Below are 72,089 nucleotides of genomic sequence, written 5' to 3' on the forward strand. Positions count from 1 at the left end.
GGAAACATATGCTGACTTCAGTGCTTAAATTGTACTCTCAATAAACACGGTGTATTGCCTTGTTCCCTTTAAAAGATTCCGTGTGCTTCTTATAAGCATAACAGTCCCCCAGACTTTCCTAACATTTGGATCTTGAAACTGACTTTGCAGCTTGATTCCATCAGTTGTCATGATGTAGCAAAGCAAAATCATCCTGATAATGAGGTGTCCACCCCAGCAACATAATATGATGAAATTGTGATATTCAGGTCCATGAAACCCAAAATGTTTGAATTTTAGTTGAGCAAACTCAAACACAGTGGGTTTGAACTGATTCATATTCTCTTCAGACCATTCACCCAGCTGTAATCAATAGTTCAGATATCATCTCAGCAGTAATGGCGAATACTGTCTATTAACTGGCATATAACCTGATTCCCCACCCAACACTCTCCAGGCAACATTTTTTTTACAAAGACTTGCTCGCTATGATGTTCCCATCACTGCTCCAATACATTTGAAGGTCTTTGCCAAGCTCTATTGACACTTCCTAATGCTCCACATGGATATATTGAGTGCTCCCCATAGCAGCTGCTTTTGGGTAGGCATTTATTTCATTAATGTCTCTCAGCACCATATGAGTGCTCAAGCACAAAGACAGACCTACTGAGGTCAGCAAAATCCCAGTGTGGTATTATTTGATGTGTTGTGCAATCTTATAGACAGAATAACAGAGTAATAAATAATAAACAAATAATAGATAGAACAACAGAGTAGCTAGGGCTGGCTTGTCTATCACAGGATAAACAGACTCTGGCTCCATCCCCGCTCACCCTGGTACATCCGCCTCCATCATTTCAGAGACAATTCTTCTTACATTTTTTTTTAATTTTTTGGTAATTTTTAAATATTTGTAAATTATATATGACAGAAATGGACTTACACAATTAACTTAGTGGGAGTGGTATTTGGACAACTGCAACTATCTGACTTTACCACTGAGTCAGGTCTTCCAGACTATGTAGCATTGCAGGGAGCTGGAGTGGCAAATGGGTCAGATGTCTGCAGACATCTGTGCATCAGGCTTGGACCGGGCCAGTGTGTATGGATAGGGAGCATGATATCTGTGACTAGAGGTGGTTGAAAAATAGTTTTTTCCATGGAAAATTTTGAGATGAAACAGAACTGCAGAAAAACTAAAATATTTTGGCCAAAAACTGAAATATTTCTATGAAAATTGTGAATATGAATATGAAAATATGAAAAGTGAAAATTGTCTGCTTTTGATTTGTGGAAAAACTGAATGCCTGAAACCCAAAATATTGCCGCAGTGCTTCATTGGAGTTGTAGTTAGAGTGATTTATGCTCTTATTCTCCACTACGATACACCTCTTTCTATCCTTTTAGTGAAGGAAGGGCTGTGTCATGGGAGTCCCTGGCCATGGTGCATCATGGGAGGTGTAGTCTGGCCAGACAGCCTGGCCCATAGAGGAGAATGGAAGCCTGAGGCACCCAAACTGTCAGCACCATAAGATACCACAACACTGTTGCTGAATCAAAATATTGCAGTTTTGGGGCATTTGTCTTTCTGATTAAACAGTGAAATCAAAAGCAGACACTTTTCACAAAAAAGTCATTAAGTCAAACCCCCAATATTCCATTGAACAGTTTTGCTGGAAATTTTTTGAGCAGCCATATCCATGACTCTGCAGATTGAGTGCTCAACCTGCATAGAGGATGTGGAGTGGCAACACCTGCTATGTCACCAAATTAAATTAATAGGCAGCAGGTTTAAAACAAATAAAAGGAAATATTTCTTCACACAGCACACAGTCAACTCGTGGAACTCTTTACCAGAGGATGTTGTGAAGGCCAAGACTATAACTGGGTACAAAAAAGAACTAGATATGTTCATGGAGGTAGGATAGGTCCATCAATAGCCTAACTGTGGTGAAAGGAACTGCTCCCAAAATTAGGGTAAAAACAGTCACACAGTTTGACTTGATCAAAGCACATAATGTTTAAAACCTGTGTTCTGTCACCTTAGTCTGAATCAGGCAACCCTCTCGCTTCACATTATTTTAGCATATTACTAATGAAGCAGGGAATAAAGGAATAAGGTATATTATTTCATGTAAGGCCAGGTCCCTTGGAGTAGAAGAAACTTCCTCCTCACAGACATTATAGTAGGGAGGAGTGGGGAAACATTTTAAGTGTCACAACAATCCGTGCTCTCCTGGGAGTGGCAGGCAATCCTGTTACAGACCTCGCAACATTACTTGATGGCCTATCCAAGTCAGACAGGAATCAGTAGTCTCCTTATTCATGCAGCAACCAATTTTATGGCCCATGTGTTCAATCCTATTCAGCCACACTTTATGTAGATGTGCTTTATTGTACATTGGTCAGTAATTTTTCCCTTAGCTCTCCACTTTGGACTAAAGTAATCTGTCATGAGTTTATAGCAGCACCTCCTCTCTTCCAGAATAGAGTCTGCAATATATATATGTGTGTAATCTGTCCGTAATTTGCTTGGGACTGATAATGAACCTTTTATATGTGCTACTCTAAGACAAAGATAAAATAGTTTATAAGGCTAAGCCAGTTTCTTCTGAGTCAATTTATTTTGTGATAGTGATATCCAGATTTGGCTCAACCGAGGGCCATGTTGACAAGTTGCCAGGTGCCTGGAGTCTGCACATAGTATGAATAAGTGGGGGCAGGTAAAAGACAGTCTCACCAGCGTGCAGTGCTCCAGATAAAAGCCAGACTACCATTCCCAGAGTGCAGTGCTCCATCTTGATATGACTGGAAGAATAGATGCATGGTCCACATAACATAAGGGAAGCTGTAGGCCATGGCATGATGGGCTCTGTGGTCTCCATGGCCCATGTGTACAATGTCACATTAGGCCTGGACCAAAACCCACTTAAGTCAATGGAAAGACTCTTACTGAATTGAATGGGCTTTGAATCAGGTCCACAGTCAATAGACAAAATTTTAGGCTCTGAATGCCCTCCAATGGAAGTCAACAGGAGTTGAAGGTGCTGAATGTCTCTCAGGAAATGCTCATCCTGCTAGCAGATCACGGTCTCATCTCTTACTAGAGATGGTACCAACAGCACATTGCGCGTCAGTATCTGAAACTGAGACAAATACCTGCTGGTTAGCTTGACTCAGAACTGAGGGCCAAACTTCACTGCCATTTAGGGGTACTTGGATCAGAGGGGTTTGGTTCAAGCCCACCTCTAGTTCTCAGGGTTATTACAGTCTAATGTTTAGCAATCCAATGTTATTTCTGTTCTGTCTTCCTAATGGTCATTTATTCCTAGGGTTCCTGTTGGGAAAGTGAAAAAATTCCAATCTGGGATTCACTGATGACTGTCATAGGTCAGTGGTAATTAGCTTGGGAGACATGCACTATTGTTGTGAGGTAGAAGACATGCTTCTTCATTTATTGAGGTTAACTTGTGAAATTAAGTTAATTTGCAGTTTATAGCCCTTGACCATTATGATTCGCCCTGTGCAGAAAAATGATTGCCACCAGCACAATAATCATGGCTTTGCCCTACTGTAAAACATTTATTCTTTTCACCTTGCTTTAGCATGTCAGCATGCCTTCTGCTTATTTGGGCACAGTAGGTAAAATTCATCCCTGTCCAGAGGGCTCATAAAAGGCCTATGAAAATCTCTATAGTGCCACTTAAATCCTCAAAATAAGGCTTCATGCACATAAGCCTAGTGCTGTGTTCCCAAGCACAGGGCAGCAGCATACAATAGACACTGCTGAGTCACTAGCCTGCCAGTTTCTGCATCACACAGATAAAAACAGTGGAAAGGCAGAGGCTGACATGGCCTGTTGTAATGAGCAAGGGATTTTGTTACATCACTGGTTCCTTTGACACTTTGACAGGTCACTTAGTCACCCATGCGGATGTATGTAATTACTCCCAGGAAGTGATTGCCAAAGTTCTCATTATTGGTATTCAATCTGGAGTTCTGCTGGGCTTTTTCTTTTTTTTATATATTATTCCCCCAGTGATTTCAGTTGACTCATCAGCCTTGCACAATTAGTGCTCTAAGAAGGGTGACTTGGAATCTCTAATGTGAAGAAGGCTCACCTCTGAGCATTCAGATTGGAGGAGAATCTTTTTGACAGGCTTTGGGAGAGATTCTACCCTCTGGCTCTGGCCCCTCTATGCCAGCCTCATGGTGAAAAGGGGCTGAATTGGTGGCACAACCTGTCGGGAGAATTAGTAAAGGGAAAGCACCGGGCAGGTGTATCTCACAGGCCCGTCTCTGTGCTCCTCTCACCGAGGACATGAGTCTGCTATAGCCCCAGCTACAGAACTTTAGCTTAAGCTGTAGCAGCTCATACTTTTAGCTCTGGAGGTCCCTGGCTGCAGTCCCAAAGATGGCAGCCACAGCTGGCCTTGATATAAGGACTAGGGGAGGAATCGGGTCAGCCTTGGAGTGAGAAGGGCCTAGCGGCCTGGGATGTTCTGGGGCTGCAGAGAAAGGCAGCAGGTCCAACCCCCTTGCCAATTATGAGTGGTCATTACAGACTGCAATTTGTCCCAGTGAGAGGGGGCTAGATGATGAATGGCAGTAGCCACTGAGGCAAGGTGGGCATAGGGGGAGGGGGTTCCCCTGGGAGGGGAGACCCAGAGTGTGGGGATACAGCTGTGGGCAGAACCCCAAGAAAAGGGGCACTGGGATCTGGGAGGGACACAGGGCCTGTGGCAGGTGAGACACTGGCCAACAGGGGGTGCTCTGAGTGCCGGAATTCAGCTAATTCCACTGGCCAGCAGGAGGCGACGTGGCAGTGAGTACCTGATCTGCTACACTCTATAATCCCACTAAAATTCATACAGGAATCTTAGAGCCAACTAATATGGGTGAATTTAATAAAGAGCTGGATAATCAAACACCCTGTCTCAGATCATAGGCTGGTTGATACCACCATGTATAGCCTTGCTGAAATAGCCAGGTGCATTACTGGATTTTCTTGGAAGCCTCAGGCCTTATCCATTGCCATAGGCAGGATAGCAGAATAAATGGACCAACAGTTTGATACGATAACACGTACTGTATGCTCCAGTATTCCAAGTTGGAGATGCCTTTGCAGACTTGAGATAAAGATGGTGGTTGCTGCTGCTAATTATTTGAATGTGTTTAATACAGTGTGAAGTGAAGCTATTTTGTTTTTTAACCCTGGAGAATGAAATCACAGTACATGTCCTGGAGATGCGGACATTGCAAAAGGTGGGCATCAGTTAAAAATAAAAGTTCCTCTGTCACTAAATCGGGAGTTCACGATTGAGGTAATGGTTTGAGGTAAAATCCTTCAAGGTGCCTGGTTCCTCTGGCTCAGGGTGCTGAACACTTCTTGCTAGGTGTTAAGTGTAATTGGGTTTCAATAGAAGTTGAGGTTACTTGCTATCTCTCTTGGCTTGTAATTGCTTTTTATAAAGAAGTTTGGCATATGGAAATGTGTCTGAGACCTACCGTCAGTCTCATAATGAAACAGCAATCATTCCCTGATGGAAACTCCCACTCCAAACCCACATCTCAACCTTTTAGTGCTGGTTGAAAGATTGATTGGTATGACAAGGTGTGGTGCTCATTGTCAGCTGGACCATCCGCCGAACTGATAACAGTAAAATCAGGCACCTAGCTGAGATGCAACCTGCTCTGACGTGTTTTTAATTGAGGCCACAGTAATTGCTTTGCAGGGGCAGAATTAAGATCTGGTGGCAGGCTCTTCCAGAGATTGTGAGGGGTTCAGCAGCACATTATGGGACTGGAGGGATCCAATTTTTTAAAAGTATGTTTTGTGCAAAGGTTGCAGCAGGACAACTGGGTCATGTCATGGGCTCTGCTCTCAGTAATTAGGGCCAAGGTTTTCAAAAGCATCTAGTGATTTTGCAGACCTCCATTTTTGTTTGTCCAGATGCAGAGAGCTTGTTTTCAGAGGGTGGGTGCCCAGCAATGTCTGGAAATCAGGGCTCTTTAAGGTGTCTCATGTTGGGCACCCAGAAACTCAGGTGCCAAAAATCACTGGTATCTTTTTAAAAAATCTTGGCTTTAGATCTATATGATTTTAAGAGCACGTATGCTGGTGCTTAAACTTAAGCATGTGCTTTGTTTAATCGGGCTCCCTGTCACTTATATAACAGTGGTAGCAACAATGATCTACATGGTCATATTTTAATCAGATAATGTCACATATAGTCCCACTGTTATGGTGAGAGCCCCCCTCCCCATGAAGGGAGAGTCGCATGTCAGCTCAGAGGACAGAATTATGACCTTTTGGCCAATGTGCCATGCATTGTGGCAGTGTGTGCTATATCTGTGCTTTTCCATTGCTATCCTTACAATGCACTCCCATGCTAAAAGGCAGAAGGGTATTTATTGTGGTTCACTGAAGAACACTTCTTTGGAAAGTTACAAAGGCTGTGCTGAAGTGGTCACATACACTATTGACCTGACTGCTGAGAAGGAACAGGGTCGCATGGGTTAAGCTCAGTGTGCTCTCCTGTTGAAATGGCAGGGGAAATTGGTGCAGTTCTCATGAGATGCTCAGCAGCATTTCGGTGGTTGGAGCTGTAGTTCTGATCATTTCTTGTAGACTGTGTGCAGTCAATTGAGACAACTTCTCAACCCATTGATTAAATGGAGTTCTTGCAGCTCCCATTTCAAGATGATTGAAACAGTAATAACTGTAGGGCAATATTTAAAAAAAAAATTCGCTAACCAGAACACGGTGTTAAGTGGGAAAAAAAACAACAAACACAAAGCCCACAGAAAATGAATTGTCCAGAACTGTGCATTTTTTATTTGGGAATCTCAAAGGACTTGACAAACATGAATCAATCTTCACAGCATCCCTGTGAGATTATTAATTATCTCCATTTTACAGATTGGGAAGCTAAGGCATAGAAGGATCACAGTTCTTGCCTAAGACTTCCAGCAGACTGGCAGAGTTGGAAACTGAACCCAGGTGTCTTGTTCAGACACAAAGAATTGCCCTTCCAGCTCCTTTGTGAGAAGTGTGAGATTACCAAAATCAGCTACACCCCTCGAAATAATTAGTTCCGATTCATCTGTTCTTGGCGTGGACTGTAGCAATGCACCCCAGAGCTGAACACCAAGGAACATTGTAGATTTAGAAATCTGAGGGCCAGTCCCTCTGCTGGTGTAAATTGGTGTAACTCCACTGACTTCAATAACTCTATGCCAGTTGAGGATGGAAATCTGAATTTTGTGGCTATTTCTAATTTACTTCACCACTATGATTTTTAAATGCCTATTTGTCTGGGCCATACGTCAAGCTGAGAAATGGGTTATTAACACGGCCTATTGCTTGGATACCAAGGATTTGTGTACATTGCATGCAGGATTGCTGTCTCCCTAGATCCATAGAAACTCATCTTGAAGACGCTGTTTTCAGGGTTTTCTGAATTAGATGCTGCTTGTTCCAAGCTCCGTCCCCACCTCCCTACCCCTTCTGATCTTCCTAGTTCCTGCAAGATTAAGAAGCTCGATTAGCCAAGAGGAAGTGTGCCTGTAAAGTCTTCCAGCTGACTTGCTGTCTAAAGAACACTCACAGCAGTCATTGCTTGAGTTGATTAAAGTAATCCAGGCAGGTGTTTTCTAGAGGATGTCAACAAAAAAGAATCAGTTTCCTTGACTTCAAACCCACTCTGAAGCTGCCATGCAGGTATCTAGGGACACTGGCATCTTAGGTATTTGAATAATTGTAGCATATAAGCTGGAGGTACAGTGTCACCCCAGTACTCTCTCCCCTGCCACCTTTTGAGTGGACAGCGGCACCAGATCCTACCCCAGAGCCTGGGCTCTCCTTCTCTACACCTCACTGGCTACGATGCACTCTGCTTTCCAGTCAGCTTGGATTGATTCTCTTCTTGCACCCATGTAAATCCAGGGCTTGATTTTAGGCCCCGCTTTGCTCTCTTTGTCCCAGTGCTGTGGCGCCAAAGGAGCAGAAAGCATCCGTGTCTCTCCAACTTGGGGTTCCTCTGACATGAGGAACCCCCATCTGTTGTAAAGCTGGCATTGCTGGTTCCTATGCCACTGACTCACAGCTCCAGGCATAGGTGGCGTGTCGGGGTGGGAAGGGACCATTGTGGGAATGTGCTGCACTCCGTCAATAAAATATATTGTGGACCGAACCAACCTGCTATGTGACCTTGAACAAATCACACCCCCTCTCTGTGTCTCTGTTGTCCCACCTACGCTTGTCTGTCCTGTACATTTAGCCAGTAAGCTCTTCAAGGCAGTTTCTTATATGTACATAGCACAATGGGGCCTTGATCTAGGTCGGGCATCTAGGTGATACTACAATAATAATAGCAATAATGAATAAAATCAAAAAGGTTTTTTTGTTATCACTAGATATATATTTATAATACAATAATTATTTGTATTATCACCACATCACCAAGGTTTGACTCTTTCCACAATATTATCCTCTCCTTAATCCCAAAATGAAATGGATAAATTCTACTGTAATTTTTACAGTTGGAGCTGTATGCACAGGAATATTAGATTATAGGGAGAGTTGTGATGAAAAATGTCTCAAATGAGTTAATTTTACATTCTTGAAAGACTACCTTCTATTATATTATTATATTACAATGCCACTATATAAATCAATGGTGTGGCCTCATCTGGAAGGCGGTGTGGAGTGCTAGCCACCGTATTAAGAAAGGATATTGCAGAATTAGAGGGGGTTCAGAGAATGGCGATGAGAATTATCAAGGGCCTGGAAAAACTCTTATATGAACAGAGATTAAAAAGACTGGGATTGTTTACCTTAGAAAGGAGATGAATAAGAGGGACCAAATGATAAATGTCTATAGAATAATGAGTGGTCCAAGGGAAAGTAGTCCAGGAGCTTCTATTCTCCCTACCTCATAATATGAGAACAAGGGGACATGCAATGAAATTCAAAGCTGTCAGATTCAAACCTGATACAAGGAAATTCTTTTTTTCACACAGTGTGCAATTAAACAGCAGACTCACTGCCACAGGATGATGTTGAGGCCAAGAATTTTAGCAAGATTTAAAAGATTTAAAAAAGGAAATTGGGTATTTCTATGGATGACATGAATATCCAGAATTATCATTATTAACAGTGATAAACATTTCTGTAGGAATACTAAACCTTGTGTTTCAGGGCTGTTGATAATCACCAGTCAATAATTTGTCAATAATCGATAACCAGTTAATCAGTAGCCAATAATTTAGTAGTAATTTTAACTGGGATATGTTTAGTGAGTGGTGTTCTCTCTAGCTGTGATTGGATTAATTAGTCAAATACTAAAGACAGCACATACACAGAGAGGCTTATAATTACCAATAGGTGTGGAAGACCTTCCCTGTAGTTTCTGACAGCCTGTGTCCCTTCTGCCTATGGTCTTACTTCCCCTGTGATTTAGGAGCAATGATACCCTGGTTATGCTTACTGTGTACCATTCTGGTCCTTATCTGCTTCCTCAAATTGGTGTACACTTCGCCATATTTTAGGGCTTGTCTACACTTACAGTGCTGCAGCTGCACCGGGTCAGCTCTGCTTCTCTAGCACTTAGTGAAGATGCTACCTACACTGAGAGCAGAGCTTCTCCCATCAGCATAGATACTCCACCTTCCCGAGAGGTGGTAGCGATGTCGATGGCAGACTCCCTCCTGTTAAACTTTGGTTTAACTGGTGCAATTTTCTCATTTAGACAAGGCCAAAGGTGTGTGCACTAATTTAACTAAACCAGTTTATCTAAAATGGTTCTTCTCTCTTCTAAAATGGTTTAAACTGGTACTTGTTTTTGTGTAGACAAGGCCTAAGTGCCTGGTTTGTGGGCTCAGTCAGGTACTTAATGAAACACACACACAAATATTTGCATTTGCAAAATTGCACCAACACTGAAGAGTGGCCATAAAGTGGGGGGTATTTCTGCAAACCAGGCATGTCCTTGGCTATTATGACTTTATTGTGTACATGAATCATATGTACCTATCATTCATTATGATCCTGTTCTTATTTTGTTCTTCTCTCTTCTCCATTTTTTGTGTATTTTATCAATAAAAAATATCCTCAGAAAAATCTGTGAATTTATTAATCTTTCCTTGGGTGCTGTGTCGCTCAGTAGCTACTGGCAACAGCATCTAGTTCAAGTTGAGTTACTTTTAGTAAGCCTTTGATTTGGGAAAAGAAAAACAAAAAAACTTTTTTTTGTTTTTTTTATTATTGCCAGTGTGGGATCATCACATGTTTGAGTTCAATCCATTGCTCAGGAAACTCACACACAGATGGTCAATAGTTCATGCAAGCAGGCAACAGACCATGAAAATAAACCTAAGGATTCAGGCATTATTATTACAGACCATCTTAGTAATAAAGCCAAGTCCTTTGAGAAATAGCTTACTGTTATTGCTAGCCTTCAGACCTAGTCCAATTTAAGATATAAAAACAAATTACATTACCTGGTATTTTGTATACCTATATTGAGATAGGTATAGATAAGGTAGATTAAAATTCTGTTTTACATTCATATATGTGTGTGTGTGTGTGTGTACATATTCTGTTTTCCCTTCATCTCAGACAGGTTTGTAAAAAAAAGTAATTTTTATACCCAGATCTGTGTCCGAATTCTGCCCTTTCCCTTTTATTGGTCTTATCAAGTATACACACTATAAAATGTACATAATAAAAAGCAAGTATGTAGCACATAAAAGGAAACACTAGTCATAGGTAATAAAAGAACTCACCGTCCCTGGCTCACTTATTCACTCCGTCACTTTGGATTCATTTGTAGTCATTCTTCTTCAGGCTTCTGCCTCTTTTGATGAAGGATTTGGCTGAGTGTGTCAACGATTTTATCTTCGTATGGGCACAGTGACTCAGTCCTGTTATTTTGCATTTCTCATAGTACCTTTCATTCTGAAGGAAACCCAGATAGACCCAATGGTCCCATACTACCACTTCTACACAGCCAACCCTTACTCAAAGGAGCAGTTCCATTGAGCTAGTATGAGTAAGGACTACTTATGTGAGTAAGGGTTGAAGGATCAGGCTTTTCTTTACTACATGAACAAGAATCACTTCACCTTCCTAGGGAAGGTCAGCCACTTCGGGTATGGAACATGATGGCAGTTTAAGAGTGCATAGCAGTACTACACAGTTTAGGACAGGAAGTGAAGACCATCTGTCCTACTGAAAATGGATAGGGAAGTAAGTGCAATATACTTTTGGATGAAAATGTGTATTTGAACTGGACACAAGCTGATATTCATGGTGGAAGTGGGCCTTGATAGCACCCTTTTGAGTTCCTTTCTCTGAAGCATTAGGGATGGCTACCGCTGGAGATGGACAGGTGAGGAGGGACAGGGCTCTGCAGTGACAGGAAGTATTCTGTCTCGCATGCTTGCAGGCTGGTTTTGCTCACATGCTCAGGGTATACTCATCGCCATACATGGGATCGGGAAAGAACTTTACCCCAGCTCAGACTGGCAGTGACCTTGGGGAAGGGGTCAGATGATAGCAGCCAGCTGAGCTGATGTCCTTGGCAATACTGTCTGCAGAATCTCAACAATCTGCAAGTTGTGGATGCTGCACTTCTGAAAGGTGACTAGGATGCAGACAGTGTTGGGGAGAGGGGAAAAAAAAGATACAAATTGCCCTTCTGATGACGATCCAATCAACACACTCTCTGCGCATGAAATAGCAGTTATATAATTAAAGGCTGAGGTCCCGCTTGCCCATGTCACTGCAGCCACTCCTAACTGGTGTCTGTGCAAAGTTCTCAAGTTGCACCCAAAGGATCGGTGGCCCATTAAAATGGTGGGCTCTTTGTAAAGCAAGAAGGGAAATCACAGAAACGGAAGCTTCCTTTGGTCTGTGCAGTACATTGGATTTTTCCTGCTGTTCCCTCGATTGCCCCTTCCTTAGCAGAAGGATCTCTGTTTGTACGTGCCGTGGGCAGCATAAAACATGTATTCTCAATGACGCCAGAAAAGAGAGAGCTGCAAAGTACAGAGTGCTGGGAATCTATTTTCATGCAGGCTCCAAACCCCTCAAAGGGACTCTCATTGATCTGCAGCTAGATCTAGTTGAACCAAGCAGCAACAGGGAGAGAATGGAAAAGTTGCAACAGAAAATGGTAGCATTAAAAATATGAAATGCTCCAGTCAGGCACAAGCTTTCTGTGTAACACTTTGACTTTTGCCCATGCCTTCCATCTGAGGAGCTCAAAGAACATTGCTGAATTAACCTTTGCAACAGCTCTGTTAGATCCATAAGTATTATCCCCATTTTCCAGATGGGAGGAAACTGAGGCACACAGCGACTATATGACTTGCCACCATCACATGGGAAGTCCATGGCAGACATGGGACGAAAAGCAAGAGCTCCAGGTATTATACCTCCTTCATGTTGATGATGATTATTTACTTGTTTCTATTACAGTAGTACCCAGAGGACTCAATCGGGGCCTCATTGAGCTAACAGTTATATAGGGGATGAGAGCTTCCCTGTCCTGAAGAATTTATAACCTTAATTGCCCAGCCTTCCTTGCAACATTTGCAAGGCGGGTGTACTCCTTACCTGGAATCAATAAAGAAAAATTGGACAAATGTTTTGATTTCAGTGTATAAATGGGGATAAGATGCTTCATCATGATTATTCTTAATCACATGCACCAGGTTTCATAGATCCCAAGGCCAGAAGAGACCCTTGTAATCATCTAGTCTAACCTCCTGTATGATAGAGGCCATACAACTTCCATAAAATAATTCCTTTTTAAACTAGAGCATGTGTTAACAACAACAACAAAATCCTGACATTATATAAAAATTGCCAGCAATCCACCACAATCTTCAGTAGATTGTTCCACTGGCTAATAACCCTCATTAGTAAAATATACACCCTATTTTGAGTCTGAATTTGTCTAGCTTTAACTTCCAACCACTGGATCTTGTTATGCCTTGTTCTGAGCTGATTGCCAGATACAGCACACATACGGAGGGAATTTCTCCTATTGCATATTGGAAAGGATCTCAAGAAGCTGGAAGGCTTACCTTACCTGTTTTCCTCCAAGGAGAACTAGGCATGTCTTACCCAGTGGATTTCTTGAAATTGCACTTTTAGTGGAAATTCCTGTTGTGATATGAGAATGAATTAATGTTGGTAAAGAGTACCGAGATCCTTGGATAAAGGGTGCTATAGAAGAGCAAATTGTTATTATGAAACTGTAGTAGAATTACTCTGTTTTGGCTTTGACTGGTCTATTGCAGTGTGTTTCCTCAAAACAAAATTATTTTTGACAGACAAGATGGGTGAAGTAATATCTTTTATTAAACCAACTTCTCGTGGTGAGAGAGACAACATATAGAATTCTTTCTGACATAGAATTTACCCAGGTGTTTTCAATGTATAACTGAAAATGAGGAAACTACCTTTATGTTGATAAAACAATCAGTTAGAATCATAGAATCATAGAATATCAGGGACCTCAGGAGGTCATCTAGTCCAACCCCCTGCTCAAAGCAGGACCAATCCCCAACTAAATCATCCCAGCCAGGGCTTTGTCAAGCCTGATCTTAAAAACTTAAAAGGAAGGAGATTCCACCACCTCCCTAGGTAACGCATTCCAGTGCTTCGCCATCTTCCTAGTGAAAAAGTTTTTCCTAATATCCAACCTAAATCTCCCCCACTGCAACTTGAGACCATTATTCCTCATTCTGTCATCTACTACCACTGAGAACAGTCTAGCTCCATCCTCTTTGGTACCCCCTTTCAGGTAGTTTAAAGCAGCTATCAAATCCCCCCTCCTTCTTCTCTTCCGCAGACTAAACAATCCCAGTTTTTTCAACCTCTCCTCATAAGTCATGTGTTCCAGTCCCCTAATCATTTTTGTTGCCCTCCGCTGGACGCTTTCCAATTTTTTCACATCCTTCTTGTAGTCTGGGGCCCAAAACTGGACACAGTACTCCAGATGAGGCCTCACCAATGTCAAATAGAGGGGAACGATCACGTCCCTCGATCTGCTGGCAATGCCCCCACTTATACATCCCAAAATGCCATTGGCTTCTTGGCAACAAGGGCACACTGTTGACTCATATCCAGCTTCTTGTCCACTGTAACCCTTAGGTCCTTTTCTGCAGAACTGCTGCCGAGCCATTCGGTCCCTAGTCTGTAGAGGTGCATGGGATTCTTCTGTCCTAAGTGCAGGACTCTGCACTTGTCCTTGTTGAACCTCAGCAGATTTCTTTTGGCCCAATCCTCTAATTTGCCTAGGTCCCTCTGTATCCTATCCCTACCTCCAGCATATCTACATCTCCTCCCAGTTTAATGTCATCTGCAAACTTGCTGAGGGTGCAATCCACACCATCCTCCAGATCATTAATGAAGATATTGAACAAAACTGGTCCCAGGACCGACCTTTGGGGCACTCCACTAGATACCTGTTGCCAACTAGACATGGAACCATTGATCACTACCCGTTGATTCCAACAATCTAGCCGGCTTTCTATCCACCTTATAGTCCATTCATCCAGCCCATAATTCTTTAACTTGCTGGCAAGAATACTGGGAGACCATGTCAAAAGCTTTGCTAAAGTCAAGGAATAACATGTCCTCTGCTTTCCCCTCATTCACAGAGCCAGTTATCTTGTCATAGAAGGCAGTTAGATTAGTCAGGCATGACTTGCCCTTGGTGAATCCAAGATGACTGTTCCTGATCACTTTCCTCTCCTCTAAGTGCTTCAGAATTGATTCCTTGAGGACCTGCTCCATGATTTTTCCAGGGACTGAGGTGAGGCTGACTGGCCTGTAGTTCCCAGGATCCTCCTTCTTCCCTTTTTTAAAGATGGGCACTACATTAGCCTTTTTCTAGTCATCTGGGACCTCCCCCAATCGCCATGAGTTTTCAAAGATAATGGCCAATGGTTCTGCAATCACATCTGCCAACTCCTTTAGCACTCTCGGATGCAGCGCATCTGGCCCCATGGACTTGTGCTCGTCCAGCTTTTCTAAATAGTCCCGAACCACTTCTTTCTCCACAGAGGGCTGGTCACCTCCTCCCCATGCTGTGCTGCCCAGTGCAGCATTCTGGGAGCTGACCTTGTTTGTGAAGACAGAGGCAAAAAAAGCATTGACTACATTAGTGCACTTTTGTGGATTGATAGTGGTCTTCAGCCTTTAGTGGTGTCAGTCTATCACTAAAATGCAATGAAAATCGGAGATGGTGGGCCTGGATTTCTCACTCCAGAGATCTGGGAGTTTCCAGTTAGATTAAGGGTTTCCAGTTAGTGTCTGGCTATAATAAAAATTGCTGGGCAAGATCCTCAACTCATGTAGATCAGTGTAGCTCCATTCCAGTCAATGTAAGGGCAATGTTTTGCATCAGCTGAAGGACCACTCTACAGAAACAAGATGACATTGTGTCAGCGGGTATTGTAAGGTACGGACCTCCAAATTCCATGCTGTACCTCACAGTGCGAACATTTCTGCTGTGTACTATCGATATACGGGTTAAAAACTGGTGACTGTCAATTAGAGTAATTAATTTCCCCTCCCCTCAAATTGAGTTCTGAGTTGATACTGTTCAGCCTTACAGATACAATGAGAATATACCCCCTTTGAGGTAGCTCTTCTGTTGATGTTGTTTGGATTTGCCCCAGCCTGGATCAAACATGTTGTCAGACCCTAAATATCCAATTGTACTTTCCTTAAATCACAATGCCCTCTTCCTGTGCCACATCATCGTGTAAACACCAGGAGCCTGCTTCAGAGTTGGACCTCACTCCTGTTTTCAGAAGGACAATAGGAACTCTGCAAAGAAACTAGTGCCTAGGATAAATATTGTTTTCTATGTGGAAATGATAATTGCAGCTCCTTGGGATGAGATGACTCATGGTCTGAAAAAAAAAGAGAGAAGTTATTACAGAATGTAAATAAATATTTAATGCAGAAAGTTTAAATTATTCCTCCCATTAAGTCAGACAATTCTGAACCCACAAATCATATGCTATCAGCTCTGGGATTTTGAAATTATTCAGCACGAGATCCAAGAAAGAAGCAAATGTTCTTGGCGGGATTTAAATTTAAACAGATTTTTCCATTTCTCCCCTTAATATCCCCTTTGCCACCTTAAGCACTTAAGATTCATTACAGCTCTTGATTGCAATCTAGTACATAGTGGGCAGCATGGGCCTGATCCAAAGGCCATTGAAATTAAAGGATAGATTCCCAGTTGACCACAGTGAGCTTTAGATCAAGCCATATTCTCTCTCCTCTGCATTCCCTCCTCCTCTCATTCAGGCGACGTCTACACTATGGGCTAGGGGTGTGATTCCCAGGTTGTGCATGCATGTTCACACTCGGTCAATGAGCACCAGCACAAGCATAAATAGTAGTGCAGTGGGCGGCAGTCATGGGGTTCAGGCAGGATTGTACATGGCTAAACTGTGAAGCCGCTGCCATGGCTGCATTGCTATTTATACTCACACTAGCTTGATGAGCGCTAGCGTGAGTGTGTGTATGCGAGCTGAGAATCACACCCCTAGCTCGTCATATAGACATAGCCTAGATGTCAGATGCAGTCGGGCATAACTGATTGTCAATACAGCTGAAGGGTGGACTGTGTTAGCACTGAGACTCAGCGTTACCAGAGACTTGTCCATGTGCTCCAAAGCTGTTTGCAGATGCAGGGATGCAGGGAAAAGAATAGTAAGAGAGCTGATCGAGGAGGTAACCAGGGGTTCCTAGATCTTGTTTGTAACCGAGGACAGAACATATCAAACTTCCTTACCTCCGGGCACAACTCCATGGATAAAGCCTTGATCCTGAGAAATGCTGAGCACTGTGGGCCTGATCCAACGCTCATTAAAGCCAATAGACCTCAGTGGGCTCTGGATCAGGCCTTGTCACAATAGGAGTCACGGGCACTCAGCAAGATTAGGCCCTATGTATATTAAAAACCTTTTGTATTAAAAGCCTGAGTTTGACTCCTTCCAAAAGAGCTGGGGGACGGGGGGTGGGTTTCACCTGAAATTTCAGATGTGTTTTCTAACCAGAGGGAAATCTTTAGGCAATGTGTATGCAAAGTTCAGTGTTCATTGGCTTTCTTCTTAATCTGAGGAACCCCAAAAGCTTTCTAAATATTAACAGATAAGTTAGAAGGGACGGATCTAAATAAAATAACTAACTGGAGGTCAAGCTCCAGTCGTGCTGTTTGCCATAAAGCAGAGAGAATTATTACAGTGGACAGTAGATAGAGCAATTGAATAGGCCTACATTTATTGGCCTCCTGTCTGGAAGCATGTGATGATCTCCCACTGGATTATATATTTTTTTCTTTTAATGAGTGTTTGTGAAGATTATAGACTCCCACATACTGAAATGTGCTCCATGCATCCACACATCGAACCACAGTCCATGTACAGGAGTCTGGAGACTGCTAATCTTTCTGATTTTCAGATGAATTGAAATGCTTGGCTTATCTACACAGGAGTCACCAGTTCATTGACTTATTCACTGAGACAATGGAGTGCGAGCTGCAAACAAACCATCAGCCAAATAGTTGGGCCAGACCAGTGTTTTTCCAGCCTTTCCAATCACAGTGGGCCTGATTCAAAGCACACTGAAGTCAACAGCAGTTTTTCCATGGATTTCAGTGAGGTTTGGATTAGGTTCAGCATCATTATGGAGGCATTAAATGAATGCACAGTGTAATGGCTGTGTGCTTTGGGAGCTTCATCCAAAGTGTGCTGAACTCAACAGGAGTCTTTACATTGGCTTCAGCAGGCTTTGGATCAGGTCTTGATGTAAAGAATTTTAGGAGTGGCCAGTGCCTGGAGTTAGCATCATGAAGTCTCTCCTCTAGTGCTGGCTATGAGGTCAGTATCCAGGACCCACTACGTCTGCTTTAAAGATAGTGCTCTCTCTGTATCTGCATGGTGATGTCTGCCAATGTTTCCTGGCCTCGTTTGGTTATTTAGTCACCTTCAAATGGAAAATGAGATTAGCTGCCCAGAAGAAGATCCCTTTATCTGCTCTTAACCAGCCCACACAATGTCATTTGCAGGACTGGGGACACAGATGCCTTTCCAAGCAGATAAATGTCATCGGGTGACACTGGCTTTTTAAGAGGGAGGAGGCCAGTGCCCTTGTGAGTGGTCAGCTTACCCTCAATTAAGCTTGAGAGAGCTGAGCCCTAGGTTGAGGAGATTGGTAGGTGAGAGGTGCCTGACGCTGGAAGGAGTCAGAGACCGGAAGCAGCAGGAGAGAGTTGGCAAGAGCTGCTTGGGAGAGAATGACAGGAGATCCAGTAGAGCAAGTTGAGTCCTGAGGACAGCAGGAATGGAACTGTTAGTGAAAACGACCCAAAGCAGGGGTGTCTGATGAATGGAAGACCCAGGCTGTGGCCCCTAAGCAAAAGGGGAAGATCTGGCTTGGTCAGAGAAAGCAGAACCTGGACACAAGAGGTTGGACCCAGAGGGTTGTGCCCTGAGGAGGGGTAAGACTCCTAGGGAGAGAGGCCTGGGGAGTGGAAAATGGTGGGGATCTCTCTGGGAATACAGTGCTGCTATTAACTTTCAGCTGGTTGACTTGGAAGTGATGTCTCTGGAGAGGGGGGAATGGAAAACCCATAGTATCTTTTTGTTTACTGTGGGAGTTAGATTTTTTTTTTCCTGTGAAGGTTCTTGGAGAATTACTGCACTGGCATATACAAATAAACTATGTACAGAGGCAGTCTTTGTGTCAGATACTGAGAGAATATGTTGCTTTCATGGGTGTAAGAATGGGGAAACTGAGGCAGACATACCTGTTGTGTCGCAGTCTGCCAGAGGAAGGTGCCCAGTAGGGTTGCCATATGACAACAATGTATCTGAGGAGTGACCACTTCGCTGAGAACATATTTAGGAAGTTCCATTTACTCTTTCTGCCTGAAAGATAGAATGAAAGGGAAAATGCATTTTTTTAAATTAATTGCTCCTAGGAGACTGGCTTCTGGGTTTAGAGGCTTTAATTATGACTCATGCTCCCCCCCAATAAATACTCCAATCCTCCAGCAGTAAGCACAACAAAAGCCTAATTTTAGCCTCCTTTTCTTTTTGGGTTTATGTCATTCCCCCTCCTCTGAAAAAAGGCATCTCCTGTGGAAGGGGTAGAACTATCAGCTGGACAAGAAATCAATCCCAATTAAAATCAGCGCAATGATTAAGGGCTTCCCACCCAGGGTGTTCAATAAGGATTTTATTAAAAATCTGGGAAATATATATATGCAAGCAGCTTTTTAACTAGAAAGGAAACAGTATGTCTCTGCAGTGCTAGGTTTGGGACTCTCAGCATGAGTCACTGAGAATAAGAGCTGAGAAAAATGCAGATTCCTCCTTATTTCTATAGTTTATTAGCATTTAAATAGTGGCGACGTGAGATGACTCTTGGAGCTGACACAACAAGTCAATTCCCACAATCTGGGGAAAAAGCTTATTTGTCAATTTTTTTTGTTATTGCTGTTGTTATTGGTGCTGGCGATTCACCAAGTGGCACGCTTCCCTCTGAAGCATGATCAGCCCAATGCTTCAGCGTGGTGTTATAACCAACTATGCTGCTGCAAGTGCTGCTTTTTGGGATTGGGGTGAGATGTAAAGCCTGCAGCCCTGTGCACGGGTGGTCGTTAAAGATCACCTGGCACTTCTTACAAGAGTTAGGGGTGTTAGTCATGGTGTCTTGGCCAGACTCCAGTTTGGGTAATTGAATTCTTAATATCTGAATTCTGCTGCAATTTCAAAAAGATCCAGTAATCTTCACTTCCTGTCCTAAACTACTGGATAGTTATTCTTGTACTACTGGAATGCTGGTATGTTCTACTCTAAAGGTGACTGCAGGACAGTCATGTGAGAATTGATCCTTATAAGCACATATTTAGGTGCTGATCTTGCAATCAGATCCAGGTGGGCAGACTCTTGCACTCAGGGACCCCTACTGAAGTTAGTTACCCGAATGGGACCCTAGATTGCAAGTCTGTAAATTGCTTTGAGGTGTGCACCAATCAGCATATGCACATGACGTAAAGTGACCTCTTGTTCAGTAACATGCTTCAGGATAAGGGCCAAATTCTCTGCTGGTGTAAGTGGATGCAACTTCAGCGGAGTTTTGCTCCTTCATAACAGCGGAGAATTTGGCAGACGTATTGAAATGCACAAAAAGGCAGTTAAGCGCCCAACTCCCATTGACTGACAGGTGATAGGCACATAGCTCCCATTTATGCCTTTGAAAGTGAGGGTAATTAATCACTGGGATAATTTACCAAAGTGGATTCTCCATCACTGGCAATTTTAAAATCAAGATTGGGTATTTGTCTCACAGATTTGCTCTAGTTCAGGGGTTCCCAAACTTGGTTCGCGGCTCATTCAGGATAAGCCCCTGGCAGACTGGGAGACGCTTTCTTTATCTGAGTGTCCGCAGGCATGGCTGCGGTTTGCCATTCCCGGCCAATGGGAGCTGTGGGAAGCCACCTCTTCCCCCAGCTCCCATTGGCTGGGAATGGCGACCATGGCCACTGGCTGCTGCGAGAGACCGTACCTGCAGATGCTCCAGGTAAACAAAACATCTCGCAGCCCGCCAGGGGCTTACCCTGAACAAACCGCGAACCAACTTTGGGAACCCCTGCTTTAGTTCAAACAGGAATTATTTCTGGGAAGTTTTCTGGCCTGTGTTACACAGGAGATGATCACAGTGGGCCCTTCTGATGTTAGAATCTATGAAAATCTCCCCCTTTTTGGAAAGAAAAAAAAAAGATGGTCAGCCAGCCATACATACTACACTGCTGAACAGTGACTGAAAAGTGTTTTGTGTGCACACAGCATTTGGATAGCGCTTAAAAAAATCCAAATGGAAAGGCAAACAATGCCTTAGAGAACCATTCCCCCAAGACCCTTTCAATGTCTCTTTCCATCTGTATCTTGTGAGCCCTTTGTGAAACTCAGCCATGATGTAAATGGAATAACACCCGCCTGATTGTTTTTTTTCCCAATCAGAGTGAAAATTTATTGCTGTTTATTAGGGAGGAAAATTTAAAAAATATACATGTAATCTTAACTGGTTTTTCCTACGGATAGAGGCTTTAGTATAAGAATTATTAAATGGAATCTGGACAGCAGACAAAAAATATGATTCTCTGTTTTAGACTTATTTAAAATGAACGAGGCTGCCAGTTTCCATTTCTGTAACAATATTTTATGTGGATAAGCTTTGTAAGTTGATCCTGCACACATGTGGGATCTTGGCTGAGGTGTCACTTGGGTTCTGAAAGCAGGGGAAGAAAGCCCACGAATCAGGTTTGTAAAGATAGGAGGTAGGTGAACCTCCTTGTTTCTCCTTCTTTCCACTCCCTCTCACTGTCTAAGTTTGTTTTTTCTCTTGCTTTACAAGGGCCTGTGGCTCCAGGGAATGTCTGTCTATCTGCGGGAACTAAGACTGGAGCCTTATTTTTCCAGGCTGAGAGTTCTGGTCCAACCAGGGATGTTAATGATGGAAAAATGTCTCCATGGGATGGTCGCTGAGCTACATAAAAACAAGCTGGTGTTTTCAGTGCTCTTTCAAATACATGAGTCTGCCTGTCTCACTAACTCACCATCATATTAGGCATTAATTGCAGACTTGTCAAGGAGAGGCTGTGGCCTGAATGGGCCTGGAGAATTAATTGCTCTCACATCTGAGGAAGCATTCCCTCCAGGTCAGGGATGAGGTGAATGCGGAGGCAGTGTAGAAATGAAGGTCAAGAGGTGGTTTGTTCACATGCTATGAATACCTCCTCGGGGAGTACATATGTGACACTAAGGGAATCCTTAATCTCGCAGTCAGAGGCACAACAAGATCCAATGACTGGGAGTTGGAGTTAGATAGAGTCAAACTGGAAATAAGGTGTACATTTTTAACAGTGAAGCTAATTAGCAACTAGAACAGTTCCCCAAAGCAAGAGGTTGATTTTCCACCTCATTTGACATCTTTAAATCAAGATCAGATGTCTTTCTAAGACATATGCTTTAGCTACATCACAAGTTACTGGGCTCGCGTTGGAATTATAGGGTGAAAATCTATGGCCTATGTTATTCAGGAGATCGGACTATAGGATCACAAGGAGTCCCTTCTGGCCTTGAAATCTATGAATAATGTATTCTTTTAAGGCCACTTTAGTGTAACTACAGTTGCCTGAAATTTTATGGCATTTTGAGTAAATGTTTTCTCCAAAAATTTTCCACATTTTCCTCAAAAAAAAAAACCCAACAAAAACATAGATAAATAATATCAATGTCATTGTTTGCTTGTGGTTTGGACCAGTCTTAATTATAACTGAAGCCACCATCCCCCACCATCACAGTGATTCATGGCGTGTATAACAGACTTCAAAACCCTCCTTTGCCATAAGAAAAGGAGTACTTGTGGCACCTTAGAGACTAACAAATTTATTAGAGCATAAGCTTTCGTGAGCTACAGCTCACTGCTCACGAAAGCTTATGCTCTAATAAATTTGTTAGTCTCTAAGGTGCCACAAGTACTCCTTTTCTTTTTGCGAATACAGACTAACACGGCTGCTACTCTGAAACCTCCTTTGCCATGACGCCTTTAAAAATCTTGACAATAGTTAAGTCGCTGGTGTATTGAGACTACTGCCTGTCATGCTAACCAATACAGTCTCATTGTTTGTTTGTACTCCCCCATCCATCTGTATCTATCTGTTGTCTCTTGCCTGATACTTAGATTGTAATCTCTTTGGGGCAGGGATTGTCTTTATGTTCTGTACAACAATGGGGTCCTGGTCCGTGGCTCCTAGGTGCTACAATATTGCTTCGACTAAAAGAGCATTAACCCATACTTATGTGTGTCTTGAATTACTCTCACTAAGCAGTACAATGTCTATGCTCTGACTCCTCTGTGGAGAAAGAAAACACCAATCTCCCAGGCTTTCAGGCCTCCCACCAGCACTAAATTCACACACTCATTTTTTTTCCAATTACCCTTTTTCTGGCTTTGTTGGCTCATCTTGCTGGCGCTTGCCCAGTGCAGGTTTAAATTATGCACCCACAGAAGCAGTCCTTTTTTTCTGTTGGTGACTGAGTTTTGAAAGTGTTGCAAAGGACAGTCAGTGCAACTGGCTGGCTGGGTGGCAACAAGCAGTTAGACAGAGACTAAAGAAAGCAAGAGATCTGCTCTTCCCTGGAATCCATAATAGACTAATTTCCACAATGATCTTGCCTCCATACATCCTGGTTGCCTCTTCAACTTGTCACAGCAGGAACATGGGACTTGACAAACCATTGGCCATACTGTCTGCCATCCTGCCTGCAGCAGTCGATGTTCCAGAGGAAGGCCCGTCTGCTTAACTTAATGCATTGAAGCATAAAATACTTAAAACTATGTTGCATTGTGAGTGGGTCTTGGGTTCACTTCTGGCATAGCGGGGAAAGGGGAAGAACTAGACAAATACCTGCAGTGCCTACAATTTGGCTGATGATGTCCTTATTCATAGATGCCTCTGACATCTTTTTTCATTCACATACATAATAACAAATAACTTACTTTTACGCATGGTACCTTTTGATTAAAAAGCACTGCACATGCTGTGTCCAGGAATCACCCCACCTTAACTGCAGTTATCTCCAGCAATATTACACAACAGTTCAGGACAGGGAGAGTGGAAGACTATGGAATCCAGTTGAAACCGCATGGGGAAAATAAGTAGACAGAGCTCAAAATTGGCCAGCCAGGACAATAAGGTCATGCCCTCTCCTGAAAGTGCTCCAGGATCTGTAATGCTCATAAGTGGTCAATGCCTCAGCTGAAAAGGTATTAGATGGGATATATATGGCTTTTGTGATCACATATGGCCTAATGTGCTTTGTTTGTGTGTTTCATTTCTTTAAATGCAAACGTGAAGTTTTAGAAATGAAACCACAGGCTTTAAGATTTTTATTCTCCAGTTTCCATGAAAGAAACCTGCCTTCAATGGGGAAAAATATGCATAAATTGCATTAACAAACAGCTTGCACTGTGGAGCTGTCCGGTGCTGATCGATTTACAGCGAATGCTACCGCGAGCACATAGCTGACATCTCTTTTCAGAGTAGCAGCCACGGGTACTCCTTTTCCTTCTGACATCTCTTGTGGCTCTTTCTACAGGTAACTAATACAAAGGTGAGAAAGGAAGCAGAAAAGATGAAAGCACCATCTTCCTTACTGAATGGTATTTATCTGATTACAGCTCTCCACATCTAGTATATTTTAATGCCATTCTTTGAAGGGTTTAAAAAGCAAGACAATTTGGTCTGCAAACATAATGTTTATGTATAGAGAATCTAATAATACACACACACACACACACACACACACACAGAGTGACCTGATTCAGGATGAAGGATCACTGATGCTCTGTAATGTAAATTTCAATTCTCAATGTTTTTGTGGACATAGCTGCTAAGAGAGGTCTCCTGCAAATTGAATATAGACAGTGATTATCTGTTTATTTTTTTCCTCCTCCCTCCTCCCTTTAGAGAGGCACAATGTAATCAACCGTGTTTTTTCTCCCACAAACCTTATTTTAAAGAAATTAGAATGCCTTGTGGATAAAGGAAGGTCACCTAGATCTTGGCTCTGTTTTCTTCATTAGTATCAAATCAACAGCTAGCAATTGTTACTTCCAGTATCAATGCTGGAACATTTAGCCTGTCAGAACAGTTTACAGATGCCATATGAGGAAGCCAGCGATCCATATAATATGCTATGGAACCATAAATAGCAGAGACGAGAGTTGGTTATTGCTTAGTTCAATATTAGTGTTTAATACCAACTCTAAATACATTCCACTGGGTTAATTATTGTATTATTAGCTCTAGACCTAATGATCTTCCTGGACTGAATGAGGGGACTATCATATTATGAAATAATACATTTCTTTGAGGTCCCCATATGTAAGCATGGTAACTGACTAGACTAGCCAGCCTGCAAACCACTCTAAGGGTAAAATTCTGCCATTGTATGAGCACACAGCTCCCATTGAGGCCAGTGGGAGCTGTTACATGTATTCAAGGGGAGAATATGGCCCTAATTTATATATTCTATCCAACTATTAGTCTGCCAGCCTATCTTTCTAAATGCTTTTAAAGTGGCCACCAGCCTGGTATCTTAGCATTTACTTAGATTGTAAGCCCCATGGGGCAGGGCACAATCTTTTGGTTCTGTGTTTGTAAAACACCTAACAAAATGGGGTTCTGGTCCATGACTGTGGCTCCTATGTGCTATGGTAATAATAATAAATAATAGATGTTGTCAGTTGTCTTGCTAATGAGACGATATTTATTCCACAGAGGAACATGGAAGCTTCAGGTGCACAGAATTTCTCAAGCACTTTTTTCTATTTCAAAATTACCTGTTTGAATTGCAATGGGGGCCTTTTTTGCTTCGATTTTCAGTGCATTTAATTCTCCAAATTAGAGAGAATGAAAAGTACTTGGTGTTACACAGAGAGCACTGACAAGATTAAAATTATTAATGGTTCCAGACCTGCAGTCCTTACTCAGGCAAAACTCCCAATGAGGCCCAATGGGAGTGTGGATTGTATAAGCCAAGATTCAATCCTCTTGTAGCAATAACGCTTTAGGTGATCAAACCAGGAACAACTTTTTAAAAGATGAATTCAGTTCCCACCACTTCCTTTTGTCTGTCACAGACTGATCAGCGTCACTTTATTTTTATTATGTTTCATCTTCTTATATGGTCCCTCTTTCTGGGTTTTCCAGTTCCGGTGCTCAGGGGTTCCAGATTTCAGTACGTGGGTAGAATAATGAAATAATTAAAAAGAAATCATTTCTGCTCACTTTATGATTTGTAAACTCAACCTGTGTTATTTTATTTAAATTTGGATTCGTACTAATAACATTATTTCCTTCTAAATCAAGGTTGGATGTTTTTCTAAAAGATACGCTCCTGTTCAAACAGGAATCATTTCAGGGAAATTCTGTGGCCTGTGTTCTAGAGAAGGTCAGACAGGATGATCACAATGGTCTGTTCTAGCCCTGGAATCTCTGAATCTTATATTATAGAAGTTTGACATCTACAGTCAGTCTTATACTGGCATGGCATATATATTCCACTCAGACCACCCATGTTCAATATGATTATTATTAGTCCTTTGCATTGAGGTAGTGCCTAGAATCTCTAGACAAGGACCTCAGGCCCATTGCTTTAAGCACTGTACATACATATAACAAAAGAGTTATCCTGGTCCCAAAGAGCTTACAATCTGAGTACTTGTGGCACCTTAGAGACTAACAAATTTATTAGAGCATAAGCTTTCGTGAGCTACAGCTCACTTCATCGGATGCATTAAGTGAGCTGTAGCTTACGAAAGCTTATGCTCTAATAAATTTGTTAGTCTCTAAGGTGCCACAAGTACTGCTTTTCTTTTTGCGAATACAGACTAACACGGCTGGTACTCTGAATACAATCTGAGTATAACCCCTCTCCCGCACAAATGCACTAATTATACAGAGAGAACTGGGAAATTCCACTGTGACAAGGATTCAGACCACAGGGTCTTGGGTTAGTAGTATGTCATCATTTTCAAAATGTTCTTTTAAATCAGAAACTTTGAAAACCTCCCCACTTTAGAATAAAACAGGGTAAATAGGCCAAATCCACTGAGATGGGATATTAGATGAATGGGATCTGAGTTACCCAGGAAAGAATTTTCTGTAGTATCTGGCTGGTGAATCTTGCCCATATGCTCAGGGTTTAGCTGATTGCCATATTTGGGGTCGGGAAGGAGTTTTCCTCCAGGGCAGATTGGAGAGGCCCTGGAGGTTTTTCGCCTTCCTCCGTAGCATGGGGCATGGTTGACTTGAGGGAGGCTTCTCTGCTCCTTGAAGTCTTTAAACCATGATTTAAGGACTTCAATAGCTCAGACATGGGTGAGGTTTTTCATAGGAGTGGGTGGGTGAGATTCTGTGGCCTGCGCTGTGCAGGAGGTCAGACTGGATGATCAGAATGGTCCCTTCTGACCTTAGTATCTAGTATCTATGAAAACACAACTCCCCTTGGCTGCTCTGGTGCATTCCTGAGGGACAGTAGTAAATCGGGAACTATCCAGCAGAATTTGCAAGGACTATAAACAGTTGTTTAAAGGCTAATTTATACCTATCTAGCTGCCAAATGACCTCCACAAATCTTGCTTACTGGGAGCATTCTGCACATGCATTTATGTGTGGATCATTTTTTATTCCCTTTGCAGATCACCGTCAAGTGAGGTTACATTTTGGGTCTGCCCCTTAATGATAGTGAGGATTTATTTGTGTTGCATCTAAAAATGTGCTAGGTGCTTGTGCTCTATTTTCTTGGCTTCAGAAGGTAGTGTTGCCATTGGAGAGATTGTGGGTTTGGACCTTAACTCGATTTTCTAAGTGGAATAAAATAAATCTTAAGTGCTGCCTGTTGAACTGCAAAGTTATTTTCAGTTTAATATGCCTGTTACTGTACATGAAACATGCCAGCTGATCACTAAAAAATACACGCTGATGTGTAACTGCTGTCTCAGGGAGACAAATGCTGCTAACCTGCAGCAGGTATGTTCTTGTGTAACCATTAGTATTTAAATCGTCACATAACCATTGAATGTAGGGGGATATTTGTGTTTGATTTCTGTCAGGACAGTAAAGTACCTGTAAAAGTCTAGCCCAGTTAGTATTTGAATTATCAGGCTCAGATGTATGTGATCCAATGAGTTGATCACCTTGCTAAGACTTTTGAGTTGTTGTGGGACTCATACCCTTCCTGGATGATTATAGCTTGTCCCTCATAATCCAGTCATGTGAGGTGGAAGAATGTCAGGCTGTAGTATGTCAAATTCTGCGTTTTTAAAAGCCTACCCTTCCCTGGGATTGGTTGTCTGCAGGGTTACAGATCTTTTCATTGCTAGTTCAAATCCAGCTGGAGATTGTAATGGTCAGCTGTCATTATCATATAACAGCTGTTTACCAGCCTGTGTGAAAGGGGCTGTGACAAGTATCCCCCCAGCACTAACCACCCGAACAGTCGATGCTAATTGGATCCCTGTTGAGAATCTCGGCAGGGAGGGCAAGGATTCCAGGCTGTCATGGTTGCTGCAGTCCTAGAGGTGGAGCCTCCAGGCAGGTACTGAGGAGCAGGGTGGTATGAGGGAAGCTTGTGCTGTCACTGCCTGTTTTGTGCATGGGAATCTGAGGGTAAACAGAGAAATCTCTTTTTTTCCAGGCCAGTGAGTCTGAACCCTTCCTGGAGAACTAAATTCACTCAGAACTTAGCAAGGCATCAAACAAAGGGGCAACAGGAAGCAACAGGGGGGCACGGCTGCTCGATACAAACCTCCTAGGAAGGACAAAGAAATCCTACACCAACCAGTCAGCTGAGCCTTTGATCTTTATTTGTAAATACTAGTGGGAAAAGTCTGTGATGGTGGTATAAATTCAGAGGGACCCCTTGAAGATAATGGGGTAACCCTGGTGCCAGAGAGAGCAGAATTTGGCCTGGAGACTCTTCAAACTCCCTGCTCTAGTAGTACTGGAACTTTAGGGGATAATATCAGATGTGTTAACAAATGGTGTAGTGTGCCATGGGGGAAATGATGTTGCTGGGCAGGCTGTCCTCATGAGCTAGTCATTGCATTTCCACAAAGGTTATATGGTGCTAGAACCAGCCCTGACTCAACACCAGCTCTTTGCCAGAAGGGTGGGAAGTCCAACTCCATGGGAAACTCCAGTAGTGGCGAGTAGGCATCACCTCCTCTCTCTCTCGTGGGAGTCCTTCATAGCTCTGAAAGTGGGTTGTAGGGCAATGTGCTGATTCAGCATTTGTGCTGATCAGCTTCCTTTGATGGAGTACCCCCATGACCTAAAGCTACTCCTCCCATAGCAGAAAACCCCAATGAGGGAAGACAGTGATAAATACTTTCCTATGCATACCCCATGAGGTGTAGGGGACAGGAAAGTGTAAATTATACTTGCCTTGCCCCAGTGTCTGAGAACCTAACGTCTGAAGACTTCTTAAACAATCTTTGATTAGATCTTGTTTACTCTGCATTGAGATTCTGCCTGCGTATCCCACAAGAGGATGCTCGGTCCAATTCATACTACAGGACTGAGGATCAGCCTGGTGAGGTTATGTTATGCGCAACTTGACACCCACACAATGTGGTGCTCTGTCCCCATCTAGTGGTGGCAGGTCATATAGAACTTGCTACAGCCTTGGTTAATAGAGCAGGGTCTTTTAGCTCAGGCAATAGACACTCAATTTTTTAAGATCCAGAGATCTCCTATTCACTCCCTGTTGCCAACAATCTGCCAAGTGACATTGCATTTCAAGGCCCCAGCGATGTTTAAATTGTGTTTATGTGGGCAAAAGATACACCCTGTCTGTCTATTGTAGGGTTTCATACTGCCACCCATTATCACAGCATCTGAGCTCCAGCAAAGTCCCTCGTAGACTCCATAGACTTTCAGGATACAGAGTAGTCTTGTTTTGTTTGATTGCCTGATTTGTGTGAATCTTGCATACAAAGTATTAGATCCTCAGCTACTGTAAATTGATGTCACTCTTGAGGCACTAGTTCATTACCTTCTCTCCCAACAATCCAGTTCAGAAACAATTTGGCAGTTTTGTTTTGTTTTTTAGGCAGTGTTAGCATCCAATGGACTGACACGGAGATTTGCTGTAAATCACCCCCATGTCTTATTTTTTAAAATAGTTTTTTAATGAGTAATTATAGTGCAGTGCAACACACCATGTCATTATGTGGAAAGGTATCAACCATAATCCCAACACATAAAACTGATGTAATGGGAGGTTATTGAAATTACCATAGAACTCCTTTTATAAATGGAGTAACCATTTATTCATCATCAAATGTCTGCCTAACTGAGCTGACATCAAAAGGTAAAAAGACATCCTGTTCAGGTAACGTATTCACTGTAAATAAAGGAACACATTGTTTTGGAAACTTCTTTCTTGTCTCTTCATGAATTTTAATGCGAAACAAAAAAGCAAGTGTTATATACTCTGCATAAATACTGAGTTTTTCTCCCTCTGCCCCAGAGGAAAAAGAAGTGCGTGGCATGAAGTTGTGTAAACCATGGGGCATAGAATCAAGGCTTACAAAGTCACAGAGTAGTCATGGGGTTGGTTTAAAGGAACATTTACACAAAACAGGAATGTTAAAAACAAGGAGTCAGATTTTCAGCTGGTGTAAATTGGTGGAGTTAGGGTGACCAGATGTCCTCATATTATTGAGACCATACCAATATTAGAAGCTTTGTCTTATACACAACTATATCCTCCTGACCCAGAAAAAAGTCCCAATTTTTCATACTTATTATCTACTCACCCTAGGTGTAGAACCACTGAAGTTCATGGAGTTATACCAGCTGTGAATTTGACTCAGAGTCCATTCTTAAACATGGCACTTATAAACCTATGGGGAAGTATTTAATTTCATAAAAGCTTGAAAAGGGCTCCTTACTATCCTCTTTTCTCCAACACAGTTGGTACTAATTGGCACCCATATTCATAGTTCCAGCACAGGGGCCAATGGCTAAATGGCTCATGAAGACTGAGCCCCTCCAGAGAAGGATCCATCCAAGACAGGGTTGAGGTGCATTGACTGGGAAGCTTGTATGGCCACTGCTCATGCTGAGTACGTGGGTCAAATTTTCAGTGGTTGTAAACGTGTAGCTCCACTGAAGCCATTGGAGCTATGCTGATTTAGATCTGAGGATCATGCCCTAGAAATCTCCAACACTTTCAAACTGACACTGTTCACCAACACTTAAATGCACTTGAAACATGTCTCTGTGATGCCCCCCCCCCGGATGCAACCTGGAACTGGGGTACTGCTGAACCCTCTGGCATTCCAGCCTGGGCTCCCTTACTCACTGTGCTGCTGTGGCAAGCTGCAGATCACTCCTGGTCCTACACTTACACAAACCTTTACTCAGCCAGGGACACACCCAGCTGCAGTTACATGAAGGCTTCCCCTGAGCCACTCATGAACTAACAATAGAGAGATTTTAGCCAGCTCACGCCCCAGCTCCACAGCCAAGGACCCAGAGCTGTACCATTTTGCCCTGGTCAAAAGCCTGACCAGTAAGTTTATTTTCCTGTCTGCCCCCACTCAATGTGGAGAAGACAAAGCGCCTGTTTATGTTCCTGAGTAGCTTACCCAAGCACTCCAAGCAAAACACACTGTTTTAGGTAAAAATATAAACCCAATTTATTAACTAGAGAAAGATAGATTTTAAGTGATTATAAGTAATAGTGTAAAGATCAAAGTAGATTACTATAAGAAATAAACAAAAACACAATCTAAATTCTCTAAATTGGATAGGATTTGAATCAAACAGTGTCTCATCCTGTTAGATAGTACAAACAGTCCACCAAGCTTCCATACACAGGCAGACTTTCCTCTTTCCTGCCTGGGACCCCCCCTTCCCCAGTTTAGTCTTTGTTCCTTAGGTGTTTTCAGGTGCTGTGTTGTAGGGGGAGTGAGTCCAAGTGATGATGTCACTTCTCCCTTTATATCTTCTTCCAGCTTGCTGGAATGATCTTTTGCTATGACATGAGTCAAACAGTCTCCATTGGGTCCGTTCTATCTCAGAGAGGTTTCTATTGTACACAGTTCCTCAGGTAATCCTTGTGAGTGTTTGTATTCGCCTCAATGAGCCATCAATGTTATTTGGCCTTTTTATTGTTGTACCTGAAAGGTGGCTTGTGGGTGTTCCCAATCTCACAACATGTTTCAGTGGCACACACACATAGCAAAATTTCATTTACAATGATAACACATACAACTTAACAGGATATTAAGTCTTTTAAAAGGCATACTTTGTTCAAAACATATAATGATATCACCATGATGAATATGGGGTATAAGTATCACTTTGAGGCACAGACTGTCACAACCTCCTTTCAAAGTTTTATCACTGTTCCTCTCAGGATGGTTCATTCAATCAAATTTCATTTACCCGGATTAACAAAGGGTCTGTATCCAGACATCTCTTACCTCCAAATTTTGATAATGTTCAGATTCAGGAGGTTCCATGCATCCTATATCTGATCTTAACCAGACCCCAAAATCTGAACACCTACAGATTTGGAGGTAGTTGGTTTTGGATCTAACTGCAGATCTGAACTTCATGAGTCAGGCCCATCTCACACCAGAACACACCTTCTGAAATTTCACAGAAGTCCTCAGAAGTGTACAGATCTGTTCAATCACCCATGTCACCACTGCTGCTAAAAATTAATTAAACACAGCAATCAAAATTAGGTATGGCTTGATGATTATCAGCCTCTTGATATAATTACAAGACAAGTACTACACAAAGCTTCCACATACCATGCAAGTGAAGTCTATCCCAAGATATTGTAAGAATTAAGGGATCAGATTGAGCCAGAGTAAACTGATGTAGCCCTTTTAGTTTCAATGGAGGCTGAGTTACAATAGCTGAGGGCCTGGTCAGTAGATTTAAAGACGCAGGTCTCTGTAGTGAAGTGTGTGACCTAGCAGCAGTCTGGAAAGCACCAGAGTAGAACCAGGTGGGGTGAGTTGTGCTTCTCTGTTTTAGGAGTGGCCTGTTTTGTGTTTCTCCATTTTTCAGCTCTTGTGTGTTTAAGGTTCATAGATTCTAAGGCCAGAAGGGAACATTGTGATCATCCATTGTGACCTTCTGTATAACACAGGCCAGAAAACTTCCCCAAAATAATTCCTAGAGCAGAGCTTTTAGAAAACATCCAATCTTGATTTCAAGATGTTGAGTGATGGAGAATCCACCACGCCCCTTGGTAAATTGTTCCAATAGTTCTGGATTCTAAGAAACAAAGTAGTAGTGCATGGCAAACTCCTTAACAGAGTATTGTATCATGTTTTTTATTAAACTTCTCTATTTTCACACTGGCAGTGAGGATGGGATTATGAAAAAAAGGTGAGAAAATAAAGATAAAACATCTGCATAGGCTATAGGGACAAATTTCCAATTTAATGAAAAAGAGGAAGATTTTGCAATATATGTTCAGAAACTTGAGCAGAATTTTTATGAAAATGCTATAGAAGATACTGATAAAGGGCTGTTTTGCTAACATTGGTGGGAAAAACATTTACTGTGTGTAAAAGCTTATGTTTTCCACAATAACCTGGTGAGCTGGAGTATATGGACATAATAGAGTTCTAAAGAAACAATTATGGGCTTGTCTACACCATGGGGACTATAACAGCATAGCTATGGCACCATAACTATGCCAGGCATAACCTGATAGTGTAGATGCATCCTACAGCGACATAAGGGGGTTTTCAGTTGCTGCAGGAAAACCAACTCCCTGAAAGATGTGTCTGCACTGGGGATTAGGTCAACATTGCTACAGTACTTAGGGCTGTGGATTTTTCACACCCCTGAGCACTGTAGCTAAACTGACCTGACTTCTAAGTATAGATTAGGCCTAAGTGCCCACCACAACTTTTTTAAACAGAATGATATGTTTCATTTAAGAAACCAACTACAGAAACTAGAACTAGAGAAAGTACCTCTGAATTTTTGGGAAACCTGAAAAAACTCTGCTACTTGTTCTTTTGGTGATTTTCTGAAAAAGACCCTCTGAGATCAATTTGTTTTTGGAGTAAAGCATCCTGAATTAAGAGAGAGAGTGTTGAAAGTTATGTTCAAGAAGGAACTGCCACGAGAGAGAACTGTGGAGACTGCTCCGATGTTGGAATCCACAAAGAAAAATGTGCCAAAATTTGAAAAGAAACTGGCCCCATCGTGCCAGGCCTGTCAAGATGGGCCTCAGCTGGGGGTGGACTCCCCACACTGGCCATGCAAGAGCTGAATTAGGCCAAGTGGGCCCAATGAGCCAATTAGGCTATCAAGGGGGGAGATTTAGGCTGGAAGAAGCTAATTAGAGGGAAGCTCCCCTGCGAGGGACAGGTGGGCCTTCTATAAAGCCAGGAGCCTGGCAACAGTGGGGCTGCAGGGATGCACTGTTCAGTCACTCCCTGGGAGAAGGGAGGTGTTTTGTGGTTATAGAGGAAGGTAGCCACTGGTTACTCCCTGACAGGAGGGAGTTTGAGCTGGCAAACCCTAAGGAGTAGGGAGAGCCAGAAGGTACAGAAGAGGCTCAGGGAAAGGCAGCAAGATTCAGGAAGGGACAGATCTTGGCTGCTGATTAGAGGGTCCCTGAACCAGAACACAGAGTAGAGGGTGGGCCGGGGTTCCCCTACCAGCCACTGAGCGAGTGGTACCTGGGGCAGTGAATGGGAAGACTTCCTGTGGCTGCTGGAGAGAAAAGACTTTTTGATACGACCCCAGAAGGGGAAACCTCTTAGTGACCTGGCCTGAGGGCTGAGTCACAAAGAGGAGACTGCAGTTCCAGAAATGAGAGAGGGGCCGCAGACAGGCCTGACGATGGGGGATGGGGTGAAAGGGGGCGATTGCCTAGGGACCTGGGTGATTTAAAAGGGCCTGGGGGCTCCCAGCCGCTGTAGCTCGCTCAGCCATTGTCACCAGAAGCTGAGCCTAGGGGGGTGGCGTGCTGCTGCCGCAGGCAGGCGCTCTCCTAGGCAGCTGCTGTGCTGCACCGGGCAGCAGCCGGGAGTGACTCCAGAGCCACTTGACATGGGATGGGGAGGAAGGGATGGGGAGAGCGCAGGGGCCCCGGGCTGGGGGCAGGGCAGGGAGGACTCAGGTGGAGGTTACTCAGGAAGGGTCATGTGGGGGTGTCACATGCCCCCCCCTTTGTGTCCTCCCAATCGTCGCCTCTGGCAGGGCTCCTAGGTGTGTGCAGGTTGGAACCGGCAGCGGCAAGGGCTGCCGGGCAGGCATGTGGATGCCCTGGCCGTGCTGGAAGAGCGCACCCAGCAGCACAGCCAGCAGCAGCTCGCTGGGCACCAGCCAGCACAGGCACATCACCACCCAAATGTCAGGCGGACCGCGTCCGCGTGGGCTCGGAGCCCAGTGACTGTTCTGCCCTGGGGCCTGGAATTGCTGTCGGCGGCCTGGCTGCAGAGGAAGAAAGTGACCGAGTTCGACTGCTGGAAGGGGCATCAGCCTGGCTGAGCTAATCCCCGAACCGCCAGGAGGCGGCGCCCTCCCCTGGTGAGTAGAGTACCCCGTCACCAGGGGTATACCAAAAATGATTTCCTGGGGTAAGATTAAAAGAAGCCAATATGCCTTTACAGAATTACAATGAAAGGCAGTGTGGTGGGGCCTACTGGCCCCACCCTGGCAAGGAGGGGTGAATGAGGGCCTATGGATGCAATTGGCCCTGCCCCACTACACCTGTAGTGGAGAGGGGTGTTAAAAGGAGAAGGCCCAGCTCAGTTTGGGGCTGACCAGGAAGGAAAACAGAGCTCTGTTTATCTGTTGGTGAGAGTAGCCTGGCCAGGGAGACTCTATGAAGTTCTGAGTTGAAGGGCAGGATCCTGCCAAAGACTACTTGGTTGTGAGTTTGTAATATTCCTTTATTTTTGCACTTTAACACCCTGGAAGGAGTGGGACTCAAGTGTACCATAGCTGGAGGGCTATAGCATGAAACCCACGAGAGGCAGCAAGTGACCATTGGAGACCCTGTGACTGGGGAATAGTGCCCTGTTGGGTCACAAGTGTGCACCATGGAGGTGGGCCCTGTCAAGGGCAGATAGAGTATTAGGTAGTCTCCCTGTCACTGTAACTTCTAAAGGTTAGAGTTACTTATAACTGAGGGAAATGCCCCGCCCCCCACTAATGGGCAGAAAATGGCTATACAAGCTTAAATTGGATTGGAGCGAGGTACACCATATGCCAGCCAGAGTGGCGGAATTGAAAGAGAAATACAAAGCTGCATCTAGTACAGACATGGGTTTGGTAAAAGGCATGAAAGCGAGGCTGGTTTTGTCTGACAAGGCCATTCCTGACGGCTAGGTGGCCTGTGTCCTGTGAGAATCTGTGGAAAAGCAAATAGTGGAAATCTCACAACGTAAACCTCCCAGGTGTTTCTGCCTAAGATAGACAGTGTTGCTACAAACTTACATGGGAGAGATGAAGTGGGGAAAAGTTGTGATAAAGCAGATTCTGGGACCAGGGACATATAAGGTAGAGGTAACAGGGGAGATAATGAAGAGGCACATTTATCTGCTAATAGGTGATCAAAGCTCAGTTCAGTTTCAGGATGTGGCCCCTAAAGTTAGTAAAGATGGGTATCCCTTTGGCTAGAGGAGGAGGAGGTGGCACCGAAAGATGGAGGCTGAGAGAGGGAAAGCAAGAGTGCTCCTGGTGGGGTGATCTAATGAGCTGGAGAAAGACTGTGTGTCACTTTCTCTCCCTAGCAGGTACCACTAGCCGCCATGAAATTGCAGATCTCCCATAAGGCTAAACCAGTGATTTAAAAAAAATATCATGTTTGTTAAGTAAGGAATATAGAGGGAAGAAGCGTGGTGTATCGAGGACTGTGTTGGATTTGCAAGCCATTAAAGAGTGTGCATGGCAGGGGGTTCCTGCTCCTGCTTGCAAGCTAAAGGGCTTTGTAGTGAAGTGTGTGACCTAGTAGCAGTCAGCATGGAAAGAACCAGCCTAGAACAAGGTAGGGGGAATTGCACCTCTCTGCCTTGGGGAGCAGCCTGCTTTGTGTCTCTCTGATTTTTGTTTCTTGTGTGTTAAAGTTCTGTACTGAAGAGATAAAACAGTGTTACATTGCAATCTTAAGAGTATTTTACGGTTTTTATTTAAAACTTCTCTGTATGCTGTGACTATAACTGGCAGCTTGGTGACAAAATTCTGCAAACAAATGTACAAATATAGATCAAATTTGTACATTGCATTTCTAAATTAAGGAGGGCAAGAGGATAATTTGTTATCAGGTATCTTATGGTAAGGGAGGTAGGCTTGCGTAAGTAATTAAGGATAAGTAATTAGGGAAAGTACCTCTGCTTGGGGCTGACCAAATGCCCACTGAAGTCAATAGAAGTCCTAGCTTTTGAAGTGCTATGTATCTTTTGGGAGATGCTAAGCAAACACAGCTCTCCTTGAAGTCCGTGAGAGTCATGCATGGATTTGCTCAGACTGCAGCGCTATGAGGAACTTGAGCCAATGTGATATGGCTGTGAAAAAAGCTAATGCGGTTTTGGGATGCATCAGGAGAGGCATTTCCAGTAGGGATAAGGAGGTTTTAGTACCGTTATACAAGGCACTGGTGAGACCTCACCTAGAATACTGTGTGCAGTTCTGGTCTCCCATGTTTAAAAAGGATGAATTCAAACTGGAGCAAGTACAGAGAAGGGCTACTAGGATGATCCGAGGAATGGAAAACTTGTCTTATGAAAGGAGACTTAAGGAGCTGGGCTTGTTTAGCCTAACTAAAAGAAGGTTGAGGGGTGATATGATTGCTCTCTATAAATATATCAGAGGGATAAATATAGGAGAGGGAGAGGAATTATTTAAGCTCAGCACCAATGTGGACACAAGAACAAATGGGTATAAACTGGCCACCAGGAAGTTTAGACTTGAAATCAGACAAAGGTTTTTAACCATCAGAGGAGTGAAGTTTTGGAATAGCCTTCCAAGGGAAGCAGTGGGGGCAAAAGATCTATCTGGTTTTAAGATTCTACTCGATAAGTTTATGGAGGAGATGGTATGATGGGATAATGGGATTTTGGTAAGTAATTGATCTTTAAATATTCAGGGTAAATAGGCCAAATCCCCTGAGATGGGATATTAGATGAATGGGATCTGATTTACTATAGAAAACTCTTTCCTGGGTATCTGGCTGGTGAATCTTGCCCATGTGCTCAGGGTTTGGCTGATTGCCATGTTTGGGGTCGGGAGGGAGTTTTCCTCCAGGGCAGAATGGAGAGGCCCTGGAGGTTTTTTTGCCTTCCTCGGTAGCATGGGGCATGGTTGACTGGAGGGAGGCTTCTCTGCTCCTTGAAGTTTTGAACCATGATTTGAGGACTTCAATAGCTCAGACATGGGTGAGGTTTTTCATAGGAGTGGTGGGTGACATTCTGTGGCCTGCGCTGTGCAGGAGGTCGGACTAGATGATCAGAGTGGTCCCTTCTGACCTTAGTATCTATGAATCTATGAATCTCTGTCTGGACCTCCACTAGCTTTATCATCTACTCCTGTCCCGTCTCCTTTCCAGGCTATCCACCCTGAGTTTTTCATTGTCTCCCTCTATCCTTTTGTTTCGCTGTCTGCAGAATCTGTTGCCTGCAGCACTTCGCGAAACGTATCCTCCTTACTCCCCCTGGTTCGTCTCCTTATCTGATGGAGACACTCTACTTGTGTGGAGGAATAGGTGCTCAAGAGCACATCGGCAGAAGCCAAATAAACAGTGACAGAATTGTGAATGCACTCACAGCCGTGAATCATCAAAGTTACATACACCTCTTTCTCACTGTCCCTTGGCTATCACACCGCTCAGGGAGAGTCCCAAATATGGTGAGTTCAGCATGGCGGGATGGGGGGTGGGAGGTTGGGAAGGGGGACTGGGCTAGAAGGGACAAAGGGTCTGGGTGGTTTGGGAAGAGGGTCATTCCACAAGCCTAGGGAGACTATTCTGAATATTGGCAACCTTTTCTACTTTCTGGGGTAATTGAACCGGATATCTTACTCCTGAGGGTAACCCGGGAACCAAGGGTACATACCCTATATGTGTGCAGCTTCAGTCTGTATGCTGTGTGCTGCTTTGGTCCCTGCAGAAATAATTGCCAGTTGGTGCAGCAAAGTTTCCTATAGTTGTGGGAGAAATGTGGCAGCTCTGTCCAGGAACCTTGGGCAGAGGATTGCAGAGTACCTACAGAAAAGTTTCCTAGAGATCTGTATGGAGGCATCCTGGTGTACATTAACAAACTTTTCCATCAGTTCCCCACTGCGTAGATGCACATGCTCTGTTATTAGTTTCTGTCTCTTATCCCTCCTCTACCATATAACAAAACAAATGAGAGTTCAATCTCCTATCGCTGTGCAGTATCAAAGCACAATGCGTGCTCACCAGAGCTTGCCTCTGCTGTTTTGTGTGTGCCTGAGCCGGAGTCAAAAATAGGCCCTGGCTTGCCACATCACCAGACGACCCTGTCACATGTCCCAAATTCTCCTCCAACTTAATTTCCTCATCCACCATTTCGTCCTCTTCACTGGCCTGCAGTCCCCCTGAAGTATCCATGGGGCTCTTGGTGGTGGTGGTGAGTTTGCCATTGAGGATGATGTGCAGCTCCTCATTGAAACAGCATATCTTTGGCGCTGGACCAGAGTGACGGTTGGCCACCCTTGTCTTCTGGTACACCTGCCTCGGTTCCTTGATCTTAGCATGGCACTGCTGGGTGTCCCTTTCATGCCCTTCTCCTGCATGCCCCAAGCAATCTGCCCATAGATATCAAAGTTCCTAGGGCTTGAGTGAAGCTGCAACTACACAGCCTCTGCTCCCCGCAGATCCAACAGCTCCGGGGTACTCCAGGCGGGAGCGCATTGGCTGCGAAAAGCCAGCATGGTCAGCTGTGAAGATGCTGTGTGAACAGTCCATGCCAAGCAAACAGGAAGAGGAATTTAGATAATTCCCAGGCCTTTAAATGGGCGAGGGGCGCATGCCTGTGAACCTGCAGGCAGGGCCATCCCTAGGAGGGTGCGGGGCCCGGGACATAGGCGCCGAGTTTCTAAATTGCCAGGGAGTGCTCCCCCCAGCTGCCACCCCCACTCCACCCCTACCCCAAGACCCCACCCACCCTGCCTCTTCCCACCCCCGCCCTGCCCCCACCCCGGCCAGTTCCACCCCCTCCCTCGAGCGCGCTGTGCCTTTGCGCCTCTCCCCTCCCCCACAGTGCTTCCTGACGCCGTCAAACATCTGATCCGCGGTAGGTGCTGGGGGGGGGGAGGCACTGGTTGGTGAGGCCCGCCATTGGGCAGGAGGTGCTGGGGGGAGAGGGAGGTTCTGTTAGGGGGGCTCCTCCTCGCCCCCCTTGCCCACCTGCTGCTCGCCTCCCCATTTGCTTCCTCATCCCACTTGCCCTCATGCTTCACCTCCCCGCCTGCCTTCTCACGATTTTATCGATGCGTGGGGCCCCTGCAGTACCCCAGGAACGGCTCTGCCTGCAGGGCAGCAGAGTTCAAACCGCTGAGCGGAGTGGTCAAGTTGGACATTCTGGGACACCTCCTGGAGGCCAATTAGGGCAACATGAGCAAGCACAGTGTCTACACTGACACTGCGTTGTTTTAACTACATCGCAAAAGGCTCTGTGCCTCTCGTGAGGTGGGTTTATTTTGTCGGAGTAGCAGGGGAGTGACATTGGATGGAGGAGAATTTCAGTATGTACACCTCCACTGTTTTGTCGACGAAAGCTCACTTCTGTCGACAAAACTTTGTAGTGTAGACAAGGCCTATGTTCTTGGGAAATTTGCAGAGGAAATCATTTGTAGAGCAGATAAATTGCAAATGACATCTTGGCAAAATCAAATCCCCCGAGAAACCCATTTATCACAATGCTCAACAGCACATAAAACTGAAGAGATGGGGTCAGCCACACACACACATTTGTTCTTCTTCATTTTTCAACAAGTGTCAGAGCAGAGTCTGTCTTTAGTCACAAGAAGATACATCAGGAGACAACAGGGCATGCTGGGAAGAGTAGGATGGGCTACAATAGCTACACCAAATGTCTTTGAGACAACGGGATTATGGTTCCATATACACTGACATTTACTAATTATAAAGATGATCCAATGATTTGAACTTGGAGGGGTGGGAGCTGGTAAACGATGGATTTAAAGATAGACCTTCCAGGTGTTCCTGAAACTGGAGTGAACAGTCATGGAAAGCACCATCCAGATGTATGGGGATCATGCCACCAAGCCAGATAGCAGTGATTTAACTTTCCTCTCTCATACGTATAGAGACAGGAATTTATGGTTTCTTCCAGAGGGGCTGGAACAATTTTTATAGTGGGGATGCTGAGAGTCATTGAACCAAACTGTAAACCCTGTATATAACGGAAACCACTTCAAGTCAGTACCCCTAGTTCCAGCACGTATGGTTTGTTCATTGCTAAGGATTTACTGGCTGCTGCACGGCTCTTGAGAGGTAGACCATATTTCTTGCTTTGACTGTGCTTCACTAGGAGACATGGACCTTAATATCTGGGTGTATATTTTTTTTTCTAAACTAAATATTTGGAAGGTAGATAACCTGATGCTACATGACCCAAATATACAGTATTATGGATGACCAAATACAGATGGGTAGGTCCTGAAGAAGCATTGCCCTCTCTCTGGGACAATATTAAAACAGGTATTGGGAAAACTAATAGAGAGATGCAACACCAAACAGACCTGAACTGAAAAAGGGAAAATGTAACAGACAATGAAACAGAAAAAAAAATAGTCCAGATCCTTCGCTGGCATGATCCAGTGTTGCGGCTTTGAACACAATGAAGCTATTACAATGTACACCATCAAAGGATCTGGCCACATCTTAAATCATTCCTTGCTGGTTTTGATGGTGATTTAATAAGTGGCATTTTGATCTCTGAGTTGTTTCTGAACCAGTCTACCAGCATGGTGATTAGAGGGCAGGACAGGGCGTTTTTCAGATAATGTAGTAACTAAGGCCCCCAAATTATGAGTTAATAGCATTTGAGAATTGCCCAGGCAGGCATCAAGGCCTGTTAGGAAAGAGAGAACAGAGGGCTATAAGAATAAAAAACTAAGGTCTAATACTAATTTCTTCAGTAGTCTGAGGAAATCCAGACTTGCTGCAGCCTTTTGCAAGAGTGAACCGCTGGTACCACTGCCACTTCTTTCTCGCCCACCCCTTGTCTGTAAATAAGTAAATATTTATTCATGCTCAGCAGTTTCTTGTTGAAGTCTTCAAAAACAGACTCCAACGAGAAACTGCTGAGCTCAAATTAATATGCAAACTAGATACCATTAACTTGGGTTTGAATAGAGACTGGGAGTGGCTGGATCATTACACATATTGAATCTATTTCCCCATGTTAAGTATCCTCACACCTTCTTGTCAACTGTCTAAATGGGCCATCTTGATTATCACTACAAAAGTCTTTCTCCTGCTGATAATAGCTCATCTTAATTAATTAGCCTCTTACAGTTGGTATGGCTACTTCCACCTTTTCATGTTCTCTGTATGTATATATCTATACATCTTCTTACTATATGTTCCATTCTATGCATCCAATGAAGTGGGCTGTAACCCACGAAAGCTTATGCTCAAATAAATTTGTTAGTCTCTAAGGTGCCACAAATACTCCTGTTCTTTTTTCAGAGGTTAGTTACTGACCACAGCAAACCAGCTGGCATTCAGGGTATGTCTGGAGATGGTTGTACCACCATTTACAGACTAACTTATTTAACACAAGCTGGTGTGACAAGATGTATTCAGAAAGAAATTGGAAAATTCCAGTCCCAGTTGCAAGCACCCAAAAAGCTGATATCTTATTCCCTGAGTGGATGGTGAAAGAAGACAACTCTAATTTTGCTTTGACATTTTGAAATCTTTGGAAGACTCCAAGAAGAGGGCAACCTATTTCACCCAACTGAAATAAGATAAAATGCCCTGTCTCTTTCATTATATCTCTTCCTCAAATCTGAAGTCAACTGGAAAGAAGAAGACTGAGGTCCTGGACCAGCTACCTGGAAGTCCTCCTGATGTCATCAATACCTACCTTGAATAGATCCCTTTACCTGTCTTTTTCTATTTTCCAGCAATTTGGGCTGCCCTTTCATCTGGTGAAGTATGACCACCTCTGGGCTGGAAGGAAGTAGCTGTTAAACAGCTTGATCTTATTCTAGCCTTATGTTTTATGGGACAGATTTTCCAAAAAGCTCAGAGCCAGATACTTCCATGCTCAGCACCCACAATCAGGGTCAGATTTTCAAAAAAGCTTACTACCCACTGTACAACCAAAGTGCTGAGCTTTTGAGAATCTGATCCTGACTGTGGCCAATAGTGGGGATTAACATGGGGCTCTCCAGAGCTAAAGACATGAGCTGGGCAGACCAGAAAACAACAATTCCTTACAAACAAACAAACCCCAAATTTTGAGGTTTGGGAATTTTTTTTCATTTCAGTGAAAAATAAAACATGGCCTCTTGAAATTGTTCGTGAAAATCCGAGACACCTACCACTGTATGAGCAACAACGTGGTAGAACTTAGATCTGAATCTCCCACATATCACGTGAGTGCCAAAACCACCAGGCTATTGAGTCAGCCTCTCGTTCACCACTAAATTCCATCCTGCACCTGAGAAACTTTCCCCACAAAATTGTCATTGAAATCAATGTTTCTATGAAATGCTTTGTTTTTGACAAAACGGCATATTTTGATTGGGGGGGGGGGAAGTTCTCAATTTTTTTGACTAGCTTGAGACACAAGTCTCCACAGCTTGAACCCAAGAGTCAGGCTTTGCAGGGAGGACTGTAACTGATTCTCCCCCTTTGTGGATTGCAGGCAGAGGGGGATGCATAACACAGACCAATTGTGGGCTTACCCACACGGAGTTTTTTTATTTTTTATTTTTAATTCTGCCCTAGAGCTGGGCTGAAAAAATTTGAACAGAATGAAAAATTCTCATTTTTGTTGACATTCTCCGTGGAATCTTTTGATTTGTCAATGACACAAAAACGGAGACATTTTCTATTATGTATTGTCCTCCTTTCTCTCATCTCCTCTGACCCTACCCTTCTCCCACGGGAACATTTTTCAGCTTTGTTGTTTCATGAAAAAAAATGGAAAATATAAACTAAAATGCAGCTTTTCAGTGAAATGTTTTCAAAAAGGTACAATGCAAACCTCAGCTGATGGAGAACCTTGGAAATTCTCTGTCTTTCAATCCCACCTTAACCTGCTCATGGAATTCATGGAGGATAGGTCCATCAATGGCTATTAGCCAGGATCGGCAGGGATGGTGTCCCTAGCCTCTGTTTGCCAGAAGCTGGGAATGAGCAACAGGGGATGGATCACTTGATGATTACCTGTTCTATAGCATCTGGCATTGGCTACTGTCAGAAGACAGGATACTGGGCTAGAGGGACCTTTGGTCTGTTACCTACTCCTTCTGAAGGAAGATCTTTCAATTTTAAATATAACAGACCTGGGCTGGATGCAGCAGACCGTGCAAAAACATTCCAGCTTATATTAAAAAATTTAACACACAGCTGTTGAGTTGCCACTTGTTATGGAACTGAAATGAAGGGGAAAAACACTGTCCAATTTTGTTTGGGAATTTTGCCAGTGGCAATGGGAACAGGAGTGAGTCCGTGATGGATACTAAATGGGCTTTCTGTTTATCAGCAGATTGATCATATAACAGTGCGAAGACATGGTGCCCAATTCTACTCCCTTTTACCTCCCGTTGAGTTCAGACAGGTAGATCTGGTGTAGCTGACAGTCGGATTTGTCCTGGGTTGTTTTTACGCATTATAACTGGCAGTTGGAAGCCAAGTTCCCATTCCAATGCTTTGCATCGAGTGGTGACAGTTCCATTTTCCCAAGTGCTCTATCTCATTAGCTGAGGCTCTCTAGTTCTTACACATTAACTCGCATAATCCTGCCACTTTGTATTAAACCAAGGGGTGAGGGCAGACATATTTCCTTATAAGGACCCCAACAAGCCCCATCTCTACGAGACATTTTTGTTTCTTTGTTTGTGTTTATTGAGGGAAAATTTAAGAGTGCTGAAAGGTAGAAAATTGTCACTTTTCTTTGGTAGTAATTTACTATCTGATGAGCAAAGTTCAAGAGCCCAACCGTGGTGAAGTCAGAGCTGCTGTACTCCACCTCAGATTCCTTGGACATGACTTTAGTGAGTGGAACCTAGCAGAGCAAATTCTATCCCTTCTCTTCCATGCAGGGCACCGTGAAGACCAAAAGGAGGTTGAGCATGCAAAGGAGCATGTCCCACTGCACAATATGCAACATCTGTGAAGGAAATTCCTCTCCTCAGCTTTGCCCCCGCCCCCAGTCTGCACAACTGCTAAAGTTTTCTTTCTCCCTCACTTTCCACAGGAAGTTCATGCTTCTTGCCTTCCCTTCCTGGGTCTGCACAGTTCATCCTCAGTGGTGTTGCAAACCTCACAATATTTGGTGTTTGTTCCTAAAGCCCCATCTACTGCAATCAGGAGACCTTCAGTTTTCCATTGCCCTCAAGGGTGGGGAGCATGGAACATCCCATGCCACAGATCAGCTGCAATGCTGCGAAGACCAACCTGCTTTGCCCCTGGAGTCCTGACTGGCTGGGGATGGGCAGGTAGAAGAATCTGGCCTCTCATGCACTGGTTTCCTAGATTGCTGGGAAATCCCACTCCTACTTCCTGCTGCCAGCTCTTCTCTGATTGGAGGCTGGGATTTCCATTCAGGGAGAAACTGTGAGTGGCACAGTGGTTGCTGCTGTAGAGACACAGCAGGTGGAGAGTTTGAGCTTGGGGCTGGAGACAGGCCAGGGAACAGTCTGTCACGATGACCTGGCAGTGCATGCAAGTATCAGCTGGAGTCTAAAGGAAAGGAGGTGACTCAGAGACTGATGCTGGGAGGTGGGGAGCAATGGGGCTCTGTGCTTGCTGAACAATGTGAATGTTGCTGACAATGTTGATTTTGTTGTGTTATTGCTGAAGGTGTTGGGGTGATCTCTGGGTGAGTGTCTATGGCCATTGGAGGGGCCTCCACCCTAATGCACGGGATGGGATTTTGGAACTAACTCCCTGGGAGGATAGCCCTGGCCACAGGAGAAAAGGTTTGAAAAGGTGAAGCAAGTGCACTGTAAAGGCTCAGCAACCAGAAGATGTCAAAAAAAGAACCTGAAATGATTTTTTAAAAACTTGTGATTTTTTTGAATGGTTGGAATTAACTATACAGCATTTGCCTCCACATCACCCACTGCCTGTGTTCCACCCTGTACCTCTTTCAAATCCTTCTGCTGAACTCCTCCATGATGGCCCTTTATGCTTGGACTCCCTGCCTCTCCATGAGTCACCAGACACCCATATCTACTTTGCTCAAATCCTTCCATTGGCCAAACATCCGCCGAGGAGCCCATCAACATGAATCCGTGGAATTAAGCTCTGATTTCCAAGGATCCTCAGTCTATGCACAGTTTTAAAGCTGCAAATTTCAAACCTAGAGATGGTCTTCGGACTACCGCTCATGAGATGCAATATGGGGAGAGCCTGCACATCTGCTGACCTGTTCTGTCTCTAGGTCTCTCATCAGCACAGAATTCACTTCCCCAAAGCTTCTGCTTAGTAGCACTGGTTGTGATTTTAATTCCTGCCCTTAACTCTGAAACAAATATGGGACTAAAAAGTAGACTTCACCCTGGTTCAGCCCATTGACATGCATGTTACATCCACCGTGCATTGGCAATGGTGCTGGTGCCAAGAGAGGGAATGAAAAGAGCTATGAACCACAGAAGGGCAGAGGGAGGGGACCAGGAGAAGCCATAAGAACAAAAGTTAACTTTTTCCGTTAACTTCTTGCCAGAGGAAAAAGAAATAAGGTTTTGATTGTAGATCTTTGTGTTAAGCCATGGATGCGATTATCCCACCCAGGCTTGGCAGATGCTCGATGCGAGAGCAAAACCCCCACCATGACAGCAAGGGAGATCACTATATTACAGCACAAAATCAATGGCCAGGCGGTGCTAGAAAGTGGAACCTGTGTGAGTGCCAATAAACAGACCCCTTGGCAAATTGATCTCAATTTCCCCTGTGTCTTTGCACCCATTATGGCCCCAAGCATCGCTTTTGTGTGTAAATAGCTTCCTCCTTTTCACAGTGTAGAATTGATCAGCATAGCCTAGCTCAAAAGACTGCTATCAGCACAGGCTTTTCAGTAGACATGTAATTTCAGAAATAACACCGATTTGTGGCTTCAGCATGGAAGACAGAGAGAGGAGTTGGATACGGAGACAGAAACAGTCATTTCCCATCAAACTAAGAAAGTTCACATAGAGATTCCAGGCCTGATCCTCCGTGGGTATAAATCGATGTTGCTCCATTGAAGCCAATGGACAGCATTGTTCCCATCTCTCCATATTTCTTCCTCCTCCATGAAGCCTATGATGTTATTTGAATTATGTGGCCATAACTGGGTTACTCAGAGTATTATGAGCTAGAGCCACTTCCTCTCACTTACTTCCTGTTTAGTTCGTAGGAGATTACCATCCCCATTCAGTTGTGATACAGTTAAATAAAGCAGTGAGTTCCCAGCCTGGAATCCTGTGAGTAGATTTATTTGTGTTGCACTGGGAGGTGCCCCTTGCAAAAGAGTTATACGAATTTATAGCAGTTCAGGATCTGGCCTTACAGAGTGAGGAAGGCTTAAGTTTTCCCCTGAGATCCTGAATAACCATGTAACTCAACTATTAGGCAACAAAACCAAAAAGTTAGTCAGCTGTCCTAAAAGGCCACTTGAACCTGCAAAAGGAAATAAGCTCAAGGTCTTGGCTGGCTCTCAATGCTCTGCTTGGTTTATCCTGAGCTCTGGGTGCCTGGTGCAAAAATACAGGTAAATCTGAAAGAGGGAACTGAAGATGGACATACAAATTCCTCCTGGAGCTGGTTGGCCAAGCCCAGGAACTATAGATTTTCTGCATCTTCTGCATCCTGCCTCCAACCTCATCCCCTGCCTGCAGCCATCCAGGACAAAGGCATTGCTTGCCCATGTCTATTCTTGCTGTCCTGCCCGGAATTGGGGCAAGATGCCCTCTGTCTATCTTTGATAGTTCTACAGTCCCCGTCCCCCCCGCACTATTGTATCTTAGCAACTCACACACTTTAACTTATTTACCCTCAAAACACCCTATGAGATAGTGCAGTGTTATTAACTGCAGTTTACAGAGGGGAAACTGAGGCACAGAAGGGCTAATTAACAGACCCAAGGTCACACAGGAAGTCTGTTGCAAAGCAGGGAATTGAACCCGGGTATCCCAAGTTCCAGGCTAGTGCCCTAACCATTCCACCATTATCCATCCCTAGAATCGTGCCTGAGAGCGCTGTTTATCTGTGATTGCCTTTACTAGCTGTGTTAAGTTGCTCCTCAAGGCTGTGCTTTCTGTTGCTTTTGCAAACAGTTCTGTCACTGGTATTATACCCCCAATATGGGCGGGGTCATGGACATATTGGCTCCGCCCTGCTTGTGCTGCACAAAGTGGGATTTCCTCTTCCTCTGATCTCTTACATGTTGCACACTCCATTTCCTGGTTAGGTTTTGTATATTTGCTGCTGCTATGGATTCTTTTTACACTGTTTGGGGAGAGCTCACCGTATTTTGATTTGTTTTTCATTTGTTTTAAATGACTTACGCATAAGATATTTAGCTTATTAAGAACTGAACCAAAATGCATAACAACAACCTGGCAATAATGTATAAGGTCCTCCCCCTTTAAAATTTTTCTTGTCCTGCTGGGCATTTCTTGAACTGCAGGGTGAATTCTATCAAGTCATTCAGAGTGTCTCTAAAATAAGCTTCTATTGTTCTGCAGACTAGAGGGATTTTAAAGGTACGTATGGTGTACTATATAATACCCAATGCGTGTGTTTTAGCAGACTGCATTCTGTATGCATATGGGCCTGCTCCCATGTAAATGAATGTATTAGGAATTTTGCTATTAGCTGCAGTGGAATCAGGATCAGGGCTTTAAAAACTTTATAGAGACTCAATTTGAACAAAACAAAACACAGAATTTCAATAGGGAGAGATTTCCAAATACATAAGTGGGCATGTAGGAGCCTTCCTCCCATTGACTTTCATTGAAAATTATATGCTTAGCTGCCATTTGCGACCGTAAGAAATTCCTCCATGGCCACTATAGGGTCCTACTGTTGGTGAGCTTAGCTGAAAGGATTGAATGGGCCATGGAGGCTTGAACCCACATCCATTCTTAGAACTGTTTCCTCCAGCACTGAGGCAAGTGCTTGTGCGGGTCAGGCTGTCCTGCAGCAAATGAATTTCAGTTGGTAGAGCCGTGTGTCTGGTATCTTTCACCAGTGCTAATTTGACTATAGAAACTGTAGTCTCCAAAATATCTGATTTCTCCCCTCATTAAAGCATTTTTCTATTATTATTAAACTGCAAAAATAAAAGTACCTCCTGGCTTAGACCATGAAAGATAAGTTTTAGCCTGGAGCCAATTTTTATAGCTGAGAAATAAAGTGAGACGATGATAGAGACGCTGACAGACCATTCACTAAAGCAGTGTTTAGTGCAATTGCCATCAGAAACTCTCAACAGAAGCAAGTTAATGTTTTCTGCCATTTATAGGAGATTAGGAGAACAAAATATTGAAATTCTGACTAAGACAGTTTTTAAAGCATTGCTAGACTCTGTTTCTGGTTTGGTATCTTGCTGAAGAGAATACAGTGAGTGATAAATCTTATTTTGGGGATCTCTTTCCTATGTTACTACATCCCCACTTTCTACCCAGAAAGGCCTGGATTCTGATCTCCTTAGTTGTGTTGAATAGCATCTTGGCCCACTCATACTCCCAATGATATCGGTGGAACTACTTGTGCTGACCAATAGGAGTAAGGAACTGGCAATCTGGCCCTAAGTGCCTGCTTTTTTTTTTTTTTTTGCTTCCAAAAAACCTTGGTCACCCCTATATACTGGATAAATGAGCGTCCACCACTGTTCCTGCAAGGATGACAGGGTTTGATCAGATGAAGGCACACTTTTCAATTCCCTTCCCTCTCCCTGCTCACAGGAAACAGCACTGGTGAGAAGCCTGCCATAGTACAAAGCTAGGATTTTACAAGCTCCTATTAACCTCTCAATCATTAGTTACATTTCAGAACCTTGCTACAAGCAGGTGAGCCTACACTCCACAAGAGGATAATAATTTATTATCCATGAAGGTTCCAGCAGAGCTATGCTTGTCACGAGCAAGGATGGGGCACAAAGGTGATTCTGGGATTGGGCAAGGACCAGTTCAGCCCTGACGCAGTTTATAGCAGCCTCAGGGCGGCTGGAAACAGCCCTGAAGGAGCTATTCTGTCACCGAGGGGTTGCAGAAGTTCAGTAGTACTCTGGCCACACCCCTAACATGTATGCTACCTTGTAGGCTTTGATATCTGAATGTGGTGGCTTGTGCCTAGATCAGGGGTTCTCAAACTGGGGGTCATGAGGTTATTATGTGGGGGGTTGCGAGCCGTCAGCCTCCACCCCAAACCCCACTTTGTGTCCAGCATTTATAATGGTGTTAAATATATAAAAGTGTTTTTTTAATTTATAAGGGGGGGTCGCACTTAGAGGCTTGCTATGTGAAAGGGGTCACCAGTACAAAAGTCTGAGAATCACTGGCTTAGATCTATGTGAAATAGAATACTCTGAGTACTTAGGCTATTACAAGAAGACAAGTCGTTAAATATTTTATAGGTACGTCGAAAAACTTGGTGTTATAGAAAGGAGGGTCTCCAAATATCACACTTTCCTTCTCCAGGCCCCTTCCTCCTACGCACCTCCACGCTGCCCACGGTAGAGAGCTATAAATAAGCTTAGTTTTTGTCAACTGCAAAGATAACAAACACTAGAACCTCATCTGATAATTAGATCTTAGAAGTCAGCCCATCTGTTTGTGTTTATGCACTGACCAAAAGTATCTATCTATTTTAGGACCACCAACCGCAAGTGAGGTCCAAAAGTCCTTTTCAATAATTATGCACTTCCAGCCTTCAAAAACACACATTTAGTACCCAGTTGACCATAGAAGAATTTCTACAGATCTGTGCTTGCAGTAACTGGTCAGCTGGAAATTTCCCTAGAGAAAGTTTAAAACACATATTCCTTATCTGTAACTGAAAGGCAGTTAGTCCCATTATCCTCCCAAACAGCAGCACATAACTTTAAAGATTCACTTTAGCCTCACTGGAGAACTTTGAACACATTCCCCATTCAGGGTAGCTCTACACATACTGGCTATAGAGTACAGACACTGCATGCCCCTTTAGCATGGGTATTAATAGCAGTGTAGACGGTGGGACATTGCTTAGGCAACTAGAATAGAAAGAAATGCCAGAACCCGAGCGTATATGTCCTACAGGGCTCTCTACATGCCCAAGCAGTGCCTCCCACATTTACAGAGCTATATGTAGCAGTGTACCATCCTGCTGCCAGAGCTTTTCCTGCCACAGTGAAAAATGCTCTAGTAGTGGGGAGAGGCCCTGGCAGGGAACAGGCAATAGGGAAAGGCTCCAGCAGCTCACCTCTGCCAGAACTTTCCCCACTGCCTCCCCTCCTGCCAGAGCCTTTCACTGCCACGTGTAGCAGCCTGCCTTTCACTGTGGCGTGTAGTTACACATAGCCTATGCACCACTGCAAGTGTAGACCAGACTGCAGACAGAGCTGTGCTTACATACAGTAGGTCTTAATTTTTTTTTTCCTATTTTTCCTCTCCTGCTTAGCAAATTATTTTTTTTTTTCAAGAGAAAGTTCCATGTACTGAGGAAGCAGATACAATATGAACAGCTGCAGTACAAGCTTCTCCCATGCTACCCAACCCTGACTTGGAGGGACCACTTTTAAGGATCAGTAGTATAGTCTTCATGCTTGTTAAGTACCTGGCCTTTCTGGCAATAGTTTTACTTTTTCAAATGAGGATGCAAAAAATTTAGTCTCCAAGGAAGAAAAAACCCTTGTGTCAAAAGCACAAAGAATTGCAACCAAACCCCTATGAGAGAAAAAGAGGCAGCTATGTCTTGAACAGAAATACTCGTACTCAGGCTTTATGCCAAACTGCAGTATGGACAGAAGCTTACTGGGTAGTTTGCACAGAAACAAGACTGTGAAGATATGGGGGATACCATTTGCCTGAGGTCAGAGGCCTGTGGCTGGCTGGCTGATTAGCCCCTCCTATTGCACCTGGGAAAAGAGCTGGAACTAAATTGGTCAATCCTTATTAAAAAGGCAGCAGGAAACGTAGATGGGAGATGGTAATACGTTCCAGAAAGCTGAGAGGCCAGGGGGCCTTGCTCTCAGTGGACTGCTACTGGAGCAACTTCAGAGAGGAATTGCTCCAGAAACCAAATAGAAGGGAGACTGTGTGAAGTCCTTTTATTACTGAGGCTCTGAGATAAGAGCCAGGAAATGTTGCTGTTGCTGAACTTACTGGTGTGAGGGACAAACTTGGGGAAGGGTCGACTCAGTCTGCACAGACTTTGAGGGAAGAGTCCGAGAGGCTTTGTTTTGTTTTGTTAAGAAGGCTTGAAATAAAAACTAACCCTGCTGGAAACTGTTTCCCTGGATGCTGTCAGAGAGCTCAGACAGAATTACCCCCAAGGAGTGAGGGCTCCTCAAGAACAAAACCTGGTCCCGTAGGAGACCCCAATTCTTATGAGATGTAAGGTAGGCCCCAATTCTTTACAAGGATCTTTATTACTTAGCAGTTTACTTTCTTTTGCTCTGTGTCACCCACCTGATGTCATAATGGTAGACTCTAAACTCTTTAAAAAAAGAAAAGGAGGACTTGTGGCACCTTAGAGACTAACAAATTTATTTGAGCATAAGCTTTCGTGAGCTACAGCTCACTTCATCAAAGCTTATGCTCAAATAAATTTGTTAGTCTCTAAGGTACCACAAGTTCTCTTTTTCTTTTTGCGAATACAGACTAACACGGCTGCTACTCTGAAATCTAAACTTTTTGGCGCTCTATATTATAAAAAAATGTCATAAATAAGAATAATGAGACAATTGCTCCTCATCCTCCACACTGTTGCACTGTTCTTTTGTACTTCATTGAATGCAATAGAGTCACATGGGTGTGAACCTGGTTCAAAAATATCTGGGTTTGCGGGTTTTGGTTTTTCAATGAAAACTTAACATTTTCAAAGAAAAATTTCAACAGAACCAATAATTTTTCAAAGTTGGCAAAATTTTTCACACAGAGAAAAACAAAAATTTCTCGACCAGCATGCAGTCACACCGTGAATCTGGCAAAACCACCCCAGGAGCCCAGAAATCCTGATTCCCAGTGTCACGCTGTAATGAACACACTATTGATCCTCCCATGATGTTGTCACAATTTAGTTTAATAGGAGATGATTATGGTATCAAAGATGGTTGATTTCAGGTGGGTAATGTACAGCAGGCGTAGAGGAACTTTTGAGCAACAACGATCTTGTTTTCATTCCCAAGTCACTAGAAATAAGAATGAAAAGACACCAAGGAAGAGGTCCCCTGGAAATATGGTATTTCAGCAGAAGTGTCACTGAACTGAATGTTTTTCAAGGTTTCCCACCGGGCAGCAGCAGATCTTTAACTTTTAATCTCTCTTTCATTCTGGAAACAAAATGCATTTTTTACGTTAACTGTAAAATTGCCTTGTCACCGGTGACAGTAATGCAGAAAGGAAGCCTATTATTAAAGCTTCTCTTGATCAGCCAGCCTCCTCGAAGTGCAGGGCTTGATTACTTTGCTTGGGAATGAGGAGTGGCGGACGGGACTGAATGGTGACGGCTTCTTCAATTCAAATTTCTCCTGCTGATTGGCAGATGTAAAAAAAAACCCTTTCAGTCACTGTGTAGTTTCCCATTAAAATCTCTTATTAGAGTGGACCGTTCATGTCACTGTTGTTAAGAAAGAAACTTCATTGGCTGTTACCATTATAGAAAACTAGAGACGTCCAGACCCTTAATCTAGGCTAAAACCCAACTCTAGCCCCACATATGGTTAGCAACTTGCTGATGAACTGACCTCATGTCTGCAAAAGTATTCATTGCTCCTAAGTATTTGCTGAAGAGTTGAGACAAAATCCTCCACCTATGGGATATTCCTAAAGTATTTGCTTTAGCTGTTGTGTAATTGGTCCCTCAAGTCACATGCTATTATTTCTCCTTCTTAACAGGATGAGTGGAAACAATCAAAGTAATGAATAACAAACTTTCAGCTGAATAAACCATTGAGCCTACCAGTTGTGAAACTTTTGGTCTCTATGGAGATTTTCTAAAAAGACACAGCTGTCATCTGAATAATGTGGCCTGATATATTGCAGCAAGCAGAGCTCCCTGCTGCCTTTGTTTACAAAAATATTTATGAATACAATTATTTATACTTTTGATTTTAAAAACATGAGTAAAATAGTCATAAATGAACAAAGAAGAGGATAATTTTTCACTGTTTTGTAAATAAAATTCATTGACATTTTAAAAGTTTTAAAAAATGTCAATCAGCCCTAAGTGTGTGCATGTGTGTGTAATGGCAACCTTCTTTGAGGGATGTATAAGTTTGCTCTCAAATGAACTTTCCTGGTCCAGGTTCTGGTCCAGAAGTGAACTAGTGGTTATTGGTGGCTGCTTCACGTTTTTTTATTTACAGTTCCATTTCAAAAATGGTCATTCTGTCCCCATCTTGTACTATTCTGTTTTATGTTGTGTCTTTAGTTGTATTGTTATTATTGGTGTTGGTGGTGAGAATGGACTCTTCAAAATTGGGTTCATGTGAGAAGATGCTGAGGAGGAGGACACTATTGACAAGATATATAGTATTGGTTCCCAAACTTTTCGGCATCACACCCCACCACCTCTCCTTTACCATCATCCAACCCCCTTTTTAACAAATTCAATTCTTAATTTAAACCCCTTGCTCCTTGTCCCCTGACCTCCCCCTCCTGGGACCACACCCCCTATCCAACCCCACCTGTTCCCTGTCTCCTGACCACCCCCCCCCAGAACCTCAGCCCCATTCAACCACTCCCTGTCTCCTGACTGCCTCCTGGGACCTCCTGCCCCTTATCCAACCCCCACACACCCTGCCCCCTTATCAGGCCGCCCAGAGCGGCAGGATTGGCTTATTGGAAAACCTGGGAGGTGGGTGGGCACAAGCAGAGTTGCCCTTGTGACAAAATAGCTGTGGGGGAGGGGGACAGCAGGGGAGGAGCTGAGGGCTAGCCTCCCCGGCCAGGAGCTCAGGGGCTGGGCGGGATGGTCCCGCAGGCTGGATGTGGCCCGTGAGCCATAGTTTGCCCCTTCTGGTCTATTCAATAAATAAATTAATTAATAAAAATGTTTACACTGATAAAAAAAATTTTCTTCATGCCCCCCGCAGTTTGGAAACCAATGATGTATAGCATGGAGGCACATACATGGATCATACAGCTTACGCAGACTTTTGAGCAGGTCTTTGCTTTGTGCTGTTAAATGTAAAGTCAGTAGTGCATAAAGCTCCTGTAGCTTATGATCTGATCCTGGATGAAGCCCCCAACTTTGCAAACACAACTGAGACCTGCTTGGACACTGCTGCTGGACCAACATTGGTGCAATTCATTCCCAACAGTTACTTCAACATGAACGGAGATAGCTGGGGCGAAGTTATAGCTGTGCTTTTTGCAGCTAATCTACAATGCAGTTTTCATTTGTCATCAAAATTTCAAAACATGCACCATTTCCCAAGCAGGTCGAATAATAGCTCAAGGTGGAATTTGGCCAGAGCACTGAGCACTGGAATTTGGCCAGAGCACCTATCCATATAGGCTGGTGAAAAGCACTATGGGATCATTAATGATCATGAGTAGGGCCTTGCCAATTTCACAGCAGTGACAAACGTCATGGACAGTGAAATAAGCCCTTCCCTGTGAAATCCAATCTCCCCCTGCTGCTAGGAGTACCCCACCCAGGGAGATCCTAGCTCCGGCTGGGCTGCGGAGAGACAGGATTTGTCCATCCCCTGCACAGCCGCTCTCAGGGGGAGATCAGACCCACCTCCGGGTGCCTCCCCTTGCTGCAGGACTCTCTGGGACTGGGCAGCAGCCCCAGGGGTTCCTGCAGCTGGAGGAGTCTTGTGGGGGTGGGTCCAATCTCCCTCTGCTGCTTGGAGTGCCCCAGCCAAGCGGGCTCCTAGCTGCGGCTGGGCTGGGGAAGGATAGGACTTGTCCAGCTGCATAGCCGCTCTTGGGGGGAGCTAAGACCCACCTCTGGGAACCTCGTGCGGCTGCAGGAAGCACCGTGGTTGCTGCCTTCAGAGTCCAGTTCTGAAGGCAGCACAGAAGTGAGGGTGGCAATCCCATCATCCTCCTCCAACTGGTTTGTGACCGCCCACAATCCCCTTTTGGGTTGGGACCCCCATGGTTAGAATACTGTGAAATTTCAGATTTAAACATCTGAAAACTTTAAATTTACCAATTTTCAAATCCTATGGCTGTGAAATTGACCATAATGGACCTGAATTTGGTAGGGCCCTAATCATGAGTGGTTAGGACCTCCGTTTTACATCTTTTCGTAAAGACAGCATATATTGAATGATGAGGCGGCAAGTGTTAAAAATCAGGACACTTTTCTTTTTGGGGGCAGGGGGGTATAGTGGCAAAGCCCCTAATATCAGGACGGTCATGATAATATCTGGATATCTGGTTACCCTACATATATCCAACAGCGCTCTGCCCCCTAACACCATGCTGGGCTAACACAGCTACAGTGCATACCTAGAGGTCAAAATGCCACCTACTAAATCACTAACATTAATTCTTGTTGCATTTAGCTGCTTCTTGGCGATTTCCAATCCAAGGAGGATCAAATCCTAACTCTCTTTAATTTGTAAAGCTGACAACCACACATCAGTTGGTGATAAAGCTGTAGACAATTAACTTAAATGTCACCTTTAAAACAGAGACCCTAATACTGGTGATCACTGAAGACTTCGTGGAACTTTCCACACTAATTGCGGGGTTTACCACAATATCCTAGCCAAATTCTAGCTAAGGTGATAACAAGTACAAACTTCCTATCTAATATTCCTACTCATGTGATGGCTTATTTTTTCCACCTAAATAACTTCTTTCATGTTATTAAATAAAAGCAACAAACAGCCTGATTCTTTAAGAAGGGAGAATAGTTGCCATGTAGATCCTGTTACCTAGCACCAGGAGGCTAGCTCTCCTAAATCCATGGACACTTACCCTCCTGTTTGTTTTCCATGTCTCGAATTGTCATCACTGCAACTTTTTGACCTTCTGACTAGATGGGGATTAACAGTAAAATATGTCTGGATCCCCAAATGTCCTGGTATGTTTTCCTGGTGATCTTGCTGTTGTAATATAAAACAGAGAGGACAAAAATTGCCCGGAGCATTTGTTATTAATAGAAACAGAGGACTGTGCAATGATAATTTCAACAAGAATTACGAAGAAATAAGTGATATCCGTTATTGTGATCATTGAGAAAACTAACATGATGGGAGCTTTATTTTAAATATGTCTGGAGGTAGGCTTAGACCTTTATCTTGCCATTTTAAATTCAAATATCTGAAATTTCAAGATCTGAGATATCAAAAATAATACCATCAAATTCCAAAAAGATGAATTGTGTAATCAAGTTATTGGTGGAACTGAGTCACAGCTGTTCAACAGGATCGATTTGTCACTTTTTTTATAAATGCTGTCGTGATGTACACTTAAGCAGTTTTACTCCGCAGGAAATGGATTAATTCAAACTTTTTTTAATCCCATAAATGGTAGACTTAAGGGAGATGGTTTATTAAGTTTATCTTAACATGAAATTAAATTTTGATTGATGTATTTTTATTTCATGTATGTATAATTTTGTGGAGGCTCGGAGGATTGTATATTTTGTACATCAATGAAAGTTGGTTAAAATGAAGGAAAGCAAAAGGATGAGGTTGCAGTGGATGGCTTAGATATTCCACCACTTGTTAACCCCTGTAATTACAAAAAAGATCATTATAATGTAGATGTGATAACTCAGATATTGTGTGATAGATTTCCTCTTGTAAAGAATAAACTAGTCTCTACTACTGGAGCCTGATTTTGCTGTCACTTACACTAACAAACATAACTCTATTGACTTCAATGGAATTACACCTGATTTGCACCATTGTATGTGCGATAAAAACCAGGCATGTGGTATTTACAAAAATGCCTTATCTTTTCATAAGCCTGAATGCATTTCAGATAGTGTTAATTACATAGTTTGCCATATCCTGAATCCTTATATATGCAGATGCAAGTAACTCTGGGCTTTGAATTTCAAGAATCAGAGCCACAGGTAGGCTGGCAAAGCTATTCCTTATTTCAGCTCCATCTGACTCAAACTTATTCCTACTTATTCATTTCCGAATGAAGAGACTTCTTCCTTATTCCAATATTACGCTTCCGTCCCATTACTTTGGGTTTACAAGAAACTGCAAGTCACTAAGCAATTGTTTCTGAGACATTTACAAATTAAAGATGTTTACAAAAGTCTTCTAGAAAAAGAATATAAATGTCAACATAAATGGCAGGTTTCAGAGTAGCAGCCGTGTTAGTCTGTATTCGCAAAAAGAAAAGGAGTACTTGTGGCACCTTAGAGACTAACAAATTTATTTGAGCATAAGCTTTCGTGAGCTACAGCTCACTTCATCGGATGCAGGGGACACCATCATAGGGCCTAATCACATCAGCCACACTATCAGAGGCTCGTTCACCTGCGCATCTACCAATGTGATATATGCCATCATGTGCCAGCAATGCCCCTCTGCCATGTACATTGGTCAAACTGGACAGTCTCTACATAAAAGAATAAATGGACACAAATCAGATGTCAAGAATTATAACATTCAAAAACCAGTCGGAGAACACTTCAATCTCTCCGGTCACTCGATTACAGACCTGAGAGTGGCTATCCTTCAACAAAAAAACTTCAAAAACAGACTCCAACGAGAGACTGCTGAATTGGAATTAATTTGCAAACTGGATACAATTAATTTAGGCTTGAATAGAGACTGGGAATGGATGAGTCATTACACAAAGTAAAACTATTTCCCCATGTTATTTCTCCCCCCCACCCGCACCCCCCACTGTTCCTCAGATGTTCTTGTTAACTGCTGGAAATGGCCTACCTTGCTTGTAACCATGAAAGATTTTCCTCCTTCCCGCCCCCCGCTGCTGGTGATGGCTCATCTTAAGTGAATACTCTCCTTACAGTGTGTATGATAAAACTCATTGTTTCATGTTCTCTGTGTGTGTATATAAATCTCCCCACTGTATTTTCCACTGAATGCATCCGATGAAGTGAGCTGTAGCTCACGAAAGCTTATGCTCAAATAAATTTGTTAGTCTCTAAGGTGCCACGTGTACTCCTTTTCTTTTAACATAAATTGCATGAATGAAGGCATTAATAATATCCATAACTTATTAAAATGTTTCATTCAAAACCTTTCTGTAATGCAATATGCAGAAAATCAAGATAGTTTAAAGTTATGTTTCTTATGGCCAGTGTAACTCATCTGCCCAAGTGTTTCGCCTATGATTAAGCAAAGCATTTTAACGTGTGCTTAACTTTAAGCACATGAGTTGAACCCGTTGATTCCAGGGCGTCTGCTCATGAGTAAAGTTAAAGTTTGCCAAATCGAGACCTTAGTTGGCTATGCTCTTGTAAAAGAAACTTAGTGATTGTGATTCAATCCAAATTCCACAGAAGAGGTGAAATATATATTCAGTTGTTATTGCATAAAGCCTATTAATATCAAAGGAAAGATCTCTGTTGACTCATGGGCTTTGGAGCAGATCCTTAGAACCAAAGAAGAGAAGGCATGCTATAAATAGAAACACGTGCCTATATCCACAAAGATACTTAGGCACCTATCTCCCATATACATTGATGGGAGTTTGTTGGCTAAATACCTTTCAATATCTGGGCCTTGCTTTATGGAATACTCATTGCCATTGTCTCTTCTGCAGCCTTTTGCACTGTCAAGATGATGGTTCAAGAGTTATACAAGCACCAGATAAGATTTCTCCCTCTGTGGGTTTTCAAGGAGAAGGGCTAATCTAGCCCACAGTCCTCATTGAACACCACATGAGATTGTGGGATTGTTGTGAAAAAAATTAACTCTTGATGTGTGTTTTCAGTAACACACTTTTTGCAGAGCAATCAGAGACAAAATAAATCTCCCCATCGCAATGACAGCCTGTGAAAGTGAAACCCAGTGATCTGGATGGCTCCGGGAAAATGAAATCTTGTATTTTTGACAGCATAATTGTTATGCTCTGTCAGATTTATATAGCTTTTTCATAAGAAACACTTAATACTTCATACGGATATTACTTTTTCTCATCAAATATCACTTTGGAAAAGGTTAATAATTTAGCAACTTTTTTATTAAAAAATGGCTAATTCACAGATGCACGCGATACCATCTCCAGATATTGCATTCATTATGGAGAGAAGTAAAAACTTTCCTCTAAGCTTTGGAATGAGTCTGTTGTTTATGTGATAGTCTTCCAAGCCTGAAGAACATGGGTTTCAAACAGAAGTTTGTCTATGTTGCGAAGGAAAGATGGTGTGCTGTCGTGTTGTGCTTTTCCCAGGGTTTATGGTAAATTTATTCCCATGATCTTTCCACTCCCCTGCCCCAACTGTAGTATCTCTGATCTCATTAGGAAGAACCAGATTCTGTCTGTCCCTCCATCCATGCTCTGAATTTACAGTTGAACACTGATTCAGGTGTCACACAATAAAAAATGCAAGTTACATTGTGTTTTAAAATTTTCTTTGAAAACGAAAACAAAAACAACCTTCCAATGAAATTAATAAATTCTGCAAGAAATGTGGTCCCTGTTCTGACCTTCAATGTTTTTAGTTTTGACTCTACAAACTCTTATGTATGTGCTTAAGTTTATGACTTTCAGGCTAAGTGGGTGCATAAGTGTTTACAGGACTGGAGCCTGAGTGAGAGATCCTTACAAGCTGCAAGGAGACATAAATATAGATATTTGACTAAACAGAGACTTCTTTTCTTTCCTAAATGTCCTTGGTCAGAACCAATTGAAGTGAAAGACTAGTGCTGAGATCAGAATATTGGAGAATGAATATCCAATGTGCAATGTTTGCACGTTACCTAGGGCCAAATCCTGTGGGAAGTCACTGGGAAATCAGGAGGACAGTAAATAAATAAAGGGTCAGTTCAGAAATGCCTTCCAGGGGAGTTTGAATGTTTCAGATGCTGCAGGTGTCTAGCAGCTAGTTAAATTTCAGCATTAATTTCACTCCCTCAGGAACTTGATTGTCAAGTTAGCCTATTTGGTTCTCAAGGAAAAAGCTCTATAACTTTAGTCTGTTTTTCCTTAATCTATGAAAGACTGTAGCAGCCACATTGCAGCCAGTGCTTAATTTGTAATGAAAGAGGTGCCGGGCTTCAAGCAAATTTTTTCATTCATAATTTATGCAGCAAGCCCAGAGATGCCAGGGCTATGAACTACCAAGCCTAGAGGTGCTGGGGCTCAGCCCTGGCACAAATTAAGCACTGATTGCTGCACATTAAGCATTGTAGCACATTAAGTAGAATTCGGAGCTGTGCATAGTATCTTTTTAAAGCCATTCCTGGGACACCCATCAGTCCGTGTCTTCTCCTTCACGGAGAGGATGATGGATGAGCGCAATACAAAAGCTGTTAGGGGATGTAGCTCAGAACCGAATGAGCCTGATAGCAGCATGCACAGCTTTGATCATCAAGGGGTATTGTTTATTCTTGTTGCTGAAAATCTAAGAGTTTTGTTTGACAGTCTCATTTTTTTTTGCATGTTTTCTCTTCAAATCACATTGAAATGAAAAGTAAATTACTAATTACTCATATGTACAAAAAGAACAAGGGTACTTGTAGCACCTTAGAGACTATCATGCATCCAGTGAAGTGGGCTGTAGCTCATGAAAGCTTATGCTCTAATAAATGTGTGAGTCTCTAAAGTGCAACAAGTCCTCCTGTTCTTTTTGCAGATACAGACTAACACGGCTGCTACTCTGAAAACTGTCATATGTACAAGTAACAATGGTTAAGATATTTTTATTTAATCCTCAGGCCCAGACACCATGACAAGCCCACATACAAAATTTGTATTGTTATTGGGAAGTTTGACATCTGAAACAAAAATGGGTTTTCAGCTAATCTGTGCTCCCTTTAACCACCGACTAGGGTCAAACTGTGAGAGGTTCTGTCAGTGGAGAAAGTGCACCGTGGTATGTACAGTATTCTACTGTGATTTGGAAGTGTCTCCAGGAGCAGGGTTTGTCCCTGCTGTGCTTGTTTCTTTTGGATTACGGCAAACGTTTTAATAAAAAGCCCAAATTTTGACACCACCCTTGTGTGGGAGTAAAACAATTGATCTTGAAGTGCACAGTGATAATGACTTATGCAACAACAACAAAGACAGGAGTCCACGTGGGATACCAGTTTAACCTAGTTGTGTTTGTTGAACCAGAGGGATCTGTAGAATCACTAAGCAAGTGACCATAGCCTTTAGTTTTCTTTTTTCTTTTCATTCCTCCCCCTCTCTGGATAGGACCAGACCAGTAGCTTTTGAGAGTCAGTTTGAGGACAATAACAAGGAGTGCGGTGGCACCCTAAAGACTATCAGATTTATTTGGGCATAAGCTTTCCTGGGTAAAAAACCCACTTCTTCAGATGCCTGGAGTGAAAATTACAGATGCAGGCATTATTATACTGACACATGAAGAGAAGGGAGTTACCTTACAAGTGGAGAACCAGTGCTGAGAGAGTGAATTCGATCAGGATGGATATAGTCCACTCCCAATAACTGATGAGGAGGTGTCAATTCCAGGAGAGGCACAGTTGCTTTTATAGTGAGCCAGCCACTCCCAGGCCCTACTCAAGCCCAAATTAGAGGTGTTAAATTTGTAAATGAATTTTAGTTCTGCAGTTTCTCTTTGAAGTCTGTTTCTGAAGTTTTTTTTGTTCAAGTATGGCTACTTTTAAATCTGTTATAGAATGTCCAGGGAGATTGAAGTGTTCTCCTACTGGATTTTGTATGTTACCATTCCTGATGTCCGATTTGTGTCCATTTATTCTTTTACATAGAGACTGTCCGGTTTGGCCAATGTACAAGGCAGAGGGGCATTGCTGGCACATGATGGCATATATCACATTAGTAGATGTGCAGGTGAATGAGTCCGTGATGGTGTGTCTGATGTGGCTGGGTCCTCTGATGGTGTCACTAGAGTAGTTATGGGGACAGAGTAGGCAACGAGGTTTGTTACAAGGATTGGTTCCTGGGTTAGCGTTTCTGTGGTATGGTGTGTAGTTGCTGGTGAGTATTTGCTTCAGGTTGGGGGGCTGTCTGTAAGCGAGGACTGGCCTGTCTCCCGAGGTCTGTGAGAGTGAGGGATTGTTTTCCAGGATAGGTTGTAGATTGTTGATGATGTGCTGGAGAGGTTTTAACTGGGGGCTGTATGTGATGGCCAGTGGTGTTCTGTTATTTTCCTTGTTGGGCTTGAGTAGGGCCTGGGAGCGGCTGGCTCACTACAAAAGCAACTTTGCCTCTCCTGGAATTGACACCTCCTCATCAATTATTGGGAGTGGACCACATCCACCCTGATTGAATTGGCCCTGTCATAACTGGTTCTCCAATTGCAAGCCAGCTCCCTTCTCCTTATGTGTCAGTATAATAATGCCTGCATCTGTAATTTTCACTGCAGGAATATGAAGAAGCGGGTTTTTTTACCCACAGAAGCTTATGCCCAAATAAATCTGTTAGTCTTTAAGGTGCCACCAGACTCCTTGTTGTTTTGTGGATACAGCCTAATATGGCTACCCCTGATACTTGACACCATTTGAGGACAATGGGATTTGTCTGAAATAGGGAACCCACCACACCAAAAGAAAATGTGCAGTGCTGGGGAGAAGGGGGGGGGAGGAGAGAGAGAGAGCGAGCGAGCATGCTCTACAGCCTTAGCTAACAGACATATGGCTTTTAGCTCATGCAGTACAGGTTCATGTATTTAGCTCCAGAGGTCTCAGGTTTGATCCCGCACTACGATGACCAGGGTCTGTCGGCATTACACATAGATCCCCAGCTTTTTTTATAACCTAGATAAATGACTTGATTCCAGCAGCTGAAAGGAAAATGCTTGAGTCAAAGATGATGCCGAGAAAGAGAGACAATTAAAAATTAGCAATAGATAGAGAAAAGTTAAGGAGTTTGGCCCCCTCGGTTAATAGTTTGGAAAGCAGTTCAATGCAGATAAAAACTGAACAAAAAGACGCAGCAAAGAGAAAATAGCTGCTAAAAGGGAAGATATCGAAAGCAGCATACTGACAAGGGAAGAGATTTTGGAGTTTCATTGAAGGGAGGGGAAAAAAAAGGCCGATGTTCAGCTGTACTGTGGAACGTCATCAGGATTCTAAGAGGAATTGCAAGAGGAATGTAACATATTGCAAGAGGAATGTAACATAAATCAAAGGAGATAGTGTTATTGCTCGAAGGCTGTGGGAATGAAGATCTGGTTGAGAGTGCTGTGCTCAGTATTGGTCACTAGACTTGAGAAAAGGTATAATTGCTGTTGAAGGGAAAACAGCGCACAGCAACCACAGATTAGACCAGATTTCAGAGATTTAAATGAAGAAGAAAGAGGGAGAAAAGTCAGGCTTATTTCTCGCTGCAAAAGATAAGAGAGAGCTCCATGGGAGCCTACATGAATCTGATAACATCACTAGAGAAGATGGAGAAAATGTGATCCAATTATACTATTTAAATAACCTGGAAGCTGGAGTATTTGGCCAGTTGTACGGATGAAGGAAGTTTCAAGCAAAAGTATTTCAGAATAAAAGTAGCAAAATCACAGTACGAGTCCACTATTGGAAAGGCCATCGGGGAAAAGAGACATTCAGAGTTCAAGAGCCTAAAAGACAAACCTTTCTTTATCTTTTGGGATGATACTTAATGCTTATGAAAGTGAGACAACTCTGGCTAGAGTTTGATACAATGGAAGTCTAAGCTGCGTGTGCTTTCTTACAGACATCAGTCTACTCCTGAGCTACATTAGTCCTATTGGTTCAGTACCGGATGACTTCTTTCAACCTGTGGATGTTGGGATGGAGTCAAATTCAGATCAGATGTAAATGGACTTAACTCCACTGATGTCAATAGATTTTCATCTGTTATTATTTGTATTGTAATAGTGCTAAGAAGCCATAATCATAGACCAGAACCTCATTGTGCTAGGCATTGTACAAACACAGAACAAAAAGTTGTCCCCTGCCCCAAAGAGTTTACAAACTAAGTAATCAGCTGCTCATTCCAGATCTGAATTTGACCCCCTGTTTCCAATGACTTTAGTCTGGGAATCAGGCTAAACTTCTCATAATTGCAGACTTTCCAGTGATTGCGCGGTCGGGAATATGACAAAAACAGTCCTTCTCGCTTCATTTTAATACTTCCTTTCCCTACAAACCAGGAGGCACATCAAGGTAAACAACCACAAATGCAGACATTTTAAAACCTAAATATGGTTCACTTAGGGAGAACAGGAGCAAAGGTTTGGATTCTTAGTTTATCTGAAGCTGGTTTGTCCACAGTATTTTCCTCAGAAGCAACTACCAGATGGTGGTGCACTTTATTTAACATCCTCCTGACTACACTGTTAAAGGAACAGGTACGTAGCAGATATGCGAGTAAGTGTATGCAGTTTGTACACTGCTTTAATGTAAAGCATGTGATCATAGCAACTGAGGAGAGAGGAAAACTGTCTCCTTGCTTTTACAGGGGTTTGTGAGAACACTGTATCTGGTTGGAGGAACAAAGGTTTGCATTTGTATTACTGTATGTGTTGCGGGAAGGAGGGAGATGTCAAGAACTCAGAAAGGAGAGGATGGTGGGTTGCAGAGCTGTGTTTGTACAGAATACAGAACAACAGATCCTTGATACTGACGAGCTTTTGGGTGCTACCACGATACACATAAATAGGAATAACAATAATAGGAGCCTTCCATTGGTGAGTGTCTGGAGTAGAAAAGGGGAAAAGGATTTTAGCCATTTTGATTTGGCAGTTGAATCTGAACGGAGCTCTATCAAGTTTTAAAACAGAACATCACAGTCTAATTCTCCTGACCTGGAAACCACCACTTTAGGCACACCTCTAGTTTCAATACCAACCCACAAATCAGCCCAGCTTAGGGCATAAGAATGACCACACTGGGTCAGACCAATGGTCCATCTAGCCCAGTATCCTGTCTTCTGACAGTGACCAGAGCCAGATGCTTAACAGGGAATGAATAGCACAGGGCAATTTATCAAGTGATCCATCCCCTGTTGTCCAGTCCCAGGTCAGGCAGTCAAAGGTTTAGGGACACCCAGAGCATGGGGTTGCATCTCTGACCATCTTGGCTAATAGCCATTGATGGACCTGTCCTCCATGAACTTATCCAATTCTTTTTTTAACCCAATTATACTTTTGACCTTCACAACATCCCCAGCAACGAGTTCCACAGGTTGACTGTGCATTGTGTGAAGAAATATTTCCTTATATTTGTTTTGAATCTGCTGCCTATTAATTTCATCAGGTGACCCCAGTTCTTGTGTTATGTGAAGAGATAAATTACACTTCCTTATTCACTTTCTCCACACCAGTCATGATTTTATAGACCTCTATCCTAGCCCCCTTTAGTCATCTCTTTTCCAAGATGAACAGTCCTAGCTTTTTAAAATCTCTCCTCATACGGAAGCTGTTCCATACCCCTAATATTTTTGTTGCCCTTCTCTGTACTTTTTCTAACTCTAATATTTCTTTGTTGAGATGGGGTGACCAGAACTGTACACAGTATTTAAGGTGTGGGCGTACCATGGATTTATATAGTGGCATTATGATATTTTCTGTCTTATCCACCCCTTTCCAAATGTTTCCTAACATTCTGTTTTGATGGCTGCTGCACATTGAGCAGATGTGTTCAGAGACCCCTCTACAATGACTCCAAGATCTTTTTCTTGAGTGCTAACATATCATTTAGATCCCATCATTTTGTGTAGTTGAGATTATGATTTTCAAGGGGCATGACTTTGCATTTATCAGCATTGAATTTCATCTACCATTTTGTTGCCCAGTCACCCCATTTTGTAAGATCCTTTGTAACTCTTCACAGTCAGCTTTGGCCTTAACTATCTTGAATACATTTGTATGGTCTGCAAACTTTGTCTCTTCAGTGGTCACCCCCTTTTCCAGATCATTTATGAATATATTGAACAGCACAGGTCCCTGTTCAGGTCCGTGGGGGACTCCACTATTTACCTGTCTCCATTGTGAAAACTGACCATTTATTCCTGTCCTTTGTTTCCTATCTTTTAACCAGTTACTGATCAATGAGGTGACCTTCCTTCTTATTCATTGACTGCTTACTTCCTTGAGAGCCTTTGGTGAGAGACCTTGTCAAAGGCATTCTGAAAGTCCAAGTACACTATATCCATTGGATCACCCTTGTCCACTTGTTTGTTGACGCCCTCAAAGAATTCTATTAGATCGTTGAGGCATGATTTCCTTTTACAAAAGCTGTGTTGTCTCTTTCCCAATATATTGTGTTCTTCTCTGTGTCTGGTAATTCTCTTCTCTGCTATAGTTTCAACCAATTTGTCTGGTACAGAAGTTAGGCAGCCCATAATTGCAAAGATCACCTCTGGAGCCTTTTTAAAAAATGAGCATTATGTGAGCTGTCCTCCAGTCATCTGATACAGAGGCTGATTTAAGTGATAGGTTACATACCACAATTAATAGTTCTGCAAATTCATATGTGATTTCCCTCGGAACTCTTGGGTGAATACCATCTGGTTTTGGTGACTTATTCCTGTTTAATTTATCAATTTAAACCAAGCCTAGGTTTTCTCAAAAGACCTGTTCCCAGGTCAACAATTTAATGAATTTCTAATATGTAATGAATCACCAATACAACTGAGTTTTATTTATGGTTTTATTTCTCCTTTAGACATTTTTTCTTGGCAAATTTAAACCCAGGAAGTGGGATGATTCTAACAAGAGTTTGATCCTGTGCTATGAATTTTAGACTAGCATCTAGCTTTGGATTGAAACTTCCCCCAAGAAATATTGGCTCAACCACTTGCAGAAACAGCAACTAGATGTAACGTTTGTACCTGGCTTCAAATCTGAACTTCTCCCAAATGTGGGGTTGTTCAGATGCAAGGCTTTTTGTTTTAACCCAACTCACTTCTTTGTAAAGATTTGATGAATCTTATATTCTCTACAGTGAAGATCAGGCTATGCTCTATCTTGAAAACTTCATGGGGGAGAACTCAGTAAATAATTGCTCAGATCCGTGCTCTAATAAGTGCACATTTTCCATGTGTGCTAATGACTGTTTCTGTTTTATCACTGTTGTCTTGGGCTTCCCTGTTTAAGAATGAGTGGGGAGGGAAAGTGAAGGGAAGATGAAGCCTACAAGTAGTTCTGAGGGCATGGAGGAACAGCGAAGTGAAAGTTGTTCCTTTGCCATTGTTGTTGCTGTTCTCAAAGGGGGCTGCATATCTCAGTACTGTTTCTCAGAGAAAGTTCCATCTGTTAATGGGAGACATACGTAGTTTCCTATATACTTGCCAGGCAACAGTCTGCACTTGCCTAAACATTGCTGTCTATGGTGCCTGGCAAATAGCACTCCATAGGAAACACAAAGGAAATTTCTATCCAAATGGGGAGAACAAGACATATCTCAGCAAGACGAACACAGGTATCAAGCTGTTTTGAGTGACTGTGATTCTGTTATCAATATGGCAGCTCCGTCAGGAGCTGTATTGAGTGCTTAGGCTGGAGATTTTAAAATGGACTGGATAATGTTATGATATCCTTGATAGCAGCTATGCAAAGGTGCGTCTCGGGTAACTGTAATGCAGAAGTTGACCAGGGCTTTGGAATACCTCCAAATGAACAGGTTTTACACTGAGCCCAGTGCATATTGGGAGTGCTATGCAAGTATTCATGAAGTACAGAGATGACCAATAAAGCTCACAGTTATGTGCCTCACTATTGAGTCTAAGGGCATGATCCTAAAGCCATTGAAGTCAATGGAAGGAATTCCATTGACTTCAATGCTCTTTGTTTCAGGCCCTAAGTCTCAGGTAGTTAGGTGCTTAATGCCCATTGATTTCAGTGTTCTTTCAATGGGAGTTCCTCACATATAGAACATTCCCCAATCAGTGCTCCTCTCCTATCCTCTTCTCTCCAGATAAAGAGTCATCTGCTGTTGAGTCCCAGTCAGATATCTGATCTGGACAAAATTTGTCACCTGATGGAGTGAGCAAATACTAAGGTATATAGTGTTGATTGCAGACAGAGACACTATGGAGTTGTGGGGCCAGCTCAGCTTTTTGGTTTTTGGACCTCAAAAATATTGTAGCTTTGTTTGAGTTTTGGTAAGAGGTTATTTTTGCAAGCAGAGATGCTCACCCTCCCCATTAATATAGTAATGAACTTCCCCTTTTAATTCCATTCTGCATGTGCAAACGTTGTCTTAAGGCAGACACATGAATGTGCACAGCCATTAAGTGGTGATCAGGCTCGGTGAAGAATTTGGAAGAAACCTCGTTTGCTGAATGCGCCTTGTTCATAGCCTGCTTAACCAGGCTTGAAGGCTGCAGCTTTGAATGGAGTAGACCCTCAACTGCAGCATGAAATAGGAGTGATAGTCACATGAGCTCACTCCACAGATAGCCATCCTGGGAGTGTGAGAGTCAGGAAAGATCTGGCCAATGAATAAGAGCTATGTGCTCCTGGAGCCCATTCACTGTTGATACTTTCCTCTTAATCTCGACAGGGCCTTTTTTTGTTTTCTCCCAATAATCCCCTGACTTTGGTGCTGTTGCTCTCATAGGAGCTCAGGTCTGATGCTCTTTCTACTGTGCTGCAACAGGTTGATGTTGTCTTGTTGATCCTAGGATCAGTCTGGGTCAAACCTTTCACTAGAAGACTCTATTCCCATACCCTTGGGGCATCCACAGACATGTATAATAGACTGAGATTACCACCTACCCCAACAGAGATGACCAGAGCTGCTAAGATCTCAGGGTAGATTTTAGCAGCAGGCCTATAAAGGGTAGAGATGATGAGCCAAATTATTCAAACCAATTTGAACCTTAAAGAAGGGTGAGCTCATTTTGTGTTTCAATTTGACATTTAGGGCCACTTCTTATTTTTTCCCAAAGCTGGTAAAAACTACTCATTTTATCAGGTTAACATTTGTATATCAATATTTTCAGTTAAATCCCCTTTATTTCTCTTCCATAAAAGTGAAAACTTTTATTTGATCCAGTAAAAGTCTTAATAAAGTTTCTTTATGCTCTCTTTTAAAAAGTCATTTGTTTAACTTTTTTAAGTAGAATAGTTACTCCCAAGAGTGACAAATGTATTCCTAATTCCACAATGATTTTCTGTGTTGCAGCAATAAAAAATTATTACTTCATATCTGGAGTGAAATATGTCTACTAAAGAATTATTTCACTTCATACATAATTCTGTCTCAAGAAATTATTTACTTACGTCAAGAATCTGCTGAAGGATATCCAGTAATTTTCTCTTACTAATGTCATCTCATTATGCACCAAGGGCCTGATCTAAAACCCATTGACTCCCAATGGGAATCTTTCCATTGACTTCAATGGCATTGGTACCAGGACCAGGCTCCTGCTAGCTCACCACATATGGAGTTTCCTTTGCTTTCTAGGGAATTCCAGACCTGGAGAAATTGTGCAATTTCCCTCTACATGGGTTGTCAACTGGCTTTGGACCTACAACCTTCAGACCCATAGCACAGACCTCTACCACTAGAGCTAAAAGATTATTAATGGGATTTTCAAAAGCTCCTAGGGGAGTTAGGAGCCTGATTTCCATTGACTTTGAATGGGATTGGGTGCTTAACCCCCTTAGGGGTTTTGAAAATCCCAATCTAAGTCCATTAGCAGGCAGCTGAAGTAGGCTTTTATCCTCTAGTGGAGCAGCCGTTAGATGTGAACTGTAGCAGGGCAGCTTGCCCTAGGGCTGGAGAACCTGGGGCTAAACCAGCCTTGATTACGTGATGAGCCCTGCCTGAGGGGAATCAAGTGATTGCAGGGTAAAAGGCAGCAGGAAGCTGCAGGGAGGAGGGCACATTGAAAGAGTAAGACTGCAAGAAGCAGGAGAAAACTCTCCAGGCAGGAAGGCCTGGGAGAGATCCTGCCCAAGAAGCAGGGGAGAGACTGACAGCAGACCCTCAGGGAGGAGGGGTCTGTGCACAGGGGAAACTGAGAGAAAGACTGTATATGTTTGTGTTTTGTTTTGAAAGACTTTGTATTGGATTACTAGGAGAGAGACTCTGAGCTAAGGGGACCTGAGAACTAAATAAACAGGCTCACTCTTGAGGATTGTTGGAATAACTTGGTGAACTGGGGTTCTGAAAGGGTCCCCGAAGAGACAAGATGACCACAGAGTCAGTGTGTCTTGTGCTGCCTCTGCCCACAAAGGGGTGCTCAAGAGGCAATAAGTAGCCACACTTCTATGTAATACGTGCTGGGTGAGCCCACGGGCAGTGTGCAATGAGGAGTAATTCCAGGACAGGCACTTTAAAAAAAATTTAAGACATGTACAGGAAAAGCACCTCCAAGCTCTTTTGCAGCATCTGCACAATGAGCCACTGGTTCCCACTCCCGTTCCTAGGGGACAAGGATTGCTTTCTTGCTGGCCATCTCACTAGGGAAGCCATAGACAAAGTGAGTTCGGAGTTCGCACTACCCTATCAGCTGTAGACATGATTTCTCTCCTGCTCAATACTGAGACACTTGGGTAGGGCAGGAAGCTTGCTCAGTAGGTAAGAGGTTTGCTGGATTTGACTGCGTATAGAACTGCAAACCAGCACCACCTCTCTTAAGCACAAAGAGCCCGATGCACCATTGCCTAGCACCTTATGCAGTCCTTTACATTTGTGTAAAGTGAGGGTAAATATGTTGCCAGATGGAGGGATGAGTCCTTAGATGGTGCAAAATCATTTAGTGTCACTTACTTCATAGTCCCATGCCTATTTACACCAATCGGGAGTCTGGCCAAATGGCAGCATCTGGCCATTGCACAGGTGTAAATGAAAACATCAAGAGCAAGTCAGTGGAGAATTGGTTCTTTGGGTCTGATTCTCTTCTCACTAGTGTAAATCAGAAGATACTCTTCTTATGTCAATGGAGTTATAACAATGTGAAATCAGTGTGAGAACACTAGGTCCTTAAGAGAATTATAGAAAGAATGGTTTAATTCACTGGAGTGGGCCTCAGGAGACCTCATCTCAGCTGTAAACATACTGTATA

The sequence above is a fragment of the Dermochelys coriacea genome, chromosome 7, assembly GCF_009764565.3.
Source record: "Dermochelys coriacea isolate rDerCor1 chromosome 7, rDerCor1.pri.v4, whole genome shotgun sequence".
NCBI classification, from domain to species: Eukaryota; Metazoa; Chordata; order Testudines; family Dermochelyidae; genus Dermochelys; species Dermochelys coriacea.